Source organism: Dipodomys merriami, unplaced genomic scaffold (assembly GCF_024711535.1).
Source record: "Dipodomys merriami isolate MVZ:Mamm:240054 unplaced genomic scaffold, mDipMer1.0.p SCAF_1178, whole genome shotgun sequence".
Taxonomy (NCBI): Eukaryota; Metazoa; Chordata; class Mammalia; order Rodentia; family Heteromyidae; genus Dipodomys; species Dipodomys merriami.
This window is the reverse complement of record NW_027202469.1, coordinates 145,973-218,061: the sequence shown is the minus strand read 5'-3', so window position 1 is coordinate 218,061 and position 72,089 is coordinate 145,973. Positions and strand designations below refer to the sequence as shown.

General features: G+C 35.9%; 1 pseudogene; it reads left to right on the top strand.

Moving 5' to 3' along the window:
- The first annotated feature begins 39,682 nt into the window (after window positions 1–39,682).
- On the top strand, window positions 39,683–39,782 carry LOC138822923 (U6 spliceosomal RNA; annotated as a pseudogene).
- Window positions 39,783–72,089: the final 32,307 nt, after the last annotated feature.

Sequence of the window (72,089 nt, the reverse complement as noted above, 5' to 3'; positions counted from 1 at the left end):
TTGTAGATGACATGATCTTGTATTTAAAGAATCCTATGGAATCCATTCCCAAATTACTCATAGTGATTCAAAACTTTGGCAAAGTTGCCGGTTATAAAATTAACCCTCAAATACAATGGCTTTTCTCTAATCCAACAATGAGAAAAGTGTGGCTGAAACCAGGAAAACAATTCCATCTATAATAGCCACCCCTCCAAATAGAACACTTAGGAATTAATCAAAAAGTGAAGGACCTTAATGATGGAAACTTTTTTTGTTTTTTGTCAGTCATGGGTCTTGAACTCTGTTCCTGGGTGTTCTCCCACAGGTCTTCAGCTCAAGGCGAGCTCTCTATCACTTGAGACACAGCACCACTTCTGGTTTTCTAGTGGTTTATTGGAAATTAGAGTCTCTCTGACTTAACTTCCCTGGCTAGCTTTGAACCATGATCCTCAGATCTCAACCTCCTGAATAGCTAGGATTACAGGTATGAGCCAACAGTGCCCGGCTGATGAAAACTATAGAAACCTGAAAAAGAAAATCAAAACAGTACTTAGAAACTGGAAAAACCTCCCATGCTCCTGGATTGGAAGGATCCACATCGTGAAAATGGCAATACTTCCCAAGGCTATCTACAAATTCAGTGTGATACCTATCAATATTCCAACGTCATTGTTCAAGGAAGTAGAAGAGACAATCCAAAAATTCATACAGAACAATAAAAGACCCCGAATAGCCAAAATGATCAAAAACAGAAAGAAAAGGGGTGGAGGAATATCCATACCAAATTTCAAACTCTACTACCACACCATTGTAATCAAAACAGCTTGATACTGACACAAGAACAGACTTCAGGACCAATGGAATATAATTGAAAATCCAAAAATGAACCTACAGACCTATAGCCATCTAATCTTCGATAATGAAGCTAAAAATTAGAATGGAAGAAAGACAGCCTCTTCAGTAAGTGGTGCTGGCCAAAATGGTTAATCACTTGTAGAAAACTAAATCTACATCCTTATATATCACCCTGCCAAAGAATCAACTCCAAATGGACTCTGAAAACATTACAGGGTGGAATTGGAGAAACTCTAAGTCTCCTTGGCACATGCCGAAATTTTGTTAAAAGAGACCAAGAAACACAATAAATCAAAGAAAGGTTGGACAAATGGGATTGCATGAAATTGCAGAGTTTCTGCATGGCAAAGGATGAAGCTAGCAAGATCAATAGAAAGCCGAAGGATTGGGAGAAGATCTTCACTAGCCATACAACGGACAAGGTTCTCATATGTAAAATAAACCTGGAAATCAAAAAATTAAATCCCCTAACGACAAATCTTCACACAAACAACTGCCCAATAAATAAGTGGGCTAAAGACTTAAAGAGAAACTTCTCTGAAGAGGAAAGAAGGATGGCCAGTAGACACATGAAGGAATGCTCAACCTCCTTAGCTATAAAATAAATACGAATCAAAACAACATTCAGATTCCACCTCACCCTTGTTACTATGGCTATAATCAAGAACTCTAACAACTGATTCTGGATGGTATGTGTCCAGAAGGGAACCCTACTTCATTGTTTGTGGGCGTGTAAACTTGTTCAACCACTTTGGAAAGTAGTATGGAGATTCCTCAAAAGACTCCACATATAGCTGCCCTATTTCCAAGCAATCCCACTTTTGAGCATTTACCCAAATGATACAAACGTGATTATTTTAAAGCAACCTGCACGACTGTTGTTTATTGCAGCATTATTTACCATAGGTAAGATATTGAACCAACCCAGATGCCCCTCAGTAGATGAATGGATTAAGAAACTGTGGTATATATACAAAATGGACTTCTATGCCTCTATCAGAAAGAATGACATTGCCCCATTTCTTAGGAAATAGAAAGACTTGGAAAAAATTAATTAAGTGAAGTAAGCCAGGCCCAATGAAACATATATTCCATGGTTTCCCTTATTTACAATAATGTATATTTGTGAGACAAGTAGAAACGGTCAGATAAGTTGATGTGAGGTGAAATGAACCCCAATATAAGTATTCAAATGTTTTTTTTCTTTCTTGTGATTGTTTCTAACACTTATAAGATTATTTCTTTGTTGCTTTGTTTGTCCCTCCCCCACAGTATAACCCCTAGTTTTCACTGTATTTGATGTTGGTATAATTTGTGGAGGGGAAGGGAAAACCAAATAGTTTAAATAAGGATACAGATGGACCCATTGCAACAATGAACTATACAAGTTGTTATGTTGAAAAATGACCTTTACAACTTTGGCCTGGGGGAGGAGGTAGGGGGACACTTGGTGGGGGAATGAGAATGGATGTGAAAGTGAAACAGAGGAGGAGGCAACAATGCTTGATAAGAAATGTACTCATTACTTTGCTAATGTAATTGTAACCCCTCTGTTCAGTATTTTCACTATTAAATAAAAAGAAGTATACTATTCAGAAAAAAATATATAGAATTAGGGGCTTGGAAGGTGGCTCAGTTGTAGAACTCATGCCTTGCATTCTTGAAACACTGGGTTCAATTCCTCGGCACCACATAAGCAAAAAGAACAAATCAGCAAGTGGCGCTGTGGCTCAAGTGTTAGAGGACTAGCCTTGAGCTGAAGAGCTGAAGGACAGCACCCAGGCCCAGGGTTCAAGCCCCATGACCGGACCCAAAAAATATATATAGAGAGAGAATTATAAGATATAAAAATACTTAAGACTCAGGATCATTGTAGCATTAACATTGTAGCATTAACAAATATGTGCCTTGTATCTGTTGGATATATTTTCACTTCTGTTATAGTGTCCTTTGAATTATGAAAGGTTATCATTAGTTGTTAACCGATTTATTCTTGCTTTTCTTTAGCCACTAATGAGTGTCCTGAGCATGTAGGATTACAGGCATGACATATTGGTGCATGTTTGTCTTTCAATATTTTAAGGGTTTTCCTCTCTCCTTTGAATTCAAACTTTGTCCTGTCAGTAATTCTGCAAATTCTCTGACTGCTGTTTTCAAACATGATAAGCATCTGTTTGATGGGTAATTGTCCTGTTCATTGTGTTTGACATAGTTTTCATTGTTTCTATTGATTTGCCCTTCCTAATTATTTCATATGATGATTAGAATATTTAATATATATACTTCTGTTTTGCCTCTATGGAGATTGTCAATAGAATGTTTTAAAAGATTCTTAAAGAGATAGCATTGTGAACTTTATACATCAAAACGAAAAAACTTTTAGTTATTCTTTGTTCCTATGAAGAAATTTTAAAAATATTATTTAAATTATATGGTAATATATTTTTAAATGCCATATGAACAAAAAATAAGATAATAAGCAAAATTTTCCCTAGGTGACTGTCCCATTTATTCCCCCACCCCACTTTTCCCTTTTCTGGAGCCTAGAAAGGAAAAGGAAAATTTGTGTTGATTATTAAACATTGTGAAATTCTCAAACTAGCTTTTTTGAAGCTGTAGAGGGTTGGGATGTAGAACTGTGTTAGAGACCAAGCCTTTTATATGCAAGACCCTGCGCTAGATCTTCAGCACTGAGAAAAGAGGAGGAGGAAGAAGAAGAAGAAGAAGAAGAAGAAGAAGAAGAAGAAGAAGAAGAAGAAGAAGAAGAAGAAGAAGAAGAAGGAGGAGGAGGAGGAGGAGGAGGAGGAGGAGGAGGAGGAGGAGGAGGAGGAGGAGGAGGAGGAGGAGGAGGAGAAGAAGAAGAAGAAGAAGAAGAAGAAGAAGAAGAAGAAGAAGAAGAAGAAGAAGAAGAAACAAATATAGTTACAATAAAACTTCAGTTATAAATTAGGTACAGTAAGACAATTATAACAGTAACTAATAAAAATAGAAAAATTGTAACAATATACTGTAAAAAAAAGTGAAATGGATGTGGAAGTGCATACCTGTAATTCCAGGAAACAGAAGCCTAGGCAGGAAAATAATCAAAGATATATACAATTAAACTTTAGCTCCAAAAGAACCAAAAAAAAAACAAAAGAATAAAGGTATTATGTGAATGTGGTCTCTTTCAAATTATGAGATGTTTTTCCATTAATCTTTTCAGAGCATATTTGAGCACAGGTAACTCTTTGGGTCTTTGTCCATCCCAGGTATAATTTGTAGAGGGGAAGGGGAAAAACAAATAGTCTAAATATGGATATGTACAACAATGAGATGTACAAGTCGTTATGTTGAAAACGAACTTTACAACTTTGGTGAGGGGGGGGTGGGTGGGGGCAGGGGGAGGATGGGAAGGGATGGGAAGGGGAAACAAAGGAAGATATTACAATGCTTGACAAGAAAAGAAATGTATTTATTATCTTGCCCATGTAATTGTAACCCCTCTGTAAAGTATTTTCACAATAAAAAAAAGAAGGGGAAAGGTAAGTGCGGTGCTAGCCCATTCTCCAGTCCTCTTAGCCCGAGAGAAAATCAGACACAGCGGGGAGCCAAGTCAAGCAGGAAGAAAATTCATTTATTAACAGAGAGCAGCCCTTTTTAAAGCAAAAAACAGCGGGTGGCATGGCAGGGGAGGAAGAGGAACCAACCACTGTCAAGGTCACACCCTATCATGCACCTAAGCATTCACGGGCTGGTTAAGCACTGAACATAAGGTAAATTGAGCTCTGCTGACTCAACTCCCTCTCAGCGCCATCTTTGCTGCCCATGTGCTCTGCAGTAACTAACTACAGAAGGGGAAATTACAGTGAAGGGGACTACTGTATAATTGTTTTGTGAAGTGAAAAATGTATCTTTTTTAAAGGTTATTTTCTGAGAAGAAAAAACATGCACAATTCTTTTGCCTTTTTCTGAAACTCTAAGACATTTCTCCCCTCCCAACTAACCATCTTCCCACCTGGGTGCTGGAAAGGACAAGCACTCCCAAACTAGCTTAGCTGTGCCATCAAGTCTTTCCATGGCAACAATGCTTGATAAGAAATGTACTCATTACCTTTCTCAGGTAATTGAAACCTCTCTGTATGGTATTTTCACAATTAAAAAGAAAAAGCAGAAGTACAAACATGATTTATTCCTGAACAATCAAGCTTCCTGTAGCCTGTTTCACTCTTCCTATTTTGCTCCCAGATGCCCAGGAGACCCTGGTTTGAAGACATATTCTGTATTGTCAGGTGTGTGAGATAAATGACTTCCTTAGAAGAAAATGTGAATTTGAAGATTGAAATTGAGAAGGGAAATCAAACTCTTCCATCTTTTTTACTAAGGACCAGAAAACAATGATAATGTGCTTACATGCTGAGAGTAAGCAACTTTTGCCACCTGTGGTAATGAATTTAATTTTGATGCTGTTGTGAAATGTATCTGACATGTGTCCTGAACCCTAATTCCTTATTTTCTGAAAGTACCAGCTCTTAAGAAATTCTGATTTGTGCTGTGAATATTTACTTCCTGTAAAATGTAGTTGCTTGGATATTTTGATTTTGTGAAAGCTTGGATAGTTTGATATTGTTCTCTCATTTAAATTATAAGCAAGTAAAAATGAATTGAACCTGATTAAATAAAGTTCTTTCTGCCCGCTTGGTAAGAAATGTACGCATTATCCTGCCCATGTAATTGTAACTCCTCTGTACAGTATGTTCACAAATAAAATAAAATAAAAAATTTTTTTAAAAAAGTTCTTTCTGCCCATTTGCTCTGGTACAGATTTCTCTGAATTAGGAAATCGACATTTTAAGTCATTCTGGATGCCTAACTAGGTCTGTGTATGTCGAAGAGTCAATAAGAATTGCAGACTTTGCCACATTGATTTTGGAGCAAAAACTTATAGCTGGTAACTGGGCAATGGTTCAAAAGACAACTGAGGCTGAAGCCATGAGCCCTCCTTCCTATGTTCAGCTCCAAACATCTTCTAAAACACCCCTCAATTCCCATGCAGTGGTTTCTTTTTCTATCCAAAAAGGTTTCAGGAGCTTCATCTTATGCTGGCCTCCTAGTATGCCAACATGAGGGGAGTCAAAGCAACCAAGGCAGATGAGGCAGAGGCATTTTTTGGGTCAGTTTTGGGGCCTGAACTCTGGGACTGGACAATGTCCCTCAGCTCTTCAGCTCAAGTCTAATACCGCTGATCTAAACAGCTGCATATATCAACTAGATTTAACAGACACCTACCCAGCAGCATCAGAATAAACGTTTTTCTCTGCAGCACATGGTACATTTTCCAAAATAGACTACATTTTAGGTCACAAAGCAATCTTGTCCAAATTCAGAAACATTGAAGTTATACCTTGCATTCGCTCACACCACAAGGTAATAAAATTAGAACTCAACACCAAAAACCACCGAAGAAAGTCCTGTAACACATGGAGGCTGAACAACACACTGTTGAATCACCAGTGGGTCAGGGAAGAGATTAGAAAGGAAATTCAAATGTTCATGATATTCAAAAAAATGAGCACACAAATTACCAGCTCTTCTGGAACAGAGCAAAGGCAGTAGTCAGAGGCGAGTTTATAGCTTTGAGTTCCTACATCAGCTATTTGGATAGATCTAAAACCAACAATTTAATGAGACATCTGAACCTCCTTGAAAAAGAGCAGCAAGATAAACCTAAATCAGGAGATGGAAAGAAATAATTAAAATTAAATCAGAATTAAACTAATTAGAATCGAAGAAAACCATAGAAAGAATCAAGAAAACAATGAGTTGGTTCCTCGACAAAATTAACAAAGTTGACAGGCCCTTAACAAATCTTATCATAAAAAGAAGAAAACTCACCCAAATAAATAAACTCGGTGCTGAGAATGGAAACATCACCAGAGAAACAACCAAGATTCAGAACATTAAAAGGGAATACGTATCAAAACTATGCTAATAAGTTTGAGAACTTGGCAGAAATTGACCTTTTCCTAGCAAATATTGACAAGACAAATCTAAACCAAGATGAGTTAAAACATTTTAGCAGGACCATATCAATCGTTGAGATAGAAACAACAATAAGAGGAGTCCCATCTAAGAAAACCCCAGTACCAGAAAGATTTGCAGCAGAATTCTACAAAGCCTTTAAAGCAGAGCTCACACCAATAGCCCTTCAATGAATTTGAAAGAGAAAGTTCACTACTGAACTCATTCTATGAAGACATCATAACCCTTATCCTGAAACCAGTCAGGGACTCATCAAAAAAGAGATTTATAGACCCATTTCTTGGATGAACATTGATGCTAAATTTTGGCCAATCAACTTCAACAATTCATGCAAAAAATCAAACACCACGATCAAACAGGATTCATTTCAGGGATGCAAATCTGGGTCAATATACACTAATCAATTAATAAAATTAATCACATCAACAAGACCAAGGATAAGAACCACATGGTTATCTCAGTAGATGGAGAAAAGGCATTTGGCAAGATTCAACACCCATTGATAATGAAGACTCTGGAAAACTAGGAATCCAGGGAACATTCCTCAATACAATAAAGGCTGTATATGACAAACCTACATCCAGCATTATATTTAATGGTGAAAAACTAAAGCCATTTCCTATTAAATCAGGAATGAGACAAGGATGTCCATTCTTGCCACTCCTCTTCAATCTAGTATTAGAATGACTAGCTACAGCAATAAGACAAGATGCAAACATAAAATGGATCCAAATAGGGAACGATGATGGAAAACTCTCCCTCTTTGCAGATGGAATGATCTTGTATTTAAAGAATCCCACTGACTCCACTCCCAAATTATTCAAGCTTACTCAAACCTGGGGCAAAGTAACAGGGTATAAAGTTAACCCTCAAAATCAATGGCTTTTCTGTATGCCAAGAATGAGAGAAGTGTGGCTGAAATCAGGAAAGCAACTCCATTCATAATAGCTCCACAAAAAATAAAATACCTAGAAATTAACTTAACCAAAAGTGAAGGACCTCTATGATAAAAACTTTAAAAACCTGGAAAAGGAAATCAAAACAGAACACGGAAAGTGGCAAAATCTCCCATGCTCCTGGATTGGAAGGATCAATATCCTGAAAATGGCAATACTTCCCAAGGCTATCTACAAATTCAATGCAATACCTATCAATATCCCAAATTCATTCTTCAAGGAATACAAGAGACAATCCAAAAGTTCATATGGAACAATAAAAGACCCTGGATAGCATAAAAGATCATTAACAGAAAATAAAAAGTTCTGGAGGACTATCAATACCAAATTTCAAACTCTACTACAACACCATAGTAATCAAAAAACTTGGTAATGGCACAAGAGCAGACCTCGGGACCAATGGAATAGAATTGAACCTACAGATATATAGCCATCTAATCTTTGATAAGGAAGCTAAATAATTAGATTGTAAGAAAGACAGCCTCTTCAGTAAATGGTGCTGGCAAAATTGGTTAATCACTTGTAGAAAACTAAAGCTAGATTCTTATATATCACCCTGCACAAGAATCAACTCCAAATGGATCAAAGACCTTGGAGTCAAAGCAGACACTCTGAAAACATTACAGGTCTCCTTGGCACAGGCCAAAATTTACTTAATGGAGACCCAGAAACACAACAAATCAAAGAAATTTTGGACAAATGGGATTGCATGAAATTGCAGAGCTTCTGCAAGGCAAAGAACATAGCTAGCAAGATCTATAGAAAGCCCATGGATTGGGAGATGATATTCAGTTGCCATACAATGGACAAGGGTCTCATATCTAAAATATACCTGGAACTCAAAAAATTAAATCGCCCAATAACAAATCCTCAGAGAAACAACTGCCCAATAAATATGTGAGCTAACGTCTTAAAGGGAAACTTCTCTGAAGAGGAAACAAGGATGGCCGATAGTCATATGAAGAAATACTCAATCTCTCTAGCTATAAAATAAATTCAAATCAACCCAACATTGAGATACCACCTCAGCCCAGTTAGAATAGGTATAATCAAGAACTCTAATAACAACAGATACTGGATTAGATGGGGACAGAAGGGAATCTTACTGCATTGTTGGTGAGAGTGTAAACATGTTCAACCACTTTGGAAAGTAGTATGGAGGTTCCTCAAAAGACTCCACATAGAGCTCCCCTATTTCCCAGCAATCCCACTTTAGGGCATTTACCCAAATGATCACAAACAAGACCATACTAAAGCTCCCAGCACAACTATTTTTATTGCAACATTATTTACCATAGATAAGTTATGGAACCCACCCAGATGCCCCTCATTGGATGAATGGATCTAGAAAATGTGGTAGATATACCCAATGGAATTCTATGCCTCTATCAGAAAGAATGACATTGCCCAATTTGTTAGGAAATGGAAAGACTTGGAAAAAATTAAGTGAAAGAAGCCAGGCCCAAAAATATAAGTCCCATGGTTTCCCTTATTTGCAATTACTAGTATATTTTTGAGACAAGCAGAAAAGGTAAGATAAGTTCATGTTAGGTGAAATGAACCTCAAGATAAGTATTGAAATGTTTTTTTTTCTTTCTTGCAATTGTTTCTAACATATTTATAAGATTATTTCTTTGTTGCTTTGTATGTCCCTCCCCCATGGTACAACCCCTGTTTCCATTTTATTTGATATTGCTATAATTTGTGGAGGGAATGTGCAAAACCAACCTTTAAATAGGGATACGTTGTACCCATTGCAACAATGAGCTATACAAGTCATTACTTCCAATAACAAACTTTACAACTTTTGCCAGGGGTGATATGTTGGGGGCTTGGAGAGGGGAAATCGGAAGGGATGAGAAGTGGAAACAGGAGGAGGCAACAATGCTTGATAAGAAATGTACTAATTACCTTACTCATGTAATTGTAACTCCTCTGAATGGCATTTTGCAAAAAAAATTTTAAAAACGTTTGTCAGAATAATGTCAAAAAGTTTTTGACAGAATAATCATTAGTGTATCACCTAGAATATAGATATGGTTAGTAACTCTAGAGGATTTTCTCATACTTTCAGAATTTTCATAAACACATATAATAAGTCAAATGAGGTGGTTTATACCTATAATCCTAGCTACTCTGCAAATGGAAATATCGATAGTTGCATTTCGAGGTCAAGCTGGAAAACATACAAGAGAGTTCCAGCTCAATCAATAAAAGCTGGGTGTGCCAATGTGTGGCTGTCATCCTACCTATGTTGAACATAAAACTAGGAAGTTCACTATCCAGGTAGCCTAAGAATAACCAAATACAAGATTCTATCTCAAACACAAAAAAAGCACAAATTGCTGGATGTGGCATGGTTCAAGTGGTCAGATGCCTGCCTCGCAAATGCAAGGCTCTGAATTTGAATCCAAGTACTTACCTCAAAAAATTCAAAATAAACAATATGAATTAATTCTCTAAATCACTTCTCAGTGTGATTATCTTATGTATTCTTCAAATAATCTGGTAGTTCAGGCAGAGAATTGATTAAACCAGATCAATACAATAGGTGAAATGAACCCAAGGATAAGTATTGAAATTTTTTTTCTTGCTTGCATTGTTTCTAACATATTTATAGGAGTATTTCTTTGTACTGGGAATGCCTAGCTTCTTCATGGCTCAAAGGCTGGTGTGCTCATTGGACCCATTCACCAATTAGGCCTGCTAGGCCCCGAGTTCAGATACCAGCCCTGTCAAAAGATTCATCTTGATGTCAGAAGCAAATTCTTGCCCCTGTTTTCCTTTCCTGTGCATTTCCTGGGTTTCAGCTAGGATGGAGATTGCATGGGCCACCCTGCGGTCATGGGAATAAGTTGTTATACATGTCAGCTGAGTTATACCTGTCATCATATACTCAAGAAAATACACAATACATCCATGAATAGAATACAAAATAAAGACAATAACTACATTTAATATACGATGCAGTACACACACGGATGTGAATATACATCCCATGTTTCAATGATGAATTGAGGACTATTTTGGCCTCCCTGGGGCTCGATCTCAGTTCATGGGAACAGCCCAGCTCCTTACTGGCTCACAGTCTGGTTTGATCACGTGGACACATTGGGCAGTTGGGCTTCCTAGGCCTCCAGTTCAAATCTCAGCACTGCCCAAAATTCACCCTGATGTTAGAAGCCAGTCAGTGCACCTGTTTTCATGTGCTGTGCAATTCTGGGTCTCAGCTAGGATAGAGAAGGTATAGGTAACTCTATATTCATGGGAATAAGTTGTCATCCAGTTCACCACAGTTATATCTGTCAACCTATACTCACGAAAATTCATAATACATCAATGACTAAGACACAAAATAAAGAGAATGACTACACCCAACACAAGATGTCGCCCACCCATGTTTGGAAATATAGATCCTTTGTTTAATTATGAATTTATGACTATATTGGCCCCCACCAGTACTCCATGTCAGGTCCCAGGAATGGTCTACCTCCTTAGTGGTTCACAGGCTGGTGTGCTCACCATGACCCATTCACCAATTGGGCCTGCTAGGCCTTGAGTTCAAATTCCAGCACTGCCCAAAGATTCATTCTTATGTGAAAACCCTAGGGTTGCTCATGTTTTCCTGTTCTGTGAATGTCCTGAGTCTCATTGAGGATGGAAAATGCTATATAAGCAACTCAATAGCCATGGGAATAGGTTGTCATCCATGTAAGCACAGTTATATCTGACACAATTTTCAATAAAATGCACAATACATCCATGAATAAGATAAATAAAATATTAATAAAAAGTTTAACTACACTGAATGCAAGATGCATACCACACCTATAGGTAAAGAGAGATCCTATGTTTAAAAAAGGTGTGCTTGCTATTTTGTCCAGTGCTGGGGCTTCAAATCAGGCCCTCAACAAGGCTCAAGGATGGTGTGTTTCCCCTTCCACCTCAGTCCAACAAAGCTATCCAAACCTGAATTCAAATCCCAGCGTTCACAAAAGATTCTTCCTGATGTCAGAAGGCAGTTGTTGCACACATTTTCCTCTCCTGTGAAAGTCCTGAGTCTCAACCAAGAAGAGGAATTGATAGGCAACACTATAACCATAGGAACAGGTTTTCATCCATCTCAGCAAAGTTATACCTGTCACTATATTTAGTAAAATACACAATACCTCCATGAAATAGAGACAAAATAAGGAGAAGAAGTTCACCAAACACAAGATGCTGTACAAACATGTATGTCAATATAGATCGTATTTTTAAATTATGAATTCATGACTATAGTGGACCACCCTGGCAATGATTGTCAGATCCTGAGAATGGCCTAGCTCATTAGTTGCTCACAGTTTAGTGTGTTCACCTTCACTTATTGGCCAATTGGTCCTACTAGGACCTCAGTTAAGATCCCAGCACTACCAACAAGTGGATCGTGGAGTAAGAAGCCAAGTGTGAAACTTATTTTCCTTTTCTCTGAATATCCTGGGTGATCCTGAGAATCCTGGCATGATGGAGAACATTTTTATAAATCTAGGATGTCATCAATGTAATAAATTAAAGGGGTTTCATCTTAGTACAATCAATGGTAAATAAATGAATAAAACAAAAAATATAAGAACAACCACACCAAACATGTATGGACTGAACATATATAGGTATGTATAAATCCTACCTTTACAATGTATCTAAATGGTATGTTTCCAGGGCTGGGGCTTGAATTCAGGACTAGTGTACAGGCCTGACTTTCTTATCTTCAAGTACGGTGATCTTCCCCTTCATCCACATTGCTGCAGATTTATCCAGATCCTGAGTTCAAATCCAAAGCCTGGAAGAATAAACAGCTTGAATTGCAAGCCAGGGAGCTAAATTTTTCATTTTACTTTTCTCAATACGGCGCTTGAACTCAGGTCGTCGTTACTCTGCCTCAGCTTTGATCACCCTAGGTTGAGTTGCAGCCACTAGATTTACAGCTCCTTCTGGGATCCTAGAAACCCAGGCCTTGCAGGGAAAGCAATGCACAGAAACAATATGACCACTTTATGTTTTCTTCCTTTGCATGGTGACCCTCATGGGTCTGAATGACACTGTTGCAAAGGATAATTCACCTTGCATTGCTGAAGGCTGCCAGACTATCAGGGAAGCCATAGGCCCACGTGGCAACATAGGCCCTGATTTCGAATCGCTGTCCTGACACCAACCAATTGCAGGAGATACTAAGAAAATGGTTACCATCCATAGGCTTAACAATGGAATGTTGTCAATGTCACGGTTGAATGAATTGATCATGAATGATGCTGCTATAAAATTAGACAGCATCATTTCAGGAGGCTGATTCATTTTATTTAATATTTATGAAGCATTGAAAGAATATTATTACTTAAAGGAACACAATAATTTCAGGACACTGATTTCATTAATAGTTTAAGGATGAAAACAATTAATTAATTACATTACATTAATTACCTGGAGGCATAATTAATACGCAGGAATTGGAATGAATGTAGTCTATATAACTGAATAATGTATAGACATCTCTGACACTCTATAAAGATATATATTTATTAGCGTACTGCCATCTGCATGTCAATCTTTTCTTATTTTGGTCATCCCTGGGGCTTGATCTGAGGTCCTGGGAACAGCCTGTCAGCTCAATTTGCCCCAGGATGGCAGGCTAACACTCACCCATTCATGAATTGGGCCTTATAGGCTTGTAGGTCTTGAGTTCAGATGCCAGCACTCCCAAAAATGAATCGTGGAGTAAGAAGATGATGGTGACACATGTTTTCCTTTTCTGTGAAAGTCCTGGGTGTCAGGTATGAAGTGGAATACATATGCAGACCTATATCCTGTGTAATCAATGTAATCAATATTTTATGTTCCATAATAGTCAATAAAATAAATGGTCAATACATAAATACAACAAAAAATAAAATAACTACACTGAATGCAATATGGAGGCAACATATGTATATAAATATAAATCATATATGTAAATTGTACATCAAAAGGATGTTTTCTTGTGGTGGAGATCTATTTTAGGCATATGGAACAGACCTGAATTTCTTGACTTTAAGGAGGCCAGCTTCCCATTCCCACACAGTGCAACAGAGTTACCAAGACATTGAGTTTCAATCCCAGTCCTGGCAGAAAAATGGTACCTTTGCAGTATGTGAGGCCCAATTCTTATGCATTTCATTATGCCTCCATTTTATGAATGTGATTGTTTAACTGCTTAATACAGAATTAACTAAAATCGATCAGTGTCCTATAATATAATTGTGTATAATTTTATCCTAGAATCATTCAAGAACCGCCCATTCAATCATGACATACATCACATTCCATTGGTATTCATATGGATAGGAATGAGTTCCTTAGGATCCCCAACCATTTGGAGGTGGCAGGACCAGGATTCCAACTGTGGGCTCCAGCTCCCACCACTTCAACCAGAGATAGGGTACTCACCGGTCTGTCCAAGAATATCAGCAATACCAATGATTAGACAGGCACCAGTGGCTCTCAGCAGTCCTCCTTGATACTTACAAGGATGTGATGGGAGGATCATGGTCAAAGTCATCCTAGTCAGGAAAGTCCCTGAGATCCCTGTCCAACTTCAGTGCCAACAAAGCCAGAAGCCCAGGTCTCCAGTGTGGAGGGCGAGCCTTGAGCAAAAGCAGCTCACAGACTGTGCCCAGATCCTGAGTTCAAGGTCCGGGGCTGGCAACAAACAGACATACACAATAATCTGTGCAGCCATCTAGCTAAAGCAGGTCACCCTCTTGTCTCCAACTGAATTGGACATTAGTCCCTGGGAAAAGGGCTGGGGGAGCTGCTGTCTTCTTGACTCCGACCATGGTGCTTGCATCACAGAATTCTGGCCACACCCCATTCTTTCATGGTTATTTCTGACAAATGGGATACAAGAATGGTGGTCACACCCACATTCCATACTTCCTAGTAGCACCTGGGATTTCCTCTGTTAGTTTACAACACTACCAGCAGTTGATGAAGGTAGAGGTGGCTGAGTGGTGAGGAAGAGACTCAAGCAACTTTGGATTATAGTAGGAAATTGAGATGCCTGCCCCGCACCCCGGCTCCCTCCCTCTATTCCCAAGTTGCAGGATTTCAAACCTCAGGCAATGGTGCACTGCAACCCGCCTAAAGCCCTGACCTGGTCCCTGTCCCTGGTTCTCTGGTCTTGGCCCATATGTTTGCAATGTTGCTGCCATTGCTGCTTGACCCACTTGGAGCAGCCTCCAGCAGCTTTTCCCAACAAGCACAGGTAAGTGGCTGCCCCCAAATCACCAGTACCTGGGATCAGACACCCCTGTGGGGGCATCATGACCCCCTGCTTGTTTCCTCACCTGGCTCTGAGGAGCCACCGTTCTGTCTTGGGTATTTCTGAAACAGAGACTCAATGTATGCTCTAGTTGGACTGGATCAAGGTCCTCCTATCTGGGACAGGTTTGCTCCACCAGGCCTGGTCCTCTGTAGTTGGGATGGTAAACATGTAGCGCCATGCTCAGTCATCGATTTAGATGGATTATCCCAAACTTTTAGTCCACAACAGCCGATTCTTGATCACAGGTGAAGTTCTGGGTAGGGACACAACCATCAGACCTCATTCTCCTCAAATGACAGTTTTGAGGAAACAAGGGATTTATACAGAGGAAATCTCTGGAGCATGGCTTGGCATGGAGAGAATGGCATTCAGAGAAAGTTCTCTGCAATTCTGTGAGCAAATGATAGGAAGATACCCACAAAGGGCTCAGGTGGGGCCAGTTATTAATCATGCAACAGCTGGGGATTTTGAAACAAAACATGGCTCTCTTTCAACATTACCCTATCCCTATGAGGAAGGGGATCCTTCACTGTGTTGAATTTTGCATCTGGGGAAACCAAGGCACAGAAAAGTCAGGTGACCTCCTTATGACTTCAACTTCACAGGAAGCTTGGCCTGACTTCACTACCCTGCTCCCTAGGACAATGGGTGCTATTCAATCCACTTCTTGTGGTAGGAAGTCCACTTCTTGTCAGTTGTGGGGTTTGAACCCTAGGCATGGGTGCTGTTCCTGAGCTCCTCAGAAAAAGACTAGTGCCTTTTTCTGTGGGCTAGAGCCCACAGCACCACTTCTGATTTTCTGGTGGTTCTGTGGAAATAAGAGTCTCAGAGATGTTCCTGCGGGGGCTGGCTATGAACCATGATCCTCATATGTCAGCCTCCAGTGTAGTTAGGATTAGAGTTCTGAGCCACCGGCACCCAACTGAAATTTAATTCTGACTTGTCTCTCTCACTTTCACAAAAACTTGTTGAATGGGTGCTGGAGGAGGGGGCCCAGCATCCCCATGTGTCTGGAATCCAAGGTGACCCTCTCATACTGGAGGTGGGTCAGGAGCTTTCTCGCTCAGCCTTTTGAAACAGCTCCCTGAGGTAAGCCACACTGTGCCCTGGCTAGACCATGAAATTCATTGTCCATCCAGCCGTACTGGACTTATTGTATTTTATTGCTTTCTACATCATTTTCTAGCACCTGGCCAAACTTATGATACATAGTTACGGAATAAAAATGTAATGCCTTCTTAAGAAAGTCATTTAGGGCTCTGGGAATGTGGCTTCATGGTATGGTGATTGCCTAGCATGCATGAAACTCTGGGTTCAATTCCTCAATAAAATAGAAAAAACAAAACACTAGAAGGAATGGTGTGCCTCAAGTGGTAGAGTGCTAGCCTTGAGAATAAAAAAAAGCTCAGGAATAATTTCCTTCCCCTGAGTTTAAGCCCCTGAACTGGCAAAAAAATTAGTAAATGGAAAATAAAGAACCCATACTTGAAATATATTTTTGCTCCTGCCATACTGACACCTGACAATAGCCCCTAATTCATGTACTTTACTTATGTTAGGATACTGTGTTGAAAAATGTTTTGTTCATTAAGTCACAGCAATTAATGCCAGGAATGTGCTTAGATGTCAGCTGAAGATTAATTGTGGAAATCCAAGGATTCCAGGATTTTGTGTCATCACTGCTAATCACAAAGTGAAAAGTAGTCTAAGTGTGATTTTGAAATCTTTTTGATCAGTTTTGGCATCAAAAAGGCAGAGGTTAATTAATAGTTGTGACAGAAAATAAGGAGTAACTCCAGATGGAAGGAAAAAATGACAGTAAATAAGGTATACCAGAAACTGGTCTAGAGAACCATTTTTGGTTATTGAAGAACTACTTATCAACTAGGCTTTTCCTCATTGCCTTTAGCATTCTAAATCTCTTAGGCTAGTCCTTAATCTCTGTGTGATAAATGTATCTCCTTCTATGCTGTTCTTTCATACCTTATCTCCGTTGTTTTCTAAAAATCTCAGTCATTCTATATTTCTCTATGAACATTTCCTAATACTAAATACACCCATACAGATGTCACAGGATGCTAATGTAAGGGTCCCATAGCTCAGGAGTCATTAATGTAACAAAATGGAAAAGGAGGGCATATTTACTGCTACCTCAATTTTTCTGAAAAGCTGCAATGTTAAAATTTCGTTAAATTTCCATTCATTTCGTTAAAATTTCCATTCTTTGTATACACAGTGTCATTCAGTGCACCTAAATGCAAATATGAAATGGGTGCTGGTGGTTTACACCTGTAACCCTAGCTACTCAGGAGGTTGAGACCAGAGGATTCAAAGCCAGCCTTGTCAGGAAAGTCCATGAGACCTTAATCTTCAATTAACCACCAGAAACCCGGAAGTCGTGCTGTAGCTAAAGTGGTAGTGCACTCAACTTGAACTGAAGAGAGGAGGGAGAGTGCCCAGGATCAGAATTCAAGCCCCACAACCAACAAAAAAGGCGAAATATAACTTTAAGTTTCCCCAAACGGAACGACAAGATCAATAATCTTCCCAAGCAAAAAAAATAATTCCAAAATGATCCAGTGCACCTACTTTTGGTGAGTTATGTTATGATATCTGTGCTGGACATATTCTCTAAAAACAAATCGTTAGGGATACAGGTGGACCCATTGCAACAATGAGATGTACAAGTCGTTTTGTCAAAAAACATACTTTACAACTTTGGTGCGGGGGAGGATGGTATGGGGGGAAAGGGGGAGTATGGGAAGGGATGGGAAGGGAAAACAATGAAGAGCCAACAATGCTTGATAAGAAATGTACTTGTTATCTTGCCCATGTAAATGTGTCTCCTCTGTAAGGTATTTTCACAATAAAAAATAAAGTAAAATGTCAAATATTAGCTTTACAATAAACATCTAATATTTCTTCTTTGAAGAGCGACTCTATACAGTTGATATCACTTGGCTTTCTTACTATCTTAGTTCGAATCCAACTCTGGCAGGAGAGTCTGTCAAACTTTTATCTATAATTACACAGCAAAAAAGCCACAAGTGGAGTTTTGGTTCAAGCAGTAGAGTACTAGCTTTGGGGGCAGGTGTGCAGGAAAGAAAAATGTTCAGGGACAGGATCCAACCTATGAGTTTAAGCCCCATAACCAACACAAACTAATAAAAAACAAGCAAACAAAAAATCACAGATATTTCATTGGGACTCTCCTTAAAGGAGTACTGGTCTGAGAAGAGTCTCCTTTCGCTGATCATACTCACTGGATGCTTTTTTGGAATCCTTATTGCTCTGGAGAATTCAGGACCAAATTAAAGGAATAACTGACTCCTGAAACAAGAGAATCATCACAGGGGTGACAATACCAGCGATAAGACACTTTAAAACCTCCATGTCTTTGTTTCTTAGCAGCAGAATGGTTTTGGGGGGGTCCAGTCATGGGACTGAACTCTGGGCCTGAGCGCTGTCCTTCAGCTCTTCAACTCAACGCTAGCGCTCTACAACTTGAGCCACAGCACCACTTCTGGCTTATTTTTTGCTTATGTGGTGCTGAAGAATCAAACCTGGGCCTCATGCATGCAAGGCAAGTGCTCTACCACTGAAGCAAATTCCCAGTCCCTGCAATAGAACATGTTTAAAACAATGTTATTTCCTTTGGTTCTATGCTGGTCTTCAAATGGCACATTATTTCTTTTTGTAATACTCTCAATTAGAAGTTTACAGAAAAGTTATATATGAGTAAAACACACACGAAAAAGTCGGGGACAGAGTTTCCTTCAAGCCTTGGGGTTTTCTTGTACAATAAAAAGGAAAGCACAAGTTAACTTGAACTTTGTCAATCCTCTATGTTCCATTCCTCTCCTGGGATCCGTTTCCACATCCAGTAGCAGTTACTTCCAGGAACAATATATGATGCTCCCTGAGGTATAATGAATGTTTTCTTGCTTCACCGAAATAACACAAGGACACCCTGCTCTGAGGTTACACGTGTTTCAGAGACAACTTAGTGAAGAGAAAATATGAAATTTATATTGCTTTTAAATACATTTTCCATGAGTATATTGAGTTCAAACTTTGTAAGTGCTCTATAAAGTAAGGCGAATTTTAAAGGGGAAGAAGTTTCTCCGATCTTTTTTTTTTTTTTTTTTTTTTGTGAGTGTATGTGCTGTGCATTATTTCCCAAGTGTACATGAGTTAACAGTAAGGAAACAATAGCAATAATAGGAGAAAGAGAAGTTTTGTGTTTAAGTATAAGGGTTCAATACACTATAGAAGATTCTACAAATAAGACCACGTTGAAACAATAAAGCCAAGTTCAGTATGTAGATTTGAGAGTGATATATACAAATCATTACTCCTAAGTGGAACAGGAAGTATGAGGCCACTCCCTTTCTAAATCACGCTTGCTAATCTTGCAACTTTGTAGACAGTAGAATGGAAGCATAATTCTGTTTCCAATGTAAATCAGATATAAGAGCAAGGACTTAATTGGAAAAAAAAAGTCCATACTGAGAGTGCAGGGATTATACTAGCCATGAACTGGTGGATAAGATCACATTTATTTTCTTTCCTTTACTTATGTATTTTTTGTTGGTGGTGGTCTTGGCACTTGAACACTGGGCCTGGGAGCTATCCTTCTGCTATTCAGCTCAAGGCTAATGCTCTATATTTGAGCCACAGTGCCACTTTCCGTTTTCTTCTAGTTAATTGGAAAAAGAGTCTCCAGGACTTTCCTGCCTGGCCTGGCTTTGAACCCTATCCGAAGATCTCACCACAACCCAGCTTAGGATCACACTTCTAACAGTGTACAAACAGCATATATAATGTGCATGTTCATCTATCTTTATATGAATTCTTAAGTTAAAAATCTAGGCTACAGCTTAGCCTTTACACTCACAAAAATGTTTATAATTTAAAAGTTGATACTACTGGAGAAATAAAACCTAAGAATGTAAAGGAATCTGGGAAGTTCAGTTTGCATCCAGCCTGGGCAGAACAGTCTTTGAGAAACTATAATTAACCAGCCAAAAGCTGGATTGGAAGCATGGCTCAAGTATTGGAATATCAGTCATGAGCAAGATTGCTGAATAAGATCTTAACAATTTTGTATACATACGTACAAGCATACACATACACATATATACAGATACACTTATATGTGCACACACAAATACACATATGAAGCATCTCTCAGAATATGTGGAAAAGTTAGAAAACAATAGAAAATATGTCCTGAGTAAGACTAGAATCAAGTGATAATTTTTAATGTTAGAAAGTCCTCAAGTGAACCTTCTTCAAAAAATTTGAAGAATATTACATAGATAGGGACCAGAGATAGTAAGAGAGTCAAGTAATCATTATTAATGTGATTGGATCCATGGAGGAATGAATCAGAGACACTTGCAGGTACATCTGAAAATGTTCATATCCTGTGTCAAATGCTAGAACATGTTTGAAAAGAGTACATGAATACTCTGAACAGTATAGTGGATAATATTACTGGAGAAATTCAGAATTGCTAGTCTGTATCTAGATTAAATTAACCAAGAAACTATGGAGGGGCAATGTGATACAAGGCTAGAATTCTAGCACTCAGACTAAGACAGGAGGTTAGATAGTGGAAGTGCTCAGTGATACCTTCCCTGGACCAGATAGTATAATTTTGTCTTAATAAAACAAACCAAACAAGAATGGAATAAAAAGTTGGTAGTTTGGGCTAATTTTGTCATTATGTTTTGAGAAGTCAAGTTTCCTATTGAAATGCAACTCATATATAATCCTCAGATGTGTTTTAAATGTTCTCTTCATTACAGAACATTCTTAGATGCAAAATGGCTCATGATTCCCATCCAAAATTTGAAAAAGTAAGTAATCATCATTCTGATAAGTTCCAAGGAAAGGATGAAGGATTACAAAAGCTTAAGCATGGAAAAATAGCAAAGTTAATCTAATGTGGGACTATGTAGATCTTGCAAAATTAGAGTTTAGATTTAAAATAAATATTTTGGTTTTGTTTGTAATTTCATATTCTATAGGATACTACAAAATTCTTTTTAAGTAGAGGGTTTAATTGACAAATTTACAAATATTTCTCGCAATCTATTTGCCTAGAATATTCTTTCATGAGAGTTATAATTAGAACTCAGTTAATAGATAATACCAACACTTCATGTATATAATGATAATGTGAATAATGTAGACAGAGTTGGCAACAAATGGATTATATTAATTTATAAATTTAGAAAAAGGGCGATTTTTTGAGGCTTTGGTATAACATGGGATGAAGAGAATAATTGTGTCACATCTTTCTTCTACCTGTATGTAACACAGGAAGCAATTTTCTTAATTACGTGCCTCTGTATACAGTGAGAAAAATGCTAGCTTTGGGATTTGTTTTATTTTTGTTTTTGTTTTATTGGTTTGTCCTAGGTCTTAAACTCGGGGACTGGACACTGTCTCTGAGCCTGTTTATGCTCAAGGCCTGTGCCCTACCACTTCAAACTCAGCTCACTTGTGTCTGGCTTTTGCTGAGAAGTTTATTGGAGATAAGAATCTAGAGATTCTTGTCAACATCTAGTGCGTTGGGATCCCTGGGTAAGGGTAACAAAATCACCAGGACACTGGGGATGCAGAATGCAAACAGCAATTGCCACTGCATGCTGTGCTTTATTATTAGTGTTATTTAACTACAAGCAAGCAATCATATGCTTTGTACATTTTAGTAGTTTGGTAAAAAGTTCAATAACAACACTATCCAAAGGATTTTGGGACCATTCTCTTCCTAATTTAACAGGTAGCCAAATATGTGTTCTTTGTTGTAATATCATAGTACTATCACTGTCATTAAATTTAAGAGAGGAATTTAATGCAAGAATACAGGCGACAATTAAAACAAGAAATAGTAGGAGAAAATGTAAAATTTCCCACTAAAAATGCATAAGGCAGAGGTACACAAGCAGTTGCATCATAAGATTTGTACAAAGTAAAATTATAAGTGGATGCAGAGTTCGCCATCCCTGAAAACGATCCATTTGATAGCATCAAGGGTTTGAGCGCGGCTGCGAACTTCCAAAGATGAGTCTGAACAGCAGTGGTTGCAGCCCTGAAAGCCCATAGAGCATCTGCAATGTCTCCATCTCCCCAGGCCATCAATCGAGCTCCAGTAAGCGATCCATTAATGGCTTCTGGCATCCTAGTAACATTTGATAAATCACATCTGGTAATATTCCATTCTGAACATGTGCTAATAAACTGTCCAAAAGGTCCTTAAATAATAAAATTATTGAACATTTTTCCAAATGTTCCTCTACACTCTTGCCAAACAAAAGGCTGATATTTTAAATCAATATAAGTAAAAACAGGGCACATAGGTAAGGATAACTCGCCATCAGTGACACTTTCTCAGCTACTATTAATGGCCAAGTAGTTAATCGTTGCAGCTGTGTTTTAGAATTGGAAGTGCGTTTCCCAGGTAAAACCCAATGTTGCCAATTCATTACTAAACATGGAGGAGGCCGCAGACAAACAGGCAAGGAATGAGTATAGTAAGTAAAATTTAAAAAGCTACCATCATCCTTATTGGTAAATGTGAAATTATTCCAAGGAGCAGATAAAACAGCAGGAACAGTATAGACGGTTATATGCATGTCTCCCCAAACAACAGATTCCAATAAAGGAGGGTTAGGAGCAAAGGCCCAATAAGTTACATTAGCATTAGGATGGAAAGAGTTTACAGTAAGCAGGGCACACATGGCCAGGAACAAGTTCTCAGCCGTGACAGGTTTACCATTGAATTGTAACATCTTTTTTTCTTCTCCAGTCAACTTTTTAACCTGCCCCCAAATGGGCAGTGGGGATTTCTTTTTCCTCAACTGGTGTCCGATTCCTTGCAGGATACGGGGTTGTCCTCACTGGGCCGCATCTGTATCCATCAGGCAGGAAGCTAGTGTTGTTTGCCAAACTGTGTAGACACAAAACCCTATCCTCGCCCCTTATGTAATAATGTTCCTAATTGCCATTCTGCATCCAATGCAATCTTAATCCATACAGGAGCATTTAAATAAGGTTTTTCTGATATTTGTTCAAAATGGTGCTCAGCACTAGTTAAAATATCTCCTTGTAGTAAGTTTAAAAAATTAAGAACATAAAGAGCTTGATGTAAAATTATTTTAGGATTTTGCATGGAAAACCACAAAATATCCATAACCTCATCCAACCTTTTCCTCATTTTTAATTTTTTAATTTGTTGTTTTAGTGTGCCATGAACTAGTTCAATAATGGCTTGTCCTTGGGGGTTATATTTTATTCTTGTAATATGTACCACATCATAAAGTTCACAAAATCTTTTAAATCTGATAATTTTATAGGATGGTCCATTATCAGTCTTTATTTTGGCAGGCACTCCCATAATGACAAAAGCTTCCAATAAGTGTTCTATTACATGGTTAACAGTTTCTCCCATAAGGGCAGAAGCCCAAACAAATTTGGAATATGTATCTATTGTAACATGTACAAAGGAAAAACGGCCAAAGGCTTATACATGGATTAGATCCCTTTGCCAGAACTCGTTAGGTTGTAAACCGTGAGGATTTACTCCAGCAGGTACAACTCTCAAATGCATTGGTCTACAGATAGGACACCTTTTTATAATTTGTTTAGCTTGAGAATAAGGTATTTTATAATGCATATATAAATGGCTAGCATTTGTATGTAAATGAACATGATCCTGTTTAGCAGAAGCAAAACTAACTAATTTATCAACCTGATTATTGCCATATACAAGGTACTCAGGTAACGAAGAGTGAGCTCTAATGTGAGTTACAAACACTTTGGCATTACATTGTTGCAGTAATGCTCGTAATTGTTTAAATAATTGGTTTAGCTGGAGTTTAGAAGAATGTGTAACAGCAGTGACTATATTAGTCACAACTCCTACAGCATAGGCAGAATCAGTAACAATATTAATATATCCCACAAAATCTTGTAACATCTTAATAATAGCAAAAAGTTCATTTTGTTGAACTGATGCTTAAGTAGCTGTTTGTACCCAATATTTATTTGTTGTCCAATAGCACTTTTTGTTTTGGAGCCATCTGTAAAAACGGTAAGAGCAGTGGAAATAGGGGCCTTGGTAATTATATTATTAATGACAAGTTGTTATATATGCAAGCAATCCCACAAACTACCTTTGGGAAAATGATAGGAAAATTGCCCAGTAAAATTTACTAATGCTATTTGTAGCATTTCAGGTTTAACAAATATTTTACTTGGTCTTTTGGCAAAGGAAAGATAATTTCAAATAATCATACCCCGATAGGGTAAATACCCATTGCCTGGCCTGTTAAATAATAATTGCTAACTGTTGTTCATAAGGCATAATATTTTTTGTAAAACTATGCCGTGTATAAATCCATTCTAATGGTAGCACATTTTGTCGTATAATTCCTGTTGGGTATTTCCATGTATCTAAAATATATGAATTTATGAGTTGATTTAGCGCTACTCGATGTAAAAACAATTTTTTTATTCTCTGTTCTACAAATTGTACTTCTCTTTTAGCTTCCTTAGTTAAAGTTCTTTTGCTATGTAAATCAGGCTCCCCTTGTAGCAATGAAAACAAATTATGTAATTGATAAGTATGAATTCCTAAGGCCTGTCGCATGCAAATAATATCTCCTAGTAACTTTTGAAAATTATTTAATATATGTAATTGATCACGTCGTAAATATATTTTTTGAGGTGTCACTGTTTATCTACAAACAACATATCCTGATGGAGGCATAGAATTCCATTGTATATATATACACGACATTTTCTTGATCCATTCATCTACTGAGGGGCATCTCGGTTGGTTCCAGATATTAGCTATGGTAAGTAATGCTCCAATAAACATAGTTGTGCTGGTAGCTTTAGCGTGGTCTTGTTTGTAAACATTTGGGTAAATGCCCAAAAGTGGTACTGCTGGGTAATAGGGGAGCTCTATATGGAGTCTTTTGAGGAACCTCCACACTACTTTCCAAAGTGTTTGAACAAGTTTACACTCCCACCAACAATGAAGTAAGGTTCCCTTCTGTCCACGTCCCCTCCAGCATATGTTGTTATTAGAGTTCTTGATTTTAGCCATTCTAACTGGAGTGAGGTGGTATCTCAATGTTGTTTGGATTTGCATTTCTTTTATGGCTAGGGATGTTGAGAATTTCTTCATGTGTCTATTGGTCATCCTTCTTTCTTCTTCAGAGAAGTTTCTCTTTAAGTAATTAGCCCACTTATTTATTGGGCAGTTATTTCTTTGAGGACTTGTTGTTGGCAGATTTAATTTTTTGAGTTCCAAGTTTATTTTAGATATGAGACCCTTGTCCATTGTATGGTTAGTGAAGATCTTCTCCCAATCCGTGGGCTTTCTATTGATCTTGCTAGCTATGTACTTTGCCATGCAGAAGCACTGCAACTTCATGCAATCCCATTTGTCCAACCTTTCTTTGATTTGTTGTGTTTCCAGGTCTCTGTTAAGAAAATTTCAGCCTGAGCCAAGGAGACCTAGGATTTCTCCTATTCCATCCTGTAATGTTTTCAGAGTGTCTGCTGTGACTTCGAGGTCTTTGATCCATTTGCAGCTGATTCTGGTGCAGGGTGATAGATAAGGATCTAGCTTTAGTTTTCTACAAGTAGTTAACCAATTTTGCCAGCACCATTTACTGAAGAGGCTATCTTTCTTCCATTCTATTTTTTTTTAGCTCCCTTATCAAAGATTAGATGGCTATAAGTCTGTAAGTTCATTTCTGTGTTTTCAATTCTATTCCATTGGATCTGAGGTCGGTTCTTGTGCCAATACCAAGCTGTTTTGATTACTATGGCTTTATAGTAGAGTTAGAAATTTGGTATTGATATCCCTCCAGGAGTGTTCTTTCCGTTGAGGAGCATTTTTGCTATTCGGGGTCTTTTATTGTTCCATATGAATTTTTGGATTGCCACTTCTATTTCCTTGAAGAATGATGTTGGAATTTTGATAGGTATCGCATTGAATTTGTAGATAGCCTTGGGAAGTATTGCTATTTTCACAATGTTAATCTTTCCAATCCAGGAGTATAGAGGATGACATTGCCCCATTTTTAATGAAATGAAAAGACTTGGAAAAATAATTATATTAAGTGAAGTAAGCCAAGCCCAAAGAAACATTGGTCCCATGTTTTCCCTTATTTGCAATATCTAATATATGTATGAGACAAGCTGAAAAAGTCAGATAAGGTGATGTTAGGAAAATAAATCCTAAGATATGTGTTTTAAATGTTTTTTCTTTCATGCATTTGTTTCTAACGCAATTATAAGATCATTTATTTGTTGCTTTGTATGTCCCTCCCCCACAGTTTAACCCCTGCTTTCGCTGTATTTGATGTCGGTATAACTTGTGGAGAGGAAGGGGAAAAAAGTCATTTAAATAAGGATACAGGTGGACCTGTTGCAACAATAAGAAGTACAAGTTGTCATGTCAAAAACGAACTTTACAACTTGGGGGGGGGATTGGATGGGGGGAAGGAATGATGGGAAGGGATAGGAAGGGTAAACAAAGGAGGAGACTACAATGCTTGAAAAGAAATGTACTCACTATCTTGCCCATGTAATTGTAACCCCTCTGTACCATATTTTCACAATAAAAAAAAAAAAACATGCCGGGCTGGCGCTGGTGGCTCACGCCTGTAATCCTAGCTACTCAGGAGGCTGAGATCTGAGGATCGCGGTTCAAAGCCAGCTCGGGCAGGAAAGACCATAAGACTCCTATCTCCAATTAACCACCAGAAAACCGGAAGTGGCGCTGTAGCTCAAGTGGTAGAGTGCTCGCCTTGAGCTGAAGAGCTGAGGGACAGCGCCCAGGCCCAGAGTTCAAGCCCCACGACCGACAAACAAACAAACAAACAAACAAACAATCAAAAAACAACAACATATCCTAAATATTTTACCACCGTATCTTTTTGTATTTTTTCAGGTGCTATTATTAATCCAAAATCTTTAAATATAGAGGGTAAACACTGTAACACCAATTCTAATTCTGTCATATTTGGTCCTGCAAATGATTATCATCCATATAATGAAAAATATAAATGTGAGGCCATTTTTGTCTAACAGGTTTTAAGGCCTTATCAATATACATCTGACAAATAATTGGAGAATTCATCATTCGTTGGGGCAACACCTTCTATTGGAAGCACTGATGAGGGGCTTGATGGTAAAGAAAAGGCAAATCTTTTACAATCTTTTACATGTACAGGAATGGTCAAAAAGCAATCTTGTAAATCTATTACTATTATTGGCCAATTTTTAGGAAGCATGGCAGGAGACGGTATACCAGGTTGTAAAGCCTCCATATGGTACATGGATGCCTTACCTCCTCGTAAATCAGTCCGCATCTTCATTTCCCTGACTTCTTTTTAATAACAAATATTGCAGAATTCCATGGTGAAATAGACGGCTCAATATGTCCTTTGGTTAACTGTTTTTCAACTAATTGATGAAATGCTTCTAATTTTTCTTTAGATAAAGGACATTGTTCATTCCAAAGAAGTTCCTCAAATTTCCATAATATCTTTATGGGCTCCATCTAAAAATGTTAAAATTGAATATGCGCTCCCCATTGTTCCAGTACATCTCTACCAATTATGTTAAATGGAACTTCCATAATATAAGTTTTAAGGACAGCTCTCTGTCCGTCTTCTGAGGTTATAGTAACATATGACACTGTTTGTCCTATAAAATTTACAGGAGTATTGCTAACTCCTTTAATATTACAGGGGATTATTTTATATAATAAATGATTCGGCCATTCATGAGTGTTAATAATTGTAATATCTGAGCCAGTATCTATTAGTCCTGTCAATATCTTTTCCTGAATATTAATCTTAATCTTAGGCTGCATTTTAGTAATATGAGTAGTCCAAAACACATTTTGTTGGTTGGTACTTCCAAATCCCCCAATGTGGGGTGTAAATGACTTTCCAATAGGTATATATGGTAATAACAAGATTTGAGCAATTCTTTCTCCATTTTTAAAGGAAATATCTGTAGCAGCTGACATTAAATTTTTTATTTCCCAATAGAGTCAGCATCAATAAATATACGAAATATACTAAATATACTATACATCAATAAATACACTAAAACTCCTTTTGCATTAAGACTGGATCTACCAGTCATTAGGCCAAATATTCCTTCAGATAAAGGTCCACAAATTCTGGTAGGAATTTTTTGTGGCTTATCATCACCTTTCAAAATAAAATCTTTTAAGGCTGGTATGTCCACTGCAGCGCTGTGGGCTGTGCCAGGGACAAGGGAAAAGATGATTGGCTGCCCTCGCTTATTAATCTTGGGCCCCAGGGCTGGCCCGATGTAGAGTTTTCTTGCATAGGGTAAACATCTTTTATAGGAATTCCATTATTGTCTATTTTTGATCTACAGTCCCTTGCCCAGTGCTTCCCTTTTTTACGTTTAGGGCAAATTCCCGGTCCTCCCTTGTTAACATCAGTAGCCTTTTAAAATTTTTTCTTTATATGTCCCATTTGACCATATCCAAAACACTTTAGATTACAGGATTTTGTTTGCAAAGCATGCTAGGTAGTGGCCATAGCTTCAACAAACTCCTGTATACGCCTGGATTCAGATGTAATGTCTTTGCAGGCCCTTAAATATGTAGTCACATCCCCAGATTCTTTAATAGGCAATAGGGCTCATCTACAGTCCTTCTTAGCATTCTCATAAGCCAACATGTGCAGCAGTTGTTGCCCTGCAGCCTCTCCCACAACAGTACATTCCAAGGTCAATTTCAATCGTGATAAAAATTCAACATAGGGTTTATTAGGTTTTTGAATTACTTTAGTCCAAAGCCATAATGCTCTCCTTCTGATCGAATCCTTTCCCATGCCTCAATACCTATGTCTCTTAACTCCTCATGGATCTCTTCAGGAGAGTTCACTTGCATATGAACATCTGCAGGCGTGGATTACTGCTCTGTGCATTTTGTCTAGCCCTTTTTGTACATAACTCAATAAACCACATTTGCCATTGTAGGTATTTCAGTTTCTTAAACAAGGCTCTACAAAGCATCTTCCAATCCTCTGGAACAAAATTATTGTAACGTCAGGCAAGCCCATTATACAATTTCTTAACATAATGAGACTGAGGACTGCTAGGTTTTTAAAAAGAGGTAGCCGAGTAAGAACAGCACCACACACGTGGTATTCAGGTAAGGGGTAGGTTTATTCAGTAGACCTGCTGGGTCCAGGAAAGGTTAGCACTCCATGTGTCTGGGAAAGGCCTAGGAAAGGGAGAGCTGGGAAAGAGAAAAGAAAGAGAGAGAAGAGAGAGAGCTAGAAAAGAGCAGCGAGAGAGCAGAGAGCTAGAAAAGAGCTACGAGAGAGCAGAGAGCTAGAAAAGAGCAGCAAAAGAGCAGAGAGAGAGAGAGCAGAGAGCTAGAAAAGAACAGTGAGAAAGCAGAGAGCTAGAAAAGAACATTAAGAGAGCTAGAAAAGAGCAGAGAGCATAGAGAGCTAGAAAAGAGCAGCAAGAGAGTGCCTCTGGGCCTGGGCCAGGCCTTATCTAGGGTAGGGGCAGAGAAAGGTGTGGCCACATCAAATTCAGATGTGACCGCAGGGGATGCAGATGTGACCTCTTCCAGGTGTCCCAGTTGCCTAGGTAACGCAGGTACTGGGTGGAGACTTTGCTGTGAGGAGAGTGGAGTCTGCTTGCCATCCTGGATCAGACCTTTTAATAATCATAAAATAGGGCATGGATTCTCTCTGGCTACTTCCTGCTGACAAGGAGGCATCAACAATAGGGATAAAAGGCTGGAATTTGGTCCCCTCCCAGAGAAGGCAGTGAGCAGCAGCTGTCCCTTGGTGGCGTGAGTCCTTAGATGAAGTCTGGAGAAGTCTCATGATCATTGAGGGGCTGGAAAAAAATACTAGAGAGCAAATAAATGTCAACAGGAATGACTTGGGGCTGAAAATGTTGTAGAAATGTCCCTAGCTACTTCTGACATCTGGTGACTAGGTAGCGAAGTCAGGTGACAAAGGAAAGAATATAAATTCCTGTTCCGTTAATAGGTAGACAGGTATAGACATTGGATGGGCAGGCTTCTTACTTCCCCTGACCTCCCGGCTCTGGTTAATTTTGAAAGGGCAGGAACAAAGTACCTGATGTGACATCTCCTCTTACTCCTCTCCATGTTCCCTTGTTCCCCAGACTGGCTGAGTCTAGGTGCTCATTGCTGGGATGGCTTGTCCCAGTTGGTATTCAAGGAGGTTTGAACTCAAGGCCTGGCCACAGTCCCTGAGCACTTCTACTCAATGATACTGCTCTACCAATTTGAGTTACAATTGCTATTTTTTGGCTGCTTAGAGATAAAGAGTCTTGAGCCATGCTTCCAGCTGTGCTCTTTGCAGGTTATTTGGGAGATGGAGTCTTAGGGATTTTTCAGCCCGGGCTGCCTTTGAACTGCAATCTTTGCCACAAAAGCCCTTTATTATTTCCAATTAAAGCAACAAGGAGATCAAGTAGAATAAGTAGAGCTTACCTGGTTCTTATCAAGAATTGACCGACAAATATTCTGAAATGACAAAACTCATTAGATGTCATGAGAATTTCAGCACAGATATGCCAAGTATTTTAGAACCATGTAGTCAGTAGAATACACAACGCAAAACAAAAAGGCTTATCAAGAATTGCCAACAAATATTCTGAAATGACAAAACTCATTTGATGTGATGAGAATTTTAGCACAGATATGCCCAGTATTTTAGAACCATGTAGTCAGTAGAATACAGAACACAAAACAAAAAAGGCAAAACTCAAAACCTAAAATTTTGACAACAATGTTTAGACCTATTTGCTAACAAAGCACATCACATGTTTGGGCCTCAGTTACCAGGGCCTGTGAAAAGAGCCAATTGTTAGCAAGGCACCTTAGAATAGCCGGATGGAGTAGTAAGTTTGGTGGAAGGTTAAGGGTCAGATGGGGCCAAACCCTTAAGCCACCATGTGGCCACGATGGCGAACTCAAGATGGCGACTTTCTGAAAAAAAAAAAAAAGGCAAAGACAATTTGAAAAAATAGACCAAGACTACAATTGGCTAGCCTTTGAGAGAGAACCTAGAGGGGGTCCCTGGGACCCAGCCAGCGTTGCACTCTTCAGGGCACAAGCCAAAATGTAGAAAAAAGAAAGGGAGAGATAGGGAAAGTTGGCCATGAATGGCAGAGAGAGAGCAAAGAGAGCCCGAAAACGAACAGAATTCTGACCATTTACCATTGCAGTAGCAAAAACTGTCTACATCTGAGAATGGCATAAAAATGAGGTGCTCTGATTTTCCAGGGAGTGCAGGAGACATTTCAAAGGGGTTTCATGGCTCAGACATGATTCGCAGCACCCTATTAAATGAGTAGGAGAGAGTCAGTCTGGTGAGTGAAGGAGAGCTGACCAGGCAGAAGCTGCGTCCCGACTTCCCCCAGAGCCCTCTAGAGAGAGCAACAGAGAACCATAGAGTAGCGTCACTCACCAGAGTAGAGAAGTGGTGTGGACGTGGATGTGAAGGCGAGCAATGGTATCGATGCACTGTGTCTGCAACAGACAGATGGGTTCGCAAAAGGCCATCAGAACTGTGGGTAATCCTCAGAGCAAAAAGGTAAAAAAAAAAAAAAAAAGAAAAAAAGAAAAAAAAGGGAAAAAAATCCTGAGAGAAATCCCAGCTATCCTGACTTTAAGCCCTTTATCTGAGTCATGGCACCATTTATGTTAGGTTTTTAAAAAGCGGTAGCCGAGTAAGATCAGCACCACTCACGTGGTATTCAGGTAAGGGGTAGGTTTATTGAGTAGACCTGCTGGGACCAGGCAAGGTAGGCATTCCACACGGCTGGGAAAGGCCTAGGAAAGAGAGAGCTGGCAAAGAGAAGGGAAAGAGAGAGAGGAAAGAGAGAGAAGAGAGAGAGCTAGAAAAGAGCAGCAAGAGAACAGAGAGCTAGAAAAGAGCTGTGAGAGAGCAGAGAGCTAGAAAAGAGCAGCAAGAGAGCAGAGAGAGAGCAGAGAGAGCTAGAAAAGAACTGAGAGAGCAGAGAGAGAGAGAGAACAGAGAGCTAGAAAAGAACAGTGAGAGAGCATAGAGAGAAAACAGAGAGCTAGAAAAGAACAGTGGGAGAGCTAGAAAAGAGCAGAGAGCAGAGAGAGCTAGAAAAGAGCAGGGAGAGAGTGCCACTGGGCCTGGGCTAGGCCTTATCTAGGGTAAAAGAACAGTGAGAGAGCAGAGAGAGAGAACAGAGAGCTAGAAAAGAACAGTGGGAGAGCTAGAAAAGAGCAGAGAGCAGAGAGAGCTAGAAAAGAGCAGCAAGAGAGTGCCTCTGGGCCTGGGCTAGGCCTTATCTAGGGTATGGGCAGAGAAAGGTGTGGCCACACCAAATTCAGATGTGACCTCAGGGGACGCAGATGTGACCTCTTCCAGGTATAGCAGTTGCCTAGGTAACGCAGGTACTGGGTGGAGACTTTGCTGGGAGGAGGGTGGAGTCTGCTCGCCATCCTGGAGCGGACCTTACAAGGACCACACAACATCACTGCCTTCTTAAGTTTACCAATATCATCAACAGCAGCACCTTCATATCTGGCTGGTTGAGATACACCATTCCTAGGGGGTGGTTGAATTACAGGATAAGAGAAATATAGGCATTTCATCATCAAACTCACTGTCTGAGCCTTCTGTTTTGTGAGGGAATGATGCTGTAAAAATTGCATCGGCCAGTGAAGGAGCCGAAGGCTGCTTTACTTTCACTTTCTCAGGTTCTCCTTTCACTCTGCTAATTTCCCACTACATATGTTGTAATTTTGATTAAATCAATTCCATTTGCTCAGACATTTTATTTACACTTTCAGTTTGTTCCTTTCAGCCTTTTTTTTACTTCTTGTTTTTTCTCTGTTAATGGCAATGCATCCTTATTAATTCCGTCCTTAACCTCAGAGTCCAATTGTAAATCTATAATAGAAAGGGTGGCCTCTTTCTTTAAGTCTGCTATTAATCTTTCCTCATTCTAAGCTTTAAAAAGGGTATGTAAAATAGCCCAAATGACCCAAAATCTAATAGGAATCTTTTCCCCTTCTCGAATAACTCTTTCTATGTTATTCTTTACTCGTTTCCAATTATCAACATCTAATATTCCTTCATCGGCGAACCAAGGATTACATTCCCTAACTACATTAATACATATTTCTATGTCAGAAGAAGAAATATTTAGACCATAAGCAGCAAGGAAATGTTTAAGCATATGTAAGTACGGAGTAGATTTAACTTGTCCCATCACCCTGTCATTAAAAGTACTTACCTGAATATCCCTTCCTGAATTCAACAATGAAGGGTCGCTGTTTGGGTGCCAATTGTATTGTCTAGTGCCTTGGGGTTCCTGCGTAAGGGTAACGAAATCACCAGGACACAGGGGATGCATAGTGCAAACAGCAATTGCCAGTGCATGCTATGCTTTATTGTTAGTGGGTATTTAAAGACAAGCAAGCATGATCTTTGCCAAGATTTGGTAAGAAGACATTGACACAAAAATTTCAACAGAAATATTTTTACTTGACCTATGAGACAATGCCTTGGTATATTATTATTTTGGGGGTGTCCAGTCGTGGGTCCTTAACTCTGGGCCTGGGTGCTGTCCCTCAGCAATTCAGGTCAATGCTAGAGCTCTACCACTTGAGCAACATCACCACTCCCGGCTTTTTTCTTTTTGCTTATGTGGTGCTGAGGAATCGAACTCAGGGCCTCATGCATGCAAGGCAAGCGCTCTACCACTGAGCACCTTCCCAGCCCTGTCTTGGTATATTATTATCTAAACTATTTTAGAGCAAGCTCAAACCACTTCTCCAATCTCAGGAAAATGCTTGACCAGCTGTTCAACTATGATTAAGCAAGCAGAAGAGCTCCTTCATCAGCTCCCAGGAGTCTGTGACATGTGTTTTGAGATAGGGAGAGAGAACATTTTCCCTCTCTAGCCCGGCATACCAAGAGTTTTCCTAATACTCAAACACAGTCCTCAGATAATCCTGAGGCCGGAGCCTGCATCATTCTACCCCTTCAACATAGACCCTGAGTCTTCACAGGCTTTGAACTGTAATCTTTCAATCTTAGAATCCTGATTATCTATGATAGTTAAAAAGTATAAATATAAATAATATTTGCAAGAATACCAGTGGAGGAAAAATGATGCAACCCAGTTTATTGTGGTGTTCTTTCCAGAACACGGAGGGCATCACATTAGCAGAGGTGCAGTGTATTTTCACAATGGAGATAAGCTATTCTTGATGTGAATTAAGGGAATTTTGAGGTGCACCCTACAAGTTGGAAACTGGTGGGCTAGGATGACTTTATGGCATAAATCTTGTGATTGATGGTCATGAAATAATAGCTTAATCTGATAAACAACTGCTTACTCTTGAAGAATTAATTATAACATGCTTCATAGTTTTATCCCAAATCAGAATGTGGCTCTTTTTCTGTTCACTTCTCAGTCCGTAACACCCAATTGGAAAATGCATCTATTGCAGAATTACATAACATGCAAACAGGTATATTTTGAATCTCTCAGGTATGGAATGTTCAGAATTTGAAAATGAGTAGTTATTAGTCATAGGAATTTTGAAGACCACATACATTCTGTCCTCTTAACAACTTATTTACTTTTAAAAGTTATGGGTTTCCATAGAATTAAACTGTTTTCTCTTTTAATATAAGAAAGTACTAAATTTATTCTATTTTCAAAATACTGGCAAGTATATTGTGAAAAAAATGTCTAGTTGGATATCATTCAAGTTGATGACCCTCTGAAAAAGAAGAGGTAATTAATTCAAATTAGATGCCAAATAATACTGATTTTTTAAAAGTTACTACATGCAGAATAATATTTACTATACCAAAGCAGTGAAATTTTATTTCATCAGCTTATTTTTTAAATTTAATTTTAATGTGAAATTTTAATGTTCACTGGGGTTACAGCAATTGTAAGGTACTGAATGCATAACTTTTCAAACTTGTTATCCCCTCTCTCATTTTTCTCACAGTTTTTCCTTCACCCCTATACCCCTCAAAAGTTTTAATGTACATTTCCAACTTATTGTCTTGTGAGAATTGCTATTGCATTGGTTTGCTCTTTGTTCTTTGCCTCACCATTTTTTTGTTCCTGTTCCCTTACCTAATTAAGGTAAATGTATACACAATACACATGGTACCAAAATCAAACACAGCAGGGGATAAACCATAGGGGAAAATCTCAAAAGAAATAGAAATCACATAGTACATAAAAACCAACAACCGCAAATAAATATTTCTGTTTCCATATCTTGGAGTTCATTTTGCTCAGCATCAGCTTATATGGTCATATATATGCATAACAAAGGCACTGGAAAATAGTTCCATGGACACTATATCACGAAAACAACACGTTAACTGTTTTTGATGGTGAAGGCAGGATTAAGATAGGTGAATTCACGATTCTGATAAAAGAATTTCAAAAGAGTTTTAAAATTTATGACAGGTAAATTTTAATTGTTCAAACGTTTTAACAACTTAGACTATTAAGACAATTTAAAATTGTCTGGGAAAATAGCTTTCATGCAAAGAAATCCGTGGAGACTTAGCTGAGAGCTAGCAATGTGGGTGAATATGACTCATTTTCACACTAAACAAACAAGCCTCACAAACCTTGCTGTGAATCCTGTAGGTTCACTTGAGAATTGTCCTTACCCAGGAAATATATTCTCACTGTGTGAAACAAGGTTGTAGTGGAATTTAAATTCAAAGTTCTTTTTAAAAAAAGACATCAAAATTTGTGAATTGACATTTAATTACCAAACAGTAATTCTCTGAAAAAGAAGGAAAGATGTAATTCAAAATCACTTGACTTTATTAAAAGTATGAGAAAAGAGTAGTGAAGAAAGATGAGAGAAACCATAGAGGACTGTATTCTCTCCAGTGGTGTAATGCGTTCTTGTTCTTGTTTCTTCCATTCTATCTCCACAAACTATAAAGTGTACCTCAGGACTGGAGTAACCAGTTCAGACAAAGAATACTCAAAGAATGGGGGCTGGGAAAGTGGCTCAGTGGTAGAGCGCTTGCCTTGCATGCCTGAGGCCCTGGGTTCCATTCCTCAGCATCACATAAGCAAAAAGAAAATGGCCGGAAGTGGAGCTATGGCTCAAGTGGTAGAGCGCTAGCTTTGAGCTGAAGAGCTGAGGGACAGCGCCCAGCCCAGAGTTCAGGCCCCATGACCAGACACCCCCCCAAAAAAGAATACTCACAGAAGAAAATATTTGCAGTAGATGTAGGTGATATATAACCTTTGACAATCTATTTAAATGTGTTCAAAATTCTCCCTTACACCAAACTGCCCTCTTTCAACAGTTTGTTTGCTTCTCCCATGACAGCGCTTCATTAACTGCTTAAAATTTTGTGAGCTCATATACATACTCTCTAGAGATTGCTGTTGGTTGTGATTTTTGTGTGTTTTTGTTTGTAGTTGTGTTTTTAACTGAATTTCAAAAGGTTGTGCAAGTGTGTTACAATTAAATATGTCCAACTAATTGTCCAATGCTCCTGGATCAGAGTCACTTTTTATCATTTTCAACCAACCCTTTCTCCAAGATTTCTTTCAGATTTACGACTTCCTTTATTACATTTGTACATTGAGTATTCTAGCTGTACTTGCCCCTTGTTCCATTTTTCATTCATTTTATGTCTTTACTATTATTCCTTTCTGGTTTCAACATCCTGATAGTCATTCTGTTAAACTGTCTGTTAATACTTTGAAAGATTTATATACATTCCATGGAGTTTCAATCCCACATATACTTGAACTGATGTCAGCTTATATTTCCATAATTCATTCATCTGCAATAACAATTTGCAAGACTGGAGATGTGAAGCACCTAGACATGATTTTATTCTCATCTTTTTGGAAGATTAATCTTTAGTCACCAAGAAAGTTTAAAAATCACTTAGAATTTATACCTAACTACCAGTTTTTATAAATGGCTTTGTACAATGGTGTGTGATTATTTTATTTTACATGGGATGATATTTTCTACTACCTATAAGTTTTAGAAAAAGAAGAAAATTAAATTTACTACTGTAGAGGAATATGATAGAAATAGAAGACAGATTTTATCTTTGTCACATCTCTGATCAGTACCCATATTCAAGACTTAAAATCATATTTCTTACTTTGTTTGACAGATAGGGAAATTATATGATAAGGCAACAATGATAAGGCAACTACTAGTGACTTTTTAAAATGTACCTTCTTATGTGATGAAATTTACTTTATTAGCTAATATTTGGGTTTGAATTATGGGAGGCTGATCTATTTAACACATTTCTGGAAGGCACCTACTGACCAACGCAAATGGTGGGAGATACTATTTCTACCCATTAATGACTGGTTGAACTTATTTGGCATTAGGGCTGGGTAAATAAATCAACTATTGTAACTTGAAAAACTTTTAATGTCACTATCATCTACCTGTCAAGTGTTATTTTGGTGAATATGATTTTTAAAAGTTTATTTGAAAAGGAATATACTTTCAAGAGATTAAATGTAGGTTATCATTGGTTTGAGAATGACAACATTTTTAGAGTACAAAACCAAGATTTACTGAAGTACCAGTGTTTTGAATTTCTAAGGGTCTTCTCAATTAATGTTTTTCAAAATTATATTTGACCTCTAAGTCAAGTTTTCCTAGCCTTGGTAGAACAATTATGGATCTATCATTCCAGGGATTTTTTGGCCTACTTATGCTGGACTGAAATCTTTTATTCATCATTAGGAGTGGGGTATTAAAAATAATCTTGTGACATTTGTGATTTTGTTTACTCATATGGGCTGGGCATCTGTAAATTGAAAGTTTGAACTACAGTACTTTCTCTCATATTTTGTGATCTCATCTTTCATTTTAAGTTGTCTTACATTTCACAATTGCTTACTGCTAATTCCTGCGAGGTATTTTAGTACTGAAATATTATAGGAAATGAGAAATTGAGATGGGTCTTCAATTACTTTCTCTTAGCATGTTGCATGGGCCAAGGTGAGAAGTCTTGCCCATATTATCTAGTGATGCAGGCAACTGGGATCTGATATCCTTGGACCCGTGGGTACTGCAGAAGAATAATAGTTTTTAGGCATCATATCAGCAAAATTTGGGTGTAATCAGTAAGAATGTTTCAGAAATACCTAGAAAAACACTTTGGGACTAGCGAGTTAACACAATAAATACAGCAGCAGTGTAAAATATCTTCTAGATTAGAGGAAAACAATACTTACTGTTTTTTTTATTATGTGAATTCAGAAGACCAAGAACAGTTAGAAGGTATCACAAGTTTATACCGAAGACATTGCATTGATACTTTTTATATACTAATATATATTCTAAACCTAATTATTTATGTTCCAATCTATTTATGGGAGTAAATTTCAATTTATTTGTTAAATTATCAATTAATTCTAGTAAGGTTCACTGCGTGAAATTTAAGATCAGCACATATAAATATAAAATATATAAGTATATATAATATAAGAAATTGTTATGCATTGTTCTGTTGTGGTTAGGGTATCAAAGGCAACTGTGCTTTAAAGTATTATTCCATTATCTCTACCTCAGTTTTTGGTAGAATTAAACATAGAACCTTACTATTTGTAAATTTACAGCCTAGAGGCAAGAGGAAACACTTTGATTAAAACATTACCAAATTAAGTCCTAATATCCGGGAGAAACATATGGACTTCTCCAGGAGCTATGGAAATATTTGTTGATAGAAAGTCAGTAGTGTAAGTTCCTGCCTGGTTGGATGGTAGACTGGCCAGGATATTAGGTAAACATGCATATGAACAATTTTTTCACCTTCTTGGCTTTAGCTACTTTTGAAATGATAGGTATAATAAACAATTATATTTTGATAAAATACCTTCTATTCTGAACAATTCGGTCTGAAGTGTTCATCTCTCTATGAACCCTTGTAACTGTAACTAAGATTAGTTTTGTTCCAGTAAGACAATCTATGCTGTCAGGGTAAGATGTTCTGGTTGGTCTGTTCCTACATGGAAGAAGGGTAAAGGTTCAGGAAGACATTTGTACCACTGCGACCTCATTTAGGAAATTTTAAGCTGCAGAAATTTAGAAGTAGCTTTTAAGCAAGGCTTACTTTGAATCCATTAGCTCCACAAAGTTAACTCAGTTGTTAAGTAAGTACTTGAAAAGCCATCAGCTTTGGATTTAGCTATAAAGGCTTCAAAATATGATCAAATTTAAAATGAAAACGACAAAATAGTCATTGACAAAAAATTGCAAATGTGAGTAATCGAGCAAACAATGTAAGTTTTTCCCACTATACACAGAAATTTAGAGAAATAAGATCAATAGCATTTTAGGGACAATAAGGGTTCCTTGTTACAAATAGGCAACCAAGGATATATGCCTGTATAAAGATTGCATCATTAACTACTTAAATTTAGAGGATACTACATGCTTCAGCAGCAGGTCTACCCAAATGACAACAATACAGAGATTAACATGGCACTTGCAGAAGGATGATACAATAATTCGTGAAATATTCCATATTTTTCATTCTACAAATGCAAGAAATGACAAACAGTTATTAAAAAGTTGATTACAAAAACACAAGTGTAACAATACATGTAATTCATAGAATTAAAGGTTAGTTTGACATCAGTGTATTAAATCTTCACCTTAGAAAGGCCCTTACATAGCATAGCCTTTACAAAACTTGAATTTTTTATATGGAATGTAATCTGAAAGGACGCATTTATTAATGAATCTATATATTATAAAACAATGTAGACTTCAAAGTATTATATCTAGAAGATAATGAAATAGATTATGGACTCTATACAAACCTAGATATACTTTTTTTTTCAGACAAGCACCAGGAATAACTTTAGTTTCTATACTATACAACAGATAAGTTAAAATTTTAAAAAAATGACAAGCTCTGCAGAAATCATTATAGATGCATACAATCAACTCTTGAATACATTTTGACATCAAAGTGAGGCAATTCACGTGGAAGAATACCATGGAATCCATGAATTTTTAAATTAAGATATTGCTGTTGCTTTTTATTATCAAAATATTTTGTAGGGACACAAAGGATGGAATGGCACCTTTGAAATTTAAGAAACTTAACCAAACCATTACTACATAAGAGAATAATTTGTACAGCTTTCCACAACTTCAAAGAGGTAGTGATACATACTTATCCTTTTGGCAATATCAAATGCAGTTTCTTCCAAGTTGTTCTTCAGACCCGGTTTGATACAATGGTTCAACAGAAGGAGATAGAACATATCTTTGCTATTTCTATTCCCAGCAGCAAGATGCAAGGGCGTCAAGATGCCATTAGTTTGGGGATTGGTATCTGGATCATGATGAATTAAGAAAGAATCCATTCTGGTATTATTCCATATATAAGTACTATGCAGGGGTGCCAAGTCATTCACAGTTATTGCATGAATATCTGCCTTGAGCTACCAACTCATGGACAATATCTATATGTCCACTCTAGGCTTCCCGATGAAGAGGGGTATACTTATCCTCATTCCTGGTATTCATGTGAGTGGCCTTTTGGGAAAGTAGTCTCTGCACTGCAGTAAGCCGATTAATTTCGGCATCCCAAAGAAGAAATTTGCTTGCATTCTTCTCCATTATTTTATTGCAATTGATACCATTCCTCACGTTTTCATCTTGTTCCTTGTCTTCATCAGAATTGCCTAACCAGAGAATTTGAGTACTAGTGTGAATGAGGTGTCCATGTATATCCCCAATAGTTCACGTTGGTTGAACTGGTCAGAAAAATCCGGTGAATTTTCTGCATGTTTTTCCACCATGATTTATTTTCTCTTTTTCCATTTTTACTATTTTAAATTATTCTAACTGGAGAGTAGGAAATTGATAGAGAGCAGAGGAAAGACTTTCCTCTGTATTCAAATGAAAAGAATGAAAATGAGGACCAGTGGTGTCTTCATGTGCAGCTTATTCTAGAAATGAGAAAAGAGGAAACAATGCCTTCTACGTAAATGATTTGGGAAATACAATGATATAGTGTAAGAGAACTTACTATTCAATATATGAGCTTTAAGAGCTTTCTAATACATTCATTATTTATTGGTACTCAGCATTAGAAAAAATGTATAATGCAGTAGTAAAATAAAAGTCCTTTGCATGACTACTTAAATTACTTTTTTTTGTTTGGTTTTGTTTTGTTTTTATTGTGAAAATACTGTACAGAGGGGTTACAATTACAGGGGCAAGATAGTGAGTACATTTCTTATCAAGCATTTTAGCCTCCTCCTTTGTTTACCTTTCCCATCCCTTCCAGCCTCCCCCAGTCTCCCCACCCACTCCCTCCCCCCACCAAAGTTGTAAAGTTCGTTTTCAACGTGACAACGTGTACTTCTCATTGTGGCAACGATCCACTTGTATCCTTATTTAAGCGACTTATTTTTCCCCTTCCCTTCCACAAATTATACCGACATCAAATACAGTGAAAGCAAGGGGTACACTATGGGGGAGGGACATACAAAGCAACAAATAATCTTATAAATACGTTAGAAACAAATGCATGAAAGAAAAAAATATTTAAATACATATCTTTGGGTTCATTTTCCTAACTTCACCTTATCTGATCTTTTTTGCTTGACTCATACATATACTAGCTATTGCAAATAAGGGAAACCATGGGACCTATGTTTCTTTGGGCTTGGCTTACTTCACTTAATATAATTTTTTCCAAGTCTTTCCATTTCCTAAAAAATGGGGCAATGTCATTCTTTCTGATGGAGGCATAGAATTCCATTGTGTATATATTCCACATTTGCTTGATCCATTCAACTACCGAGGGGCATCTGTGTTGCTTCCATCTGGGCTGGAAAGGTGGCTCAGTGTTAGAGTGCTTTTCTTGCAGCTTACTACAGTGCGGAGACTAATTTCCAAAAAGGCCACTCATATGAATGCTAGGGCTGATGATGAGTATACTCCTCTTCCTCAGGAAGCCTAGAGTGGACACTTTGACATTGTCCATGAGTTGGTAGCTCAAGGCAGATATTCACGCAATTACTGTGAATGTCTGGACACCCCTGCACAGTGCTTATATGTGAAACGTATTGCAACAGTACACACACACACACACACACACACACACACACACACACACACACACACACACACACACACATCAGATTTCTTCTTAAGTATTTTTTGTGTATGGTCTTAAGAAGAAATTTACATTACTAACTTGAATTTCTGACAGAACAATATAATCACTATACATCTTGCTTCTATACACTCAATATTAAATTGCTATCCAAGTATGTGCAATAGATAAGTATAGGAAAAAGTAGGAGCCACAGTGTTGGCTCATGTCTTTATTCCGAGATAATCAGAAAGACTAAATTTGATGATTTTGGTTTGAAACCAGACCAATAAAAAAACGTCCATTAGATTCTGGTTTGAAAGTAACCAGCATAAGCTAGAAATGGAGCTGTGGTACAAGCAATATAATGCTAGCCTTGAAAAAACTAAAAAAAAAAAACAAAAAAAAAAAACAAATTCTGGGACAGAGCTAGGCCCTGAGTTCAAGCTCTAGTATTAGTATTTAACTAATGAAAGAATGAATTAGTTAAATAATTACCTAAAATAAATTAAGTGGTCACATGTTGAGGGGCAGATAAAATGTAACTACCATGGTGACTGGATTATGTATTATTTTGTAATAAGGCAAATTATCATTCGTCCTAATCATTAATATTTTTTTGTAAAATAAACCCTGAATTTGGCATGCATGTGTATGTGTGTGTACTTGTGCACACATGTGTGTTTATGTATGTGTGTGTGTGTGTGTGTGTGTGTGTGTTGTTGCAATGTTGCTTGCCAATATGAACAGGGTCATGCTGAAATGAACTGTGTTGCAATGTTTTTTATTTATCAGTGTTCTGTCCTGTCATTTCAGTGGAACCACCCTTCTGTACATTTTATTTGTTTATAACATCACCATAATCAAAGCATTTACAACATAAGTTAGATAAAAGAGATCATTTTCAGTTCTTAATATACGTTAGGTAAAAAGATGAATAAATAATTAGATAGTAAGTTATTGCTGTAAGATGACTGTCAGTACAAAATATGTATTTGACTTCTTAAATTGGTTATATTTTAAGAAATATTCATGGAGTGATTTTGACCGACTTGACCAAATAGGTATTACTCTCTGGTTATTTCTGTGAAACTCAAGGTGGATAAACCCTTTCCGGATTTCTGTTGAAAATAACTTTCTTTGTAAGATCGTATCTATTCACACTAAGTTAATAAACCCCGTATTTTTTTTGTTTTTTTGTTTTTGTTTTTTTGTCGGTCATGGGGCTTGAACAAAACCCCGTATTTTTAAGGTTTGAATATCACATCATATTGACTGAAAATCAGGATTGTAGCTATGCTTGTTAGATATATATTAAAAAAAACTAAAACCTGTGTCATCTCCAGGTTGTGGATGCATTTGAAGTTGTTTTGCACATACAAAGGTTTCTTCATTAATGGTTCTTTTGTGGGAGTAACTATCACAACTTTAACAAATAAGGCTTTTCAAATATCTTTTCCAATATAAATAACATCCCAGAGCGAGTCTTGCAATTTCTGAAAACCATTTAAATATTTTAGTAATATTTTAGTTCATTGACTATACAGCTAAAGACATTTCTGAAAAAATATTGTTAAGATCTGAAAATGTAAGTGGGTATATAGGTTTTTTTATGGATCATTTTATGAAAAGTCAGTTTTTATGAAAGTAAAAGAAATAGAATAAATAATGTAAGTGAATTGGGTAACCTAATTATTAGTATAATTTTGTTTTTTATTAGCACTGTCTCCTTTGAATGTAGATGATGCAGTTAAATTATTTTTTGTCACCGTGCTTCAGTAATTTTTAGAATCTTTGTAGTTATAGGAATGAATTTGTAGTAAAAATAAAAGCCTTTTAATATGATTAGGATTAAACTTGTGTTTTGTGTTCTACCCCCATGAAAATGACTTATTTTCAAGTGTTAATAGTTTATAATTGAATCTTCACTATTATAAGAAATTTTGAAAAAAAATGGTACTATTTATGTCTTTATTTTGGGGGGAGTGGTCCGGTAGTGGGGCTGGAACTCTGGGCACTGTCCCTAAGCTCTTCAGCTCAAGTCTAGCGCTCTACCACTTGAGCCACAGCGTCACTTCCAGCTTTTTTCTTTTTTCTTGTGTGGTGCTAAGGAATCGAACCCAGGGCTTCATGAATGCAAGGCAAGTGCTCTACCACTAAGCCACCTACCCCGCCCTTCATGTCTTTTTAAACCAATAGTATTCACAAGTTGCTGAGTCTTTAATTCATACTTAGGTCTTGGTGTCTATGAATTTTTATCCTCTCATTCCTAACATTAATGATAGTTCAGAGTGCATTTTTCAGTATAGGAAAGGTAAAATATGTATCTGGGGTCAAAGGTGATTTTTATATCAGTGTTGCTTTAATAGCATTTTAAAGTAGTACCTTTCTCTCAAAATGTTGGGTATAAAAAGCAATCAAAATACTTAGAAAGGTAAACAACTTAGTTGACCTACAATGTGGAAATGATTGGTCCATCAGACCTGCAGTCTGTTTCCATCAGGAACTGGGGAGGTCATTCTTTCAGTAAGACAGTGTTAAACAGAGATAGGGTCCCCAGGCAGTGCAGTGTTGAGTGAAGGGATAAAATATGATTTCTACTATTTTGAGCTAGAAATCAAGAATGTTATACTTTAGCAGTTCCTTTCACCAGGGAGGTATGCATTGATTATGAACTTTGAGTTTTCATATTACAGTTCCCTATTTTCTAACAAAGATAAAGTGAAATATTGTGAAAGTGAAAACAATAATTCTGGGAAATTTTCCTAAAATTTGTAGACTAAGTGCTGGTATTTTCGTCATAAAATAGAATGAGATTAATTGATACAGTGGGAGATGATCCTCAGGCTAACACTTACCATGTGTGCAATGTTGTACTAGTAATTCCAACTCTGAAGACTTCAATGTTATCATCCAAGAATTAAAAATGTAAGTAGTTCAACTTTATGGAATTATTGTGAGGATTAAATTATATACCATAGGTAAAGTACTTGGAAAAACATTCAATTAGCATTTGGCACATTCTACCTGTTATTTTATCATGTGATGAATTCTAACATTTTTACTATGATTTTATATGTGCAATGTGAGGTATTGATATTCATTGCATTGATCACTTTTCTGTCACTATGAGGAAAATACCTGCAAAGAAAGTTTCTGAGGAGGAAATTATTATATTGACTCATGGTTTAAGAGAACACAGTTTAAGATCAAATGTCTCCATTATTATTAATCATATTTTTATTATCTTAACTAGGTGTACACGGAAATTTCCATTCAAAAAATGAGTTTTTTTAATATAATGGATCTTTATATAACTTTTCCCTACCCTTCCAAACCTCACCCCACTTTAATTTTTTCTAGTTTCATATTATTTGCATTGAATATTATGTCTTCACTTTTTTCCTCCATAACTCTCTTTATTCCTTCCCTTTGACTTCCCCTCACATCTTCCAAGTGATAGTTTCCTGGTATTAATTTAGTTGGATTAAAAGTTCAATTTTATAAGAAATTACACCTTTAAATACTGCTCTGAAAAATGAAAGCTTTGGTTAATACTGTTGTTTAACTTGCATAAAATTCTGGCTTCCAAATATGCGACAGAACATGGGTCCTTTGTGTGTCAGGCTCTGACTTCGTTTACTTAACATATTTTTAGATCTATCCCTTTCTTTGCAAATAATGTAACAGTCCTCATAATAGATAGGTGCAACCCAATTGTATATATATGACATATTTCCTCCAAACATCCCCCTGCCAAAAGGCATCTTCGCTGTTTCCATGACTTGGCTGTGGTGAATATTGCAGTAATGAACAAGGTTGTGAAAGTGATTTTACTGTAACCTTTTGGAAGAATTCATCACTATATTTCTGGGAGCAATCCTATAGTCAGTTTTCTAGAATAAGCACATCCTTCCTTTCATCTCCATCACAACGTATTGCAAGTCCTCAAAACACACTATCCTATACATGTCTCAATAAGCTAAAACCACACTGTATCCATATTCTTTCAATATATTTTTAATACTTACATAAATTTAGTGAGAACCTTCTATGTACTTTCCTAATGTATGAATGAGAGACACAACAACAAAATAAAACTAAGAAATATACATTTTAATTAGGTATTATAATATTTAAAATCTTTTTCAGCTCTAACTCATAGCCTCACTTACTATTATTTTAATCTTTATTTGATTATTTCATCAATCCCCTAAATTATAACAGGTGAGTTAAATACACACAAAAAGTGTGGTTTGATTTTGACATTCATGTGTGAGGATGCACAATATGGGCAAATAGATGGATTGGAATTAATAGCAATTATCCATTTTGTTAAAGTAGAGATGGTTTTTTCTAAACTGATACATATTTCATTCAACAAAAAGAAACGTGTAACAATTCCTTTTGTTTTTCTTCTCATTAACTTTTGTTTCCATTTTATTTTATAATGAAGGATGATTTCATATATGTACTGTAGATAGAAAAATATGTTAAACTATTTCTATCTGTATGCATTGATATATACATACATACATATATTACACAGGTTACAATGATAATTTATAACTTCTGTAAGTATACAATTTACTAAATTATTAAAAACATCGATGGCTCATGCCTGGAATCCAGGTTTCTCAGGAGGCTGAGATCTGATGAACATGGTTTAAAGCCATCCTGGGCAGGAAAGTCCATGAGCCTCTTATCTCCAAACAACCAATGGAAAATAAGAATTCGAACTGTGGCTCAAAGGAATAGAGTGATAGCCTTGAGAGAAAAAGCTCAGGGACATCACCCAGGCACTTAGTTCAAGAACTACAATCTACCCAAAAAAATCTATTTAATTTACACCTGTGTAAGTAGAGTATTTCCATCACCCAAATGCACATCCATGCTCATCTGCAAAATAACTCTGTTTTGTCTGAAGTACCACTAAACATTATCACTAAAGTAGCATTGGAACGTGCGTTCATTCTATCTCTCTAATGGATTTTTCTCCACTAAAATACTCAAGTGTTACAATTATTCCAATTATTTAAAATCATAGCTTTTTTCTTTAATACCCCTAATATTACAGTTTGAATTCAGTGTCTTGTGCCCCCTAAATGGATGTTCTTACCACTTTGTCATGTGCCCATCCCTAAATTATCCTGATAATCTTTCAGATAGAAACTGGCTTCCTACTTGTGTATGATCTTGGACTCAGTCCACTTTATCTTATTCTTCCGGGAATTTAGAATAACAAGTGCATGGTATTATGCACAGTTTTTTCTGTATAGTCTGGGCTTTAGCCACTGTTCTCACATCAGTGCACTCCCATGTAATCAGGATTTTCATAAGCTTGTCATAGCTGATTTTTTCAAAAAAAATCTTTGCATTTCCTGCAGGTTCATGAGTGCTGAATTAATTTGTGTTTTCTTGTCTTGTTTTGTTTCATTTGAATGTATGTGTTTAGTTGTTTCTCAATTTTCCTTTTGTTTCCTTCCCCGATGTTCTTACCTAAAGTGCTGAGAAACCAATTCTTCTTTCTCAAGATAGTCAGGGTGAACATTATTTATTCCAAAGCAATTTCAGTAACATTTAAGCATCTTCATATCTATGAATGGTATACAAATGCTAAGCGCTGAGAAGGGTGTTTTTACTTTCACATTAGTCTTTGTCATACACAGATCATGAAATATATGAAGATAATATAAATACAGATGCATGCCAGGAGGTGAAAAACCTATTATTAATTGTTTGACAGAGGCTTCCCTTCTAGTGAAAGAAATATATTGCTTGATGCAGGATTTCACAAAATCATATTGCTAGGAAGAACCTAAGCAATCATCTAATACTATAGACTTGAGAATGATGAATTGACTTCCTGAATAATTTATTTTTGGGTCAAATAAAAGCAGGCTTCCAAAAAGAGTGTAGATTTTAGAGAAACATGATGAATTTTATGTAAATAGGTTCTTATCTGATTTTGTTAATTTGTGAACTAATACAGGGAATTAAAGTACAGTAAGGTAAAAAAATAAAGAACTTCACATTGAAATACTCATTTGTGTGTGTGTGTTCATGCACATGCGAGTATGCAAACACACATGTGCATGTGCTCATGCATGCATTCATCATTCTTGAGGCTTGATAGTGCCTGGGAACTATTCCTCAGCTTCTTTGACCAAGGATAGTGGTCTACCACTTCAGCCACTTCCGTTTTTTTTTTAAGATAATCTCTTTTATTTTCATTATTGGACTGGCTTTGAACAGTGGTCATGAGATTTCAGACTCCCGAGTAGCTAGTTAAGCTTATTCAGCCTCTGAGTACCTAGTTAAAATTCTGCCTGTCTTCTATGCTTCACTGCTCTTTCATTCATTTCCTGAGGTAATCACAAGCCTAAGTCATATATACGTCTAATTGCTTTAAAAATACTGTTATTGCTTGGCACTAGGGGGTCCTATCGGTACTCTTAACTATTTAGGATCCTTGAGAACAGAACACAGGCCAAAATTTTAGTGGAATTCCTTCTCAATCTATAGCTGGGTGCATTGGATCATTTCCACCATCCTTCACTATCTAGTTACTATGCTTGGAAGGACTGTGGATCCAGGCCAGTCAAGGTAGCAGGCTGGACAAGTTGGTGTTCATCTCGGATGCCATTGATAATGGGAAGGCTAAAAGGACAGATCAGGTGCATGTTCTTGTGGAAAGGAAAGCCCTATCCTAAAATTAACCACTGATATGACGACGGCCTCGCAAGAAAAATATACCCCAAGTTGAAAGACCCTGAATTTCCCTCAACCAAAGTAAGTATATACATGAACATTCAAAAACTTAGTAAAATCTGTTCTTTGCTCTAATATCAGCTTCATCTGATTATCATATGATGTGAAAGAATAGTTTCTTCATTAATCTTATAATAATTTAAAAAGACCTAAAAAATTCTTTCTCACTTATTAAGTGCAAATGAATGGTAAATTGCCTCATTTCTTACATATTTGACTACCACTATAAATTCATCTTATGATTATTATTAACAGTAATATATTCTGATTTATTACTTTACTTTGTAACAGTTTTGAAACTTTTTGCTTTTCTGCTGAAGTTGACATATTTAAATACTATCATCAAAGTATATTCCTTGGGTATTTAGGGCAGTTTTTTTACAATGTTTTTAACCAATGGCTTCTAAGAATTCTTAATTGGTATATCATTTGGTTTATTTTTAATTTCAATTTAATTTTATTTTAATGGTAATGTACGCAGGGGTTACAGTTACATAAATAAGGTAAAGTAATGAGTACATTTCATAGGGAAGGAACATTGTTATCTCTTCCATCGATTTTTTTGTACACTCAAAAGAAGAACTACTGATGCTTTTGCTGTTGCTCTTGATCCATGGGTACTTTTGCTTTCTTTGTTAATGCATTTTTATTATAAAATCGATATACAGAGGGTTTACACTTAATTAAGTCAACTAAAGAGTACACTTACTTCATTTTATTTATTAAATTTCAAATTTTGAGCTTAAATGATTTCTTTTGTTTCTTTAGGGTAATTCATTTTTTCAGATTTGTAGGATTACTTAATTTATTTTTGCATGATTTTTACACATGTAAATTATTCAGACATAGGTATTTTGCTTTTATAATATTTAACATGTGACTATTTAAAAATTGTTTTCTTAATTTTTAAATGGCTAATGATTTTAAATAAATTTATTTTCTTATAGTTATAAATGTATTTGTCCAGGTAACAAATACTGTATTTTCAAGAAGCACATACTTTATTAAGAAAGGCTTCATTACTTGGTCACTTTTTGGAAATATTTTTACTTGGATTAAAAGAAAAGTTTGAGCTCGGCATTGTGATTTGTGGTATCCATTTTCTAGCTATGGTGGGAAGTGTAAATAGGGTTTGTAATTCGAGAGATACTGAGAAACTCTGTGACCTTATTATAAAACTATTCAGAATGAAATGATTAGCGATAAATCCATCGCTAGTGTTATATAGCGCACCTCGCTATCATGTTCTAAATCTTGAGTTAAAACACCAGTAACATCAATCTTTTGTCAAAATAAAAGGACACATGTTTCAAAATGTTTATTATTTAAATTTATTTGCAAAGATTCTCATGTCTTCTATTAATTTTCAATTTAATTAATCCAAGTATATTGTGATTATTTTATTTCTAATAAACTTTGAAATAGTACGAGCAATATTAAGATTACATATATTAACATACTTTTACTATTTGTGATAATTTCCTCGGTTTAATAAGATAATATAAATATTCCAAATGTGTGTATGTGGTGTGTATGTGTGTGTTTATGTGGTTTGTGTGTGTGTGTGCTTTGTGTGTACTTTGTAATGTTTGGGAGATCACACCATTGCTTCACACATGCTAGGCCAATGTTTTATCACTGGGATATACCACCTAGTTATAATCCAAATAAAGTTTTAAATCATGACTTTTGAAACTGTCATTCCTAGTATTTGTTTTCAAAATTACATATGATAAAATGTGATCCATATTCTATCCACGCTAGCAATTTTTATTGTTATTTAGAATATTCCCACTGCCTTTCCACTTCAAAACTCTTGTGTTTGTTATTAATAAAGGTTTTAATTTGCTTCTTTTCTCTCTTCTTTCTTTCTACCTTTAGAGTTTAGCTTTTCTTTCTCTTATTTCTTTGGGAATTAATTACATCCTATTCTTTGGGAATTAATTACATCCTATTCTTTGGGAATTAATTACATCCTATTACATTTCCTTACATTGTAACAGGTATATACAATGCTTTATTTTCTATTTTATTTTTCCCATTTTTCACTCACTTTTGGTCCAAACTATTACATGGATTAAAAAGACACTTGACTCAGGACACTTTACTTTTCTCCTTCTCTTCTCTGAAGTCTTTCTGTTTTTTGAAACACATATAGCTCCTATGTGGTCCATCATTTTTTCCCCTCTCACTCTCCTCTCTTGTACAGCTCAAGCTGTTATCATTCAGATTTTTTATGCTACAGCACTATCTAAATATTAACTCAGTCCTAAATTAATTTTAGTTGTTTCCAGTATTCTCTAAAGACATTTCTCTATGTATAATATCTGGGGTCTTGTGTTTTTCCAAGGTACAAAATATGAGTGACATCAAACATCTAGATATTTCTGTAGAATATTGGTCCACGTGCTCAATAAACTCATATGTAAATTCAAGGAATACAGGTCAGTCAGAAAAATCTTGTAAAATGGTGTCGCTTCAGCCTTCATACTAGCTTTGAATCTTATTACCATGTTTTGTAGTGAAGATAAAATAGTTCTACTATAAGAGCAGATACATAGAAGAATGTAACAGATTTGTCAAAAATAAATTCTTAGTTTTATGATCAATAGATTTGAAAACTATCCTATGACTTCATGAAATAAAAATAAAATCTTAAATGGGTGTATTGACACTATTGTCTCTCGAGATTTAAAGAATGATCTTAGACTACTACCTCAATCCTTTTTTTTTTTTTTTGTCATTCATGGGGCTTGAACTCTGGGCTTAGGCGCTGTCTGTGTGCTCTTCTGCTCAATGTGAGTGCCCTACCGCTTGAGTCACAGAACCAGATCTGGTTTTCTAGGGGTTTCTTGGATATAAGATTCTCGTGGAAGTTCCTACCCGAGATGGCTTTAAACTGTGATCCTCAGATCTCAAACTCCTCAGTAGCTAGGGTTACAGATATGAGCTTCAGGCCCCCTTCCTACCTCCAGACTTATACAAAAATTTAAAATAAAAATGTTTATCAAACTAAATGTGAGATGTGAAAACCTATAAGACATAAATGTAAAATTTCATGACATTGCATCAGTAAGGGTTTCTAAAAATTTGACATGGACAGCATCAGTGGCTAAAGAAAAGCAAGAATAAACTGGATTATATCAAGTGATATCTTTTCATAATTCAAAGGATACTATAACCGAAGTGAAAACATATCCAACAGATACAGGGAACATATTTGTTAATGCTACAATGTTAATGCTACAATATTTCTGAATCTTAAGTATTTTTATATCTTCTAATTCTATATAAATTTTCACCTGAATAGGATATTTCTTTGAAGAACATATGTAAATTAATAGTCAATAGGAGGAGCATATGAAATAAGTTCCTCTTTAGTTTCTAAGAAAAAAGACAAAGAAAACTCACACGTATGACCCTAATATAAAAAGATGACACAAAATATAGTAATGCATTTGTGGAGAAAATGATAAACTCTACATAGGAGAATGATTTGTATAATACTGCCATCATTTTGGCAAGCAAGTTTTCAAGTCTTCAAAAGGTCAAAGAGAATTGTATATGATCCAGCCATTACATTTCTATGTATGTATTAAAGAGAAGTAAAAAACTTGTTTGGACAGGGAATGTAATTCCTTGACAGTGTACTTGAATAATATGTGTGAGACCCTGGAAATAATCCCCAAAAACAAATTTGAAAAGACACACTATAGAGGATGTATGCTGGACAAATTCCTGTAAGTGAATTTTATATCTATTTTAATGTCTGTTCTAAAATTTACAGCATTTCTATTTGAAGAAATGCAAGTTTGTGAAAATTAGGCTTGGAAAACCTATTATTGTACAATTTACTTCCAAAGCACTAAAATGTATACAATAAAATGAGATTATATATTGCATGTGAATTTCATGTCAGCAAAAAAGAAAACTATAGTTAAAAACACTTCACACAAATTGTAGAATACCTAAAAAGATGTTTTCATTGTTGGCTAAAAATTCTTTGTAAACTACAGCGTTTAAAACAAAAATATGATTTCTGTGTATTTTGAGTTTTTTTGGTCCGTTTTTGTTTTGAGTTTATACAGAGATAACTCAATCAAAAAGTGTATGTGATAACTGTAAAATCTATTAATTATGCATCACTTATAAGTAATTGATAACCTTTTCTGGAAGAAACTTTTAGCAAATGACAGATGACCAAAATCTATGCATCTGCATTCTATGAAAGTCATATGTTATTTCCTCAATCCAATTTTATTCTCTACTTTGCTAGGAAAAAAATTATTCTTAAGGTAAGAGCCTATAGCAGTGAAAAGAAACAAAATACATAATCATCTTGATTTATTTGTGAAAATAACAAATTAAATAAAAGAATTCCACTTAAGCAACTCCAATATTAGTACCTATAAAGATGTTCCTGAATACCAATATCCATTTAATTTTTGGAATTTTAATTTCTACCAACATATAAAAACTAGAACAAGAAAACAAATATAGTCTTAGAGCAAACCAGCCTTGGATTAATTTTTTAATTGTTTTGACATTACAAAAGAATTGATACCCTGGGAAGGGATGTGAAGGGTAAACAAAGGAGGAGGTTGCAATGCTTGATAAGAAATGTACTCATTACCTTGCCCATGTAATTGTAACCCCTCTGTTCAGTATGTTCACAATAAAAAATAATTTTTTTTAAAAAGTGAGGAAAAGGAAAAAAAAGAAAAGAAAAAAAAAAGAATTGATACCATTAAGAAAATGAATTTTTCCTATGGAAATCAATTTAAAATGTTTATTGCTTATTATAACTCAAATACCAAACAATAGTATTTTTTTCTGTTTTTTTTTTATTTTAATTGTATTTTATTTTATTTGAGAACATACTGTACAGGGGGGCTACAATTACATGGGCAGGATAATGCATACATTTCTTACCAAGCATTGCAGCCTCCTCCTTAAACAATAGTATTTTTATACAATCATTACAAATATCATTTTATTACTATAGTAAAATAGAATAAAAGAACAGTCCCAATATATTATCATTATTCTTAATTCCTAATCATTACCTATATATCTTAAACTAAATAGTCATGTCTTTAATATAATATATTTTATAGTTTTTACTTAACATTTTCCAGAGGGATATATTCATGTTTCTAAGAAATGTTCACAGCAGTTAAAAGGTGCCTTTTTGAAATTAATGAAATATATATTGTTGTTGTTGTTTGCAAGTCCTGGGCATTATCCCTAAGCCTTTTTATGCTCAAACTAGCATTCTACAACTTGAGGCACAGTGGTAACTCCTGTTTTTAGTAGTTAAATGGAGATAAGAATCTAACAAGTACTTTTTTTTGCAGGGGGGAGGGGTTCCAGTAGTGGGGCCTGAACTCTGGCCTGGCCGCTGTCCCTCAGCTCTTCAGCTCAAGGCTAGAGATCGACCACTTGAGCCACAGCGCCACTTCCAGCTTTTATCTTTTTGCTTATGTCTGTGCTGAGGAATTGAACCCACGGCCTCATGCATGCAAGACAAGCGCTCTACCACTAAGCCACCTTCCCATCCCCCTAAAATGTATTTTCCTGTCTGGGCTAGTTTCGAACACAATTCTAAGATCTCATTACCCAGAATAGCTCAAATTGTAGGCGTGAGTCACTGGCACATGGTTTCATGTATTTTTTAAATTTTGATTATGTTTTAATATTTTAGTTTCACTATAATTTACATTGTTCTACACATAAATTCAGATATATGTATATATTTCTGATGACAAATAATCTCTAAAATGTATGTCTTTTTCATATAATATATATATATATATATATATATATATTGCTGAAGACAGACTTCCTCTAAAACTTTTATGCTACTATTTTTTGACCTTTTTCATTTCAAAGATATACAATCTACTGTTCCAAAAGTTTCCTAGAATAAAATAACTAATATTTCAATAGAATGTAGAATCTATTACTTTCAAGGGAATTTTAGATATTGCAGTAACATTTACAGTATATTACTTGAAATAATTCTGTTCACACTCTTAAATATTTGTGTGTATTGGTGGGGAGAGCGGAAGTTAATTCATACTGGTTAGGAATTTGCAATACTTCCAAAATCTATTTCATAATTTGTTATAAGCACATAGTCAATCTACCTGTTATGGTTTAGATTTTTTTACTTCTTTCTTTGTGCAAATTTTTAATATGGATGCATACACAGTGGTAAAATTAAAAATATTAATCCAGATTTTGTGGATATTCATATTTCTCTTGGGAAAACTAATGAGCTCCCAGAAAATGTCACTAAGGAGCCTTTCAATTCTAATATCACAGTTTGTCTTAAAATGCTTTAAATTCTACACACACTCTAATATGGACACAGGGTCATATTATGGAACTTTTCTCCTCAGAGAGTTAGCACTACCCTATTGCTTAACATGGACAATATACCTTCATAGATAGACTGGGCATGTGCAAAGAAGTGGTAGTTGAAAATTTTTCTTAGCAGTTTTTACAGATGAAATGGAAATAGAGCAACTATAAACTCAAAAGGAATGTGCAAAGAAGACAAGGGCACAAAGTAGAATGTGTCAAGAAATGCTGAAGTATATTTTCAAATAATGTGCTTAGGTGTGAGGGTGTGTTCAAAGTACAGATTCAGACAACGTACTTGGATATCTTGGGGAGGGAGAAACTGCTTTAACCTATTCTGGGATAAATGTACAAGTACAAGCCTCTAACTCTAAATCTAATCAGCCACAACATCATCAACTAGGGATATTTTCCAACTGCAAAGTGAGAAAAAAGGGCTCATCACAGTTAGTATTCAGGTTGAAACAATGGCAATCACATAACTTTTCTTATAAATCTTCAATTGTTTTGGAGCATTAAAGTAGGAAAAAGCAAAGTAATTATTTTGCATGTACCTAAATTAAATGGGATGTATTCTATTGGTCTCTCTTTAACTTGAAAGTTATAGATTATGTCTTTTTATACTCTATCTTGGGACAATGATCTGCTGTCAGTTATTTTCTTCTCGTCCCCTTCTTTTGCCCTTCCACTTACATAATTATTATTTAAAGAGACATACTTAAGCTTGCATTTCTAATTTCTTCAAAATTATCTGAAATACTTTATACTTCTGGAAGCCTCCTATATCTTTCTCAAGGGAAATATTTTTGACACTACCATTTTATCCTCTATGATATTGGATATCTTCCTGCTTAATTCAGTGCAAGATATACATGAGACTCATCGAGATTTCTCAAAACTCGTACCACCATAAAATCCTATCTTACTTAGAAATCATGCTTTTAGAATGTCTGGTGAAGTGGCATCTCTCATTTTTGAATGATCCTCAGTGATACTTACATGCAGTCATGTTTTAAACCAATATGCCACTCAATAGGTGAACCAATTGATAAAATGTGGTTTATGTATGCACGGTGGAATTTTATACTTCAAATTCATACGGAACTGGAAAAACTTGGAAAAATCCTACGAAGTAAAATAAATGAGACACAAAGAAACAGATTCCGTGGTTTTCTCATTTGTAATAAGTAGGAAATGTCTAGGATAGTCCTAGCAGTTGAGCAGAATTGCTCAATAACTATGTATGTATGACCATATAAGAAGATGATGAGCAAAATGGACTCCTGGATATGGGAACAGAGTTTTCTGTTTGTGGTTGTTGTTTTTAATGTACTATGTGATTTCTTTTTTCTCTTGTGTTTTCCCATTGGTTTATCACTGTTATATTTGATTTCAGTATCCTGTGTATTGTATATACATTTATCTTAATTTGGCAAGGGAAGAGGAACAACAAAATGGCAAGACAATGAACAAAGGGCAAACCAATGCAATAGCAATACTCACAAGACAACGTGTTGGAAATTTACATTACAACTTATGAGGGGTATTGGGCTGAAGGAAAACTGTGAGAAAAATGAGGGAGGGGGTAAAAAGTTACACATGTAATGTATTCACTACCTTATAATTACTGCAACCCCTTCTATATATCACCTTGACAATAAAATTAAATTAAAAATGAGCTGTATAAAATATAATTTCACTGTATTGGTATAGTAAATAGTATTCTATGTATATTACCTTTTTAAGAAATGAACATTTTGTTTGGCTGGGAAGATGGCTCAGTGGTAGAGCGCTTGCCTTGCATGCCTGAAGCCCTGGGTTCGATTCCTCAGCACCACATAAGCAAAAAGAAAAAAGCCGGAAGTGGTGCTGTGTCTCAAGTGGTAGAGCGCTAGCCTTCAGCTGAAGAGCTGAGGGACAGCGCCCAGGCCCAGAGTTCAGGACCCACGACCGGATCCCCCCCCCAAAAAAGAAATGAACATTTTGGCTGCTAATTTGAATTAATTACCCCTTTATCAGAGGGTCTTCAACTGAATATTATCAAACTATACAATATTTTGAGATTATACTTGCCATTATTTTGAAAAAAACATTGTTTTATTGTCTTATACTGAAACAAAATTAGTTCAATTCTGTTGAGACTCCTGACTTTTAAAACGGAATAATTGTTAAGAGGACAGATTATATATGTTCTTCAGCATTCCTATGACTACAAACTACTCATTTTCAAATTCTGAACATGCCATACTAGAGTCATTCAAAATAGTACCTGTTTGCATTTTATTTAATTCTGCAATAAGTGCAGTTTTCAATGGGTCGTAACATATTTAAATTCAACAGAAAAAATAGCCACAGTCTGGTAGAAGGTAAAACTATGAAGTATCTATATTAATTCCTCTAGAGTAAACATTTGTTCATCAATGTAAGCCATTATTTCTATAACCATCAATCCCAAGTTTTATGCCATAAAGTCATCCAAGCCCAACAATTTCCAACTTGTTATGTGCACCTTAAAATTCCTTAAATTCACAACATGACAAGCATATAACTATTGTGAAAAAATACTACACTTCTGCTAATATGATGCTCTTCGTATTGTGGAAAGAACACTACACTGAACTTTGCTACATCATTTTCCACCCAGTGTTATTCGTGAGATCAGAACACTTGCAAATATTATTTATAGTTATATATTTTATCTATTATAGATATTCAGAAGATCTGAATGTCTGAATATTAAGATCTGAAGACTCTTGTACAAATCCCAGGAAGGATGGTTCCTTAGATTCTTACCTCCAATAAACTGCTCACGAAATGCCTGACACAAGTGGTACTGAGGTTCAAGTGGTAGAGCAGTATCCTTGAGCAAAATAGGCTCACGGACAGTGCCCAGGCTAAGAAGTTAAGCCCTAGGACAAACCAAACAACAAAAACAAAGTAAAAACAAACCCTAACCCTAGAATTTTTCTCATTGTATACAGAGGTATATAATTAAGGAAATTTCTTCCTCTGATATGTATTGGTAGAAAAAAAAAGATGTCACACAATTACTCTCTTCATACCATGGTACACCAAAGTCTCAAAAAGTTGTGCCCTTTTGGTAAATTTGTAAATTAATAGCATCAATTTGTTGTCAACTTTATCTAGATTATTCACATTATCATGTTACTTATAAACTGTTGAAATTAACTAAGTTCTAATTATACCTTACTTGAAAGAATATTTTAGGCAAATAGAATGCCAGAATCATTTGTGAAATTGTAAATTAAATCTACGTAAAAACAATTTCATAATATCCTATAGAATATTAAATTACAAACAAAAATATTTATTTTAAGTCTAAATTCTTATCTAGCCAGGTCTACAAAGTCCTACATTAAATGAATTTTCCTATTTCTCTAGGCTTAAGGTTTTGTAATCTTCATCAATTCTTTGGAATCTAACAGAATGATGATTGCTTTTTCAAATTCTTGGTTAGGAATCATGAGCTCTTTTGCATCTAGTAATGTTCTGTAATGAAGACGACATTTAAACACAACTGAGGATTATATATGAGTTGCATTTCAATAGGAAACTTGCTTGGTAAGAAATGTATGCATTATCCTGCCCATGTAATTGTAACCCCTCTGTACAGTATGTTCACAAAAAAAATAAAATTAAATTAAAAAAACATATTGACAAAATTAGTCCAAACTTTCAACTGTGTATTCCTTTCTGGTTTATTTTTTATTCCTTTCTTGGTTTGTTTTACTAAGACAAAATTATACTACCTATTCCACTGAAAGTATCACTATGTCATTCCACTCTCTAATCACCTGTCTTAGTATGAGTGCTAGAATTCCTGGCTTGTATCACATTGTCCTACCATAGTTTTTTTATTTATTTAATATAGATACAGACTAGCAATTCTGAACTTCTCCAATTATATTTTCCACTAGACTGATGGCTCAGACTGTTTATGTACTATTTTCAAAGATGTTCTAACACTTGACACAGGATATGAACATTTTCCAATGCATCTGAAGGGGTCTCTGATTCATTCCTCCCTGGATCCGATCCCTTTATTAATGATGACTTGACTTCCTTACTATCTCTGTTCCTATGTAATATTCTCAAGCTTTATGGGGAAATTTCACTTGAGGACTTTCTAATTTTCAAAATTATCACTTGATTTAATTTTTACTCAGGACATATTTTCTAACTTTTCTACAGAATCTGAGAGTTGTTCCATATGTGTGTTTGAACATATAAGTGCCTCCGTGTGTATGTGCGTATTTATATGTATATATGTACGCAAAAACCTCAAGCTCTTTTTCAGCATTCTTGCTCATAACTAGTATTCCATCACTTGAGACATTCTTCTAATGCATCTTTTGGCTGGTTAATTATAGTGTCTCAAAGACTGTTTTGCCCAAGCTAGATGCAAACTGAACTTCCCAGACTCCTTTTCATTCTTAAGTTTTATTTCTCCAGGGGTATCAACTTTTGAACTACAACCATTTGTAAAATCTAAGCTGTTTCCCAGATTTTCAACTCGAGTTCATATAAAGATAGATGACCATACACATTACATATGCTGAGTATACATGTTAGAAATGTGATCCTAAGCAGGTTTCAAGTGGTTCACACTGGTAATCCTAGCTAAATAGGAGGCTGAGATCTGAGGACTGGAGTTCAAATCCAGCATGAGTAGGAAAGTTTCTGAGGCATTTATCTCTAATTAACCACCAGAAAACTGGAAGTGTGTGGGGCTCAAAGGTAGAGAAAAAGTTTTCAGCTGAAGAATAGAGGGACAGTGCCCAGGCCCGGAGTTCAGGCCCACTACCATCCAAAAAAAAGAAAAAAAAAAGAAAAAGAAAAAGAAATGTGATCTTAGCCACTAGTTCATTGCTAGTATAATTCCTGCTATCTCGACATGGCCTTTTTTCCAGTTAAGTCCATGGTCTTATATCTGACTGGCTTGGAACCAGAATTATTCTTCCATTCTACTTTTTACAAATTTGCATCATTACCTATCATGATTTAGAGCTAGTAGAAGAAAGAGACTGGTCTCATCCTTCATATTCCACTTAGTAGTAATGCTTTCTCTATGTCCCTCCTATAGATCTACATACTGGCCTTGGCTTTATTATTTCAAAGTTGTCTTATTTGCAGAGTCTTCTATAGAGTATTGAACCATTAAACTTAAATACAGAACTTCTCTTTCTCCTATTCCTATTGTTTCTCCTTCTCTTAACTTATGTACACTTGGGTAATAATGCACAACAAAAACACTGACAAAAAATGTTTCTGAGAACCTTCTTCCCACTTAAAATAAGACTTAATTTACAGAGCACTTAGGAAATTTGAACTTAATGTACTCCAGGATAATTTTTTTTCATGTTTTTTATTTTGAACATGGTGGACAGAAGGGTTAGAGTTACATAAGTAAGTTAATGACTACATTATCTAACGAACGTTGTTACCGCCTCTTTTGTCTTTCCCCTGCCATACCTTTTTTCTCCACCACTGCAACCCTCCCCTCCTATCCCCAAATTGTAAAGTTCGTTTTCAAAATAGTGTTTTGTTCATCTCATTGTTACAACAGGTCATACTATATCCTTGTTTCACCATTTTATTTCCCTTCCCCTCACCACATTAGAAAAATGTATGTGCAAGGTCACCGATATCAAACAGTGGAAACGGGTTATATCATGGAGGAAGAAAATAGAAGAGCAACAAAAAACCACATTATATATGTAAGCTACATAAAAAACAATAGTAAGAAAGAAAAAAACAAGTTGTGTCCCTATTTGGGGGCTCATTTCACTTAACGTAGTCTTATATGGCCATATGTACATGGATAATGTTTTATAAGCCATGTAAATTCCATATTTTCTCATTACTAAGTTGTCTCTGAAACACGTGTTACCTCATGCCCAAAGATGTCTTTGTGCTATTTCAATGAAGCCAGAAAACATTCACTTTTCCTGGAGCAGCACTGTAGATTGTTCCTGGAAGTAATTGGAAGGAACTTTTACAGGAAGTAGAAACTGAATCCAGGAGAGAAATTGAACATAGAGAAATTACAAAGTTCAAGTTAATTTGTGTTGTCCTTTTACTGTACAAGAAAATAATCCAAGGCTTGAAGGAAACTCTGTCCCTGACTTTTTCGAGTGTGCTCCTTACTCATAAAACTTTCTGTAGACTTCTAGTTGAGAGTATTACAAAAGGAAACAATATGCCATTTGAAGGCCAGCACAGAAAAAATGGAAATAACATTGTTGTACAATGTTCTACTGCAAAGAAACAAAGACACGGAGGTTTTAAAATGTCTTATGCATGGATATTTAACTCCTGAGATGATTCTCTTGTTGTAAAATCCAGATATCCATTCCTTTATTCTGGTCCTGATTTCGCCATATCAATAAGGATTCCAAAAAGCAGGATCAGCAAAAGTAGCCTCTTTTCAAACCAGGGCTTTAAGGATGGTCCCAAAGAAATATGTGGGGTTTTTTTGGTTTGCTTGTTTGTTTCTTTAGCTTGTGCTGCTTCTGGGGCTTGAACTCAGAGCCTGGAACCTGTCCCTGAACAGATGTCTTTCCAGCCCACCTGCCCCCAAAACTTGTACTCTACTGCTTGAGCCAAAAGTCCACTTCCGGATTTTTTGGTGTTTAATTGAAGATAAGAATTTGACAGATTCTCCTGCCTCGGTTGGCTTTAAACTGAGATATTAAGAAAGCTAAGTGACATCAACTGTATGAACTACCCTTTTGAACCAAGAAATTTTAGATGAAGGTTATTATAAAAGTAACATTTGAAAATTTTTAAAAGAAGAGAATACATCCAGCAAAGAAGCCATAATTTAAATAATTCAACAAAAGTCGGAGCACTGAATCATATTGGAAAAATTTTTCTGCTTGGGAAGATTACTATTCACTTCGTAGTTCCTATTGGGGAAACTTAAAGTATATTTGAATTTTTTACTTTTTTTGTTGGTCGTGGGGAATGAACTCTGATCCTGGGCACTGTTCCTCCGCTCTTGAGCTCAAATTGAGTGCTCTACCAGTTTAGATACAGCACCACTTCCTGGTTTTTGATGGTTAATTGAAGATAAGTGTCTCATGTACTTTCCTGACCAGGCTAGCTTTGAACCACAATCCTCTGTTCTCAACCTCTTGAGTAGCTAGGATGACAGGTGTGAGCCACAAGCACCTGGCTCATATTTGTATTTATGTGCACTTAATGACACTGTAGACAAATAATGGAAATTTGAATCAAATGATGACATTTCAGCTTTTCAGAAAATTTGAGGTAGCAATAAATATGTCCTCCTTTTCCATGTTGTTACATTAATGGCTCATGAGCTATTGGACTCTTACTTTAGCATCCTCTGATGTCTGTGATGGTAGACTTAGTATAAATAATTGTTAGTAGATAAATATAGAAAGACTGAAATTTTTCGAAAGCAATGGAGATCAGATAGGAAAGAACAACAAAGAATTTCATACAATTTATCACACAGAGATTAAGAACAAGCATAAGTGATATAGAATGCTAAAGGTAATGAAAAATAAGCTTGGTTCAAAACTAGTTCTTCATTAATCCAATATGGTTCCCTAGAACATTTTCTGGTATAATTTAGTTATTATTATTGTAAGGTCCACTCCTAGATGGCTAGCAGACTCCACCCTCCTCTCAGCAAAGTCTCCACCTAGTACCTGTGTTACCTAGTCAACTAGGACACCTGGAAGAGGTCACATCTGCATCCACTGAGGTCAATCTGAATTTCATGTGGCCACACCTTACTGCGCCCATACCCTAGAGAAGACCTAGCCCAGGCCCAGACGCCCTCTCTCTGCTCTTTTCTAGCTCTTTCTCAGCTCTTTCCTCCTCTTCTCTTTCCCAGTTCTCTTCTCTTTCCTAGCTCTCTCTTTCCCATCTCTTTCCCAGATGCTCTCTTTTCTAGCTCTTTTCTCTTTCCCAGCTCTCTCTCTTTCCCAGCTCTTTCTCTTTCCCAGATCTCCCAGCAATCTTTCCCAGGCCTTTCCCCACAACGTGGAGGAACCAAGATGGCCTGGTGCCAGCCGGAATGAAGAATAAACCTACTCCTTACCTGAATACCACGTGCATGGTGCTGTTCATACTCGGCTACCTCTTTAAAAACAACAACAACAACAACAACAACAACTAGCAATTCTCATTTATTTCTTCCATCTGGATTCATTCCTTCACTTCTATCTCAACTATTAATTAGCTGGTGCCTTTTTGGTGCCATACTGACCAAAAAGATTTCCAATTCTCACTTAGACTACCCTTCTCATTGTGATTAGCATTGACCACTCAAAATCCTGGAATCTTTGAATTTCCAGGATTAATCTTCACCTGATATCTAAGCACATTCCTGACATTAATTGCCATGACTTACAAACAAAAAGTTTTTTTTCTCAACATAGCCTTCTAATATAGGCAAAGTACATGAATTAAGAACTATTGTTAAGTCATAATTGGAAGGAGCAATTATATATTCAAACATAGGTTCTTAATTTGGCATTTACTAGCTAAAGAATTTTTTGCCAGTCCTGGGGCTTGATCTCAGGGCCAGCGAACTCTTCCTGAGATTTTTCTTTCTTTCTTTCTTTCTTATGGCTTAAGGCTTACACTCTACCACTTGAGGCACAGCACCACTTCCTTTTCTGTTTATGTGGTAATGAGGAATTGAACCCAGGACTTCTTGCATTCTAAGCAATCACTGTACCATGAAGCCAAATTTCCAGAGCCCTAAATGATTTTCTTAATATGGCATTACTTTTTCATTCCATTACTATGTATTATAATTTAGGCTAGGTGGTAGAAAAGGAAGTGCAAAACAGTAAGGCTGACATTCCTATCACATCCCTAAAGAAGTACAGTGTTAAGACCTGCAGGGCTCATAGGGATGCTGCATGTTACATTATTATATTAAAAAAAAACATAAAAAGTCGTCCCAGACATCCATAATATTCTACTTCAACTTTCAAGTTCAAGAGCCAAAAATCCAAACCTTTTTATTGATTGGGTGTATTTCCTAGGAAGAAAGAAGGAGAAAGTAGAAGGTGATGTTGGAAAAATATGTATGTTGGCTCCCAGTCCACATTTTTTGCACTTTTAAAAAGTGCTACTGATGAACTCCACATCTACTTTAATATGCTGTCTACACAAAATGCAGATAAATGAAAACATTTATTCTGGTGGATAGTCACATATATTAACAAAATCCAGTTCTGGAAAAAAGAAGTTACCAGTATAAAGTATTGTCTATAAAATGGTTTCATGTCCTAGCAGAACAAAATGTAGTATTGAAATGATTAGTCCAGCTTTCTTTTAGATTTTATTCTGTCTCAGTATTAAGATGTTCTCTAATTCCAGTAACATGGAAACATAAAAGACATGATTTAAAGATCTCAGTAGTTTTAGAAACAAAGGTACATAATAATTTCCTTCCTGCAGAGACATGTGATGGCAAGTATGACTGATTGTATTATAGTTCTCTTCTTTTTCCTCTTTATCCCAAGTATTGCATATCTTGGCATATTAGTCTGCCCTGCATCAGCTTACTGTAGGTGAGATTTACCTCTACTCTGCAATGTCAAAATGGGTCATGTGACTTTCTTCGGCTTACAAAAATGAACCAGAAGTGGTCAAAGGCTACTTCTAGGGGAAGATTTCTATCCCATTGTCTGTGTCTAAGAGCTAACTTCTTTAACCTTACCTATAAAAATAGCATATTTCCAGAGGGAATCTTTTTCAACTTATATACTGGAAGAATATAGCATGTAAAATTGAAGCAAAACTCAAACACAGCAAGCATTAAGCGAATATTAGAATGTGATATTAATATGTTAGTTTCTTACCATTCTTGTATGACTACAGCACATCAGAATTTAAGAAATACTAAACAAGTACTAAACAAATAAATAACACTTCCTGTTTGATGCTATTTCATTTTTTAAACAAATAAGCATTCTCTATGTGATCATTTGAGGGGTTAACTTTTTCTATAAATGTGTTTAATCACTTTAGAGCACTACATCTAACATCCACAATCATTATCAAGAACTTGTGATTGAGATGAGGAAGAAATATCTAGATTTCTCGCTTCTCTTTTCTTCTTCTCGTTTTTCTAGTGAGAATTCTCATCCTTTCTCTAAATTCTCCTATTAATAAAGGAAGAATGACACATTGTGGATAACAAGCAAAAGGCTTCAAAGCCAGAATTTTATTCTTTCAGAAATATATGAAATAAATCAGAGTGCATCAAGGAAGAAGAAAAGCATGATTTTTCCCCATTCTGGCTTCAAAAATAGAGTCTGAACACGACTCTAAACATCTAATAAACAATTTCCTTGGCTAATTTTTAAAAAATATTGTTTTTTAATAAATAATAATTTTAACAATTAAAAAATTTAAAATATATAGTATTTTTTGTTTGCTTTTAGTAGGCATTTAATAAGACTGCATTAACATTGTGTGAGTTGAGAGGCTAAATTTTATCAGAATCCAAACAAAATGAAAAATACATGATGTTAAGAAAATAACTTTTAGGTAAATTGTCAATCTGACATACACACAGTGACATCTTTTTTCTTCTTTTCCTCTCCACACTTTAATAAGCAGTTCATGTAATTCAAATAGCTGTGTTTCTTTCAGAAATAGATTACACATAAATAAGTTAAAAGACAAGAACCAGTATTGGTGTTGCATTCTTTAAAAATATCAGTCAAATAACTATTAACCATAATTCCAAAATAATAATCAAATGCTCTTGAAAAGAGAAGATTGTAAGCAGAATATACAAAAAGCGATAATGTCAAAACTGCTGTCTAATATTTAAGATTTCTAGTACATGACAATTTTTAATCAGGATTAAATGCTTTCAGGAACTAAATTTTTAAGTTATATTTCATTGAAGAAATATGTTGTTCAAAATTAATGAAAGGATAACAGGTTATAGTAGAAAGAATGCTTACACACTCATTGTGGTAGGCAGTAAAATTCCTTTCCCAAAATATCTATAGTCCCGAAATATCTAAGCAATCAAATGTAGATTTACATTTTATATATAAGTTTGTAAAATAATCACCTTTCATTACCCAAGGAACATAAATTTGAATAATTATCAGATGGGCAAAATATACTCAAAAGTCCCAGTTGTAGTTCAAAAGGGATATCATTAGGTACGAATCATCAGAAAGATGTAAAGATGCTACATTAGAAGATTAAGGAAAAGACAAGAACAAACATACTGAAGTTTCTGGAAAGAGGAACAGGAAGTAAAGGCCTTTTACACTAGAATCACCTGAAAAAAATATTTTAGCTCTGTAGGAGGCTTTATTTTACTCTAGTGAGACTTATTTTAGATTTCTGTCCTTTAGAAATGTAAATGATAAATACGGATTATTCAAGACAATTATCTTGTAGCAATATTTTACAGCAAATTTGGTGTAGTAAGCTAACATAACTAGCCTTTTCCTGATGCAACTACAAGGATACCACGTGTCCTAGTTCCTAAGAATAAGAAAAAGTTGTCTCCAGCTTTTTACACATGTATGATGTACATACTACTAAGGGACTTGCATTAATGAAGTCCTGAATTCGTAAATAATATTTAAACAAGAAGCTCCCTATCTTCATTTTCATACTTGGGGATCACTAAGTACCAAAGTTATGTAGAAGGCTAGGGAAGAGTATAGAAATGAAATCTGTCTCCTGTTATTATAAAGATAATTTATGTTATTTTGATTTACAGTTTCTAAGGTAATAAAAAAATAAGGTAAAATGAAACAGTAACTCAATCTTCTCTCCTTCCTAACTTTCCAACAGAAATTAGAGAATCCCGTAAAGATAAGCAATCCCAGGATGGTATAGGATGTAATAGGATCACCAGATGGTGAAAAAGATGTTAACAAAAATGGTTCCCATGGAACAATGGGGAAAAAAATCTACACCTACTGATTGTGATATAGCTAGAAAATAGTTTGCACTATGCTAAGTCTTTGACATTTTAGCTACTATCATCTCTTAGGAAATGACTTTATTAATACTCAAGGGTGTGCAGCTTATAACCCAGCAACAAATAATGCTTCTAAATGTAAACAATCATGATACTAAGAGTTACCAAGGCTACTTGCATTGCTATAGCTGATAAAGAAGAATGATCTTGGGAATAGTCAAACAATCTTGAACTTTTTCATACCTTTCCTCTTCTACAACACAAGAAGTCCTAGTCTAGATATGTAAATTTTCAATAAAGGATTTTTATATGTTTTTTTCGTTCACACTAAAGCAAATACACTTTTCCTCTTTGCAAGCCTGACTTTGAACGAGTCAGACCCTCACCATTATTTTATAGACAAACATTTACTGCTTTGACTCAGGTGTTTTCTTGCCTTTGGGTGTTGCTCTCTATTATTTTGGCAACTACATAGAAAAAAAATCCATGTTACTTATGTTGGATTGTTCAAAGTCAAGCTGTCTTCAGTTTTCTGTTCCCTTCTTCACTGTTAATTGAAGTTTAATGATTGCTCTTTAAATGATAACAAAAACGTGATACTTTAACATATATTCTCATTAAAACCAGTGAAAACAGGAGTGTCACCGATTGTTTTATAATTGTTTCAAATATTTTCCTTTGCTATTTTCATTATTGCCTTTGTTCCTGTCTTCTAATCAGGAACACAAGGTTTACACAAAAGATCTTCCTAAGGAATAGGATGTTAGGCAGAAAAAAATAGATATAATTTTAAAGGTTTTCATCTCTTAAGAGACTGAAAAGCTCAGAAGACATTTTGTTATTACTTGTACAGTTAAGATGACTTGAATGTTTTGTTTCTTAAACCAAGTGAAATTCATGTAAAATGTTACAGTTGTTCCAAAAAATGATTATGGTTTATATTTTTCTCCTTCAATGAGATGAAACTTCTTACAAGGTTGGAGAGCCTATTTATTTTAGGGTAGAAGGGTTAATGTTAGAAAAGGATATTCCTAAAACAACACTGCCTATAACATATCAGTTAATTATACTTATGGCATATAAGTATATAAACATACAAATATGTATTGAGTGAGAAATGTGTGATTTACACAATTGATTCAATGACATTTAAAACCAGAGTTCATTTCTCTATGTTTATATAAACTAGTATATCTAGTGAGGATTTAAAAATTTTTAAAATACATATTTTAACATTTATACCAAAATACTAGTTTATTTGTAACTGTTTATTTTTAATTTTTGTCGGTCATGGAGCTTGAAATCTGGACCAGGACGATGTCGGTCAGGTCTTCAGCTCAAGACTAGTGCTCTACCACTTGAGCCGCAGCCAGTTTTCTAGTGGGTCATTGGAGATAAGAGTCTCATGGTCTTTCCTGCCTAGGCTGGCTTTGAACCATGATTCTCACCTCTCAGCCTCCTTAGTAAATAGGGTGACAAGCATGAGCCATTGGCGCCTAGCTACATAATTATTTTTTACACATTTATGAAGTATGGAGTGATAATCCCATTTATTTATATGTTGTTTACTGATCAAGCCACATCAAATCCATTAATTTCTGCATGTAACATTTCTTTATGGGGAGAATGCTCAAAAACATATCTTCTGGCTGTGATGAAATATCTAATCTTAAGTATAATCACTTTGCTTCTTGTAGTATAAAATTAATATATTTACTTTTAGTCATGGAAGTTTGCTAATTAAAGTTATATAAAACATGAATTGTAAAGTGAAAGAAATTCATAGTTCCTTTACTTGTTTAAAGAAAATAATTATTTATTTTTTCAATTATATTTCTTTGGGAATGTGTAGCATTCATTGATTTAACTGTTCAAATTGATGTTACATTATATCAAGTAAACTTGTATTTGAAAATTGCACACTTAACACAAATATACTTCACTTTCTTCTAAGACATAATTAAAAGTACAGCAAAGCTTGGTGTTAGTTGTTCATGTGTATAATCATAGAAACTCAGGAAGTTAACACCTGAATATTTTAGCTCAATATCAGTCCAAACAGACAAAAATGTGAAAATTTATCTCCAAATATCTCGCAGGAGGCAGAAGGTGAGGATGTGGCACAAGGAATAGCGTGTCATCAGCCATGAGCAAAAAATACAAGGGAGACCATTAAAAATTGAGTTCTAGCACTAAAAATGGCTGATACACAAAAGACAACAACAAAAAAGTGGTATGAGCATCAATAATGAAGACAAAATAGTAGAAAAGATCATGCGAAATGTTGTGAAAACATCTGCAAGACAGAAATTTTTAGACAGAATTTTGATTCATGAGAGGTAAAAGTCACAGTATAACTTGGACAATCTCATTGTAGTCATTTGTGTTGAAACCTGGCTATTGGGTAACATGTGAAAGAGCAGACTGGATTACCTGGCATATCAGACTTTGTCTGTAACTATGCATCATCTCACTCTGCAAAAATCTAAAATCGTGCCTGTTAATTTAAAAAGAACCTCATGTTAGAGACTGTTTGGTCCACACAAAATGGGGTCCTTATTTTGAGGCTTCAGACCAGTGCTTTTTGTTTTTATAACCACTGCTGTTTTACCCCTCTTCCATGGTGCAACTATACCTTACTAAGCTGGCACCAAGCCAGCTTTGAACTAGACCCCCCTGCCTTTTTACATTTAGAAGCATTATTTGTTGCTGGGCTATAAGCTGCAAACCCTTGAGTAATACTAAAGTCATTTCCTAAGAGATGACAGTAGCTGTGTAAACAAACCTAAAATGTCAAAGACTTAGCATAGTGGAAACTAATTTCTAGCCATATCACAATCTGTAGGTATAGATTTTGTTTCCCATTGTTCCATGGGACCCATTTTTGTTAACAGATCGTATTCTGCTGTCTTTTCATAAGAAATCATAGAGGTGATTTTTTTGCCTCTTATTCAATTATATCTAATATTTTAAAGTAGATTTGTCCTAATATAATATTAATTTAATCAATCATTTCATTAGGGCGATGTTGGTCTGATTTATTTTCCAGTAAATCTTATCGCTTAAAATAAATGAGAATATGGTGTTTCAGTCTCCTATTAATATGACAAAATACATTAAAAATTAACTTAAAAGGAGGAAAGATAAATCTTGACTTCTGATTTTAAACATTTCATTTTATGTTTCTTATCCTCATAGCTTTGGATTGCTGGTGGCACAGTACCCCATGTCAGGAACATGTGATGGATTATTTGTATTCATGGAAGCCAGGAAGTAAAGAAGAGATGGAATAGGAATGGGGGAAGGGAGAAAGAGGAGCAGGGAAAGAGGGAGAGGGAGAAGGAAAAGGAGAAGGAGAAAGAGAATTAAAAGAAGGAAGAGGAAGAAAGGACTTTGATGTTGACATCCTCTTTGATCACAAGTTGTCAGTGACCAAATCTTTATGACTATGCCCACTTGAAAGGGTTCACCTCTTTATGGCAACATAGTGAAAGCTAATTATTAATCCCAATCCTTTTTGATTTCAGATTTAATTTATTGAGTGGAGGATAGATACTTCTATACAATTGTGATAACTTCTGTTCCTAAATATTTACTTGACTTAATCAGAGAAGCTATTTGGCATAAAGGTGGTTTGGTTATACCATTGCTGGAGAGATGAATGAAATATTTAGAATGCAAATGCTTTTTATTTAACAGATAAGGAAGCTTCAAGAGTTTTCATTTTTGACCTTCAAAAATGACTATTTCATCTAACTCATAATGACTTGAATTTTTCATAATTTTATGGCATTTCCATTCAAGTATGTGTCATCTATAGTGAGATTCTTTCTTTCTAGTTGAAGGAACAATAAATACTATCATGATCATTTATTTCTTAGTTATTCTATAGAATAGCTATTCAAAAATAAGTTCTATTAAAGTCTGTTGGAATAATTGGATAACTGATGGAATATAGTGCTGTACTTATCTCATATTGAGATTGATTCATTTCTAAAATCACTAATGACATAAAATACATGAAATTCAGTGTTTCTCTGAAATGACTTGTTATTCAAACCTCAGAAATACATGACCAATAACTGATATTTTTATATACCCAAAATTTAAGAATCTACTTTTTTCTGTCAAATATAGCTTATGTTCACAGGAAGAGAAAATTATGTGACCAAAGTAGATAATTTTAAATGTAATGTAAAATTGCTTCATTCAGTCTGACAAAGACTTTTGCTTTTAGTTTACATGAGAAATTTGATTAATGACTATTTTTCGCTTTTGAATAATATAATATTTCAATTTGTCCAAAGATTCTGTCATCTAAACCTTTGAGTGTATATTTTTTCATAAAAATGAAAACTATTTTTCACACTGCACATTCAAGTTTAATAACTAAATAAATAACTAAATGTTAGTTTGTTAAATTGAACCTCTAAAAAACTAATAATATGAAATTTATTCTTAATCATGTTAAATCTTTGCGAAGTTTAGGTGTCTCAAGCTTGTAATCCTCACTACTCAGAAAGCTGCGGTTCAAAGCCCACACACATCACAACACACACACATATCACACACAAATCATAACACAAACATACACACACACACACACACACACA